At 36.5% G+C, this 72089-nt stretch overlaps 4 protein-coding genes and 2 long non-coding RNA genes across 10 annotated transcripts; 3 read left to right on the top strand and 3 right to left on the bottom strand.

The window, feature by feature from the left end:
• Positions 1-214: 214 nt before the first annotated feature.
• LOC136249187 (uncharacterized) lies at positions 215-1908 on the bottom strand. Its single transcript, XM_066041143.1, has 3 exons — positions 1524-1908; positions 1186-1461; positions 215-434 (listed from the first exon to the last, which is right to left on the bottom strand). Exons 1-3 carry the CDS (start codon positions 1716-1718, stop codon positions 219-221), a joined length of 687 nt encoding a protein of 228 aa, XP_065897215.1. The 5' UTR covers positions 1719-1908; the 3' UTR covers positions 215-218.
• A 7905-nt stretch (positions 1909-9813) lies between these two features.
• LOC136249181 (uncharacterized) lies at positions 9814-11200 on the top strand. Its single transcript, XR_010698104.1, has 2 exons — positions 9814-10054; positions 11029-11200. It is a non-coding gene; the product is annotated as an uncharacterized lncRNA (long non-coding RNA).
• A 662-nt stretch (positions 11201-11862) lies between these two features.
• LOC136260286 (uncharacterized) lies at positions 11863-16627 on the bottom strand. The gene is made up of 5 exons (XR_010703486.1): positions 16357-16627; positions 15924-16015; positions 14004-14064; positions 12290-12336; positions 11863-12235 (listed from the first exon to the last, which is right to left on the bottom strand). It is a non-coding gene; the product is annotated as an uncharacterized lncRNA (long non-coding RNA).
• Positions 16628-22572: 5945 nt separating this feature from the next.
• Positions 22573-58297, top strand: LOC136260250 (uncharacterized). 5 transcript variants are annotated; one of them, XM_066053950.1, is made up of 9 exons: positions 22573-22855; positions 33712-34092; positions 36405-36665; positions 44493-44611; positions 44822-44882; positions 55135-55287; positions 56536-56569; positions 56694-57039; positions 57923-58297. In XM_066053950.1, the coding sequence occupies exons 1-9, from the start codon at positions 22807-22809 to the stop codon at positions 58013-58015; spliced, it is 1497 nt and encodes a 498-aa protein (XP_065910022.1). In that variant the 5' UTR covers positions 22573-22806; the 3' UTR covers positions 58016-58297. The 5 variants fall into 5 exon arrangements, with proteins under 5 accessions (XP_065910022.1, XP_065910030.1, XP_065910015.1 ...); XM_066053958.1 differs by having other exon boundaries at positions 36405-36674; positions 44493-44604; positions 44836-44882; XM_066053943.1 differs by having other exon boundaries at positions 36405-36674.
• Positions 41104-44478, top strand: LOC136260282 (zinc finger MYM-type protein 4-like). The gene has a single exon (XM_066053966.1). The coding sequence runs from the start codon at positions 41442-41444 to the stop codon at positions 43050-43052; it is 1611 nt and encodes a 536-aa protein (XP_065910038.1). The 5' UTR covers positions 41104-41441; the 3' UTR covers positions 43053-44478.
• Positions 58298-68499: 10202 nt separating the features above from the next.
• On the bottom strand, positions 68500-70285 carry LOC136260241 (uncharacterized). Its single transcript, XM_066053916.1, has 3 exons — positions 69872-70285; positions 69528-69809; positions 68500-68766 (listed from the first exon to the last, which is right to left on the bottom strand). Exons 1-3 carry the CDS (start codon positions 70064-70066, stop codon positions 68551-68553), a joined length of 693 nt encoding a protein of 230 aa, XP_065909988.1. The 5' UTR covers positions 70067-70285; the 3' UTR covers positions 68500-68550.
• Positions 70286-72089: the final 1804 nt, after the last annotated feature.

The raw sequence follows: 72089 nt of genomic DNA, 5'->3' as shown, positions 1-72089 counted from the left end.
GCTACTTATTCCATCATGCAACCGATCCGATACCGATATACTAAAATACAGCTGATATATGGTTTTTCCGATAACCGATCCGATTATCAGTGCAACACTGTTGAATATATATACAAAATTAATTGTGGCATAGAATGCAATTTTAGTAGTTTATTTAGTTCCTTTGATAAAAATGCAGTTGGTATAACATGAAATAGAAAGTACAATTGTATGAGCAGTCATTTTGTGAAACAAGAACCACTACACATACAGTGCTGTGGTAATGGATCCTGCCATTCCTTGGGGTAACTCCGTACTCTAGTCCAGTGCACATGCTTCAAGGTCTCCAACACAGAAGTACCATTAGCACAATTATCCTCATCAAATAATTCACAATATGCTCTCCTGTACTCACTGGGACTAAACACTATGCAATGTTTAGCTGACAAAATTTCCTATAGTAAGAAAACAAAAATTATTACCTGTAATAATCATCAAAGTTAACTACAGTACTATGTAACTTGAGACACACATACACATTACAATATATCATCAGATATCTAGTAAAACTATGGATTCTCAAGTATGGTAATTATATTAGTGCTGGATAAATATTATTATAGATTTTTGACTACTCTCTAGCATTGACAATGGAGAACAGGTGAATACTAGCTATATACTTTTGTAGCCATGTTTATGTGACATGCTTTATACCAGACTACAATGTCGAGTTTACAACTTTTAAAGCATCAGTACACACATTGTAATAAAGTTCCCATGTAAATATTCCTGACACACAAATTAAAGTGCATTCTTTTAATTCCACAAATCAAAATTAAATTTCATGGCTCTCATAATTTCACTTGATTACAAATGTGTTATGTGAGGGGTAAATGTGGTATAAATAACTACTTGACCTATATAGCATCCAAGCATTTGCAGTATTAGTTTCAACCTTATATTTACATTAGCATGCACAGGTATGTATCCACAAGAAACACTGTACTTTGCATATACATTGTATGTAATACTAATACAAGAAGAGTATACAGTAGTACAGTATTTCTGTATTAGCAATATAAAGCTTGATCCATACGAAGAGGCCATGTAACCAATTGCAAGGACCTCAATGGCATGATACAATATGTGACAAAGCTATACGTAATTCCCTGGGTGCAGTATATATCTGCTACTTTATATGGTTACCTCAATGTCTTGAAGAATATCAGTCAGTGTTTGAAGATACTCAAGCACACTGTTTATTTTGCTGATATCTTCTATATTATTCACTCTTTTCAAACTGTCATTTTGCTCAACAAAATATTCTCCTCTGAATAAAGAATTCTGTAACTGATATTTTATAGCCATTGCAGTTGTGAATATACTACACGTGAAATCAAACTGCTGCAGTGATAGATTGACAATGTTGAGTTCAGAAGAATTGTCGGACTGTTCTGTTGGTAGTACAACTACCTTTCTATGCTACAGAGTAAATAATACAATGAAGAGTAAAATAGTACACTATTAGTTCACTGCATATATACCTTCACCATGTACTGTACTTGTAGTTTAATAAGTTCAGATGTACAATAGAACTGTTGTGTCTTGTAGCCAATATATACTCCACTGTCCCGCTTGTTCTTCATTGGAGCACTGTGTGCAACAATGATCATAGTTATCAGGAAAATTGTAGTAACTGAAAGCTTATATCCTAAAGCCTTCATGCTGAAATTAGCCATCTGTTGCTACTGAAGTATACTTTGCAGGGTTCTTGTGTAATGCCACAGTGCAAGCAGAGCTTCCTTTATACTCCAAGACCACATGATTTGTGATGTCACTTCATGAAATATACAATATTGGATGTACACAAAGTAATCACTTGGAATGTACACTAGCAACAAATTAAGGCATCTATGACCATAAATGAAACTTAAAATAACAGAAGTGCTGGAAACCATATAGAATAATCACTGCTATTTCATTATTGTAGGTGATGTAGCATTAGAAACAATAAAACTTGTACATGTTGATAATAAATAAATACAGTAAGGTCCTTCAATACCTACCAGAATATTATTTTACCATACTAATATAATTTCAGCTAAATGGTGTAGCAAATTCATTCCATAATGCTACTAATTGTTATGTTTGATGGACTTATAGTAGAAGATACTGAAACATTCTCTATAATACATACAGTACTTGTGTCATGTTCCAGCCAGTTTCCATCCAATAATTATGGCTACTGATACCATAACTACTATATAGGAGTTTTGTGTATGTAACTACAAGTGTGATAATTATCAGTTAAGTACAATATATACAGACATGAAATGGTATCAAAAGGACAGTACAATACACAAGCACAAATGCATCAGAATTACTGTGAATGATATTTAATATGTTTCTTGTATGCATGTGTTTTTGTACCTACGTATACATTATCCACAAAATTAAACAGTTCTGGAACCAGATGTCCATGTGTCTATAGTGATAGTGGAAACATGTTTACTGTATAACTGCTAAACATTGCAGTAATTAATTAGTAACAATATGTGAATATGTTTTAACCTTTTATACAATATAAAGGAAGATTGCAACAAAGTGTTCTCCATATAAGTGAAACCATTTCCTAAACAATTAACCTTACAGTCATGTGACTAATTACTGCATACTTATATAGTACAATGAGCATGAGCAATTGCACAATAATTTGTTGTGCTTTGTTGGTTGAAAAAAGTCAATGAATATACTAAATATGTGTGATACTGCTAACTATTTAGTCAACATACGTAAGCCTATTACATCACAATAACCATGTGTGTAGGTGTACTGTACATATAGGGGAAGAAAATGTCCAACTATTCTTGTCTCACATATATACAGGTGTAATCTAGTGGGATGTTTCGAGTACATTTCCTTGTAGACGGTACAGTTACTTGTAGGTTACTAGAGAGGAGTCTTCTGTTCTAATTAACTGCATAGCACAGATATCTGCTGAGTGGACCCTGTGTGATATTGTGTAGCATGATTGCCGTACCATCATTGATACATATAATCAGTGTGTAGCATGACTATACAAGGGAATTATCCAAGATCAGAGATTTTAAAAATATCAAGTTGTGGGTAACAAATAATGTATACTGGTAATGTATACTGAATGCAGAATGTCCTCAAAGTAATTTAACATTTCATACAATCTTGAATTCATTTGAATATGAAATCATCTAGTGCTGTGCATGGAATTAATTACAAGTGTTATATTAAGCAAAACAGCAGTGTAAGTTGCCATATGACTGTATGGGGTTTAAAAATATTTGCTGTGGGAACAATTTTACTAAATCTACAAAATTTCCGTGACAGTTCTAATCTAGGTCCCTGAATGTTTTCTTAAAAATTGTCACTTAAAGATTTTTCTAGTGCATAATATTATGCTATATGCAAATGTCAATCACACAAATAGTATGTTGTACTTGCTGTAGTATCCACACAGTTATCACACGTATATTTGTATGTGTGCTTTAAAAGGACATGTGTAATGAATACTTAATACCCACCATCAGTGTTGCCATGTGTGATGTGATGTCATATGATGTCAATGATGGCATGTGTCATTAGTTGATGTACTCATATGGCATCAGTACATCAATTACCGAAATAGGATGTTTACCTTTTAGATAAATATGAATTAACCATCTCTGCTCAGGTGTGTTACTAAACCAACTATATTTCCTATCACATGTTTTAAATTCCTCCATTCACATGCTACTGGTGATAATAATCTCAACAAATAAACACAAATTTTGGTAATCACGGATCATTCATGGAAGCAAGGAAATCCGTAAGTGACGAATTATATTTAGTGTGATATCACAGTTGTGTTTCTACATGCGTACATGGGGCCATCAGTGTAATAATTACTAAATATAAAATTGTATACCAAAGACATTATTTTCTTAATAAAAAAATATTACATGCTATATTACCAAACGGATGGCCTGATAAATGACACAGGTGTTATCAAATGTAGCCACCAAGCAAAAAAATGTCGGTTGTTGTATCAGTGTGTATATCCTACCTTACAAACTATATAGTGCATAAAAATAATGAGGTTTGATCATGAAATGGGTAGATCTAGTACTGTTACTACTATCAATGGGAAGTACAGTAGATCTGGACAATTAAGAATAACTTTTTCTAGGACTTCTTTCTTGAATGGATAGGACTCAATGATACACAAGATATTTTGTCGATGTGTACATTTTAGATTCTTTTTCTAGTTGGATATCTACTGAGAAAATGCCTGAGCCAGATTGGGGCATTTTTGATGTTTATTAGTGCAAGTACGTATGTACTGTACATTTTAACCTACATATGTAGGAGGTTAATTTTTCTGAGATAGATGCTACGTCAGATACATAGAGCATTACATGTGTTTCTAAGAAAACACACCAAACAGGAAATAGTACTGGTAGATATGATTACACATTTCCCTTTACAGATTTGAGCATGAAATATAATATTCAATGAGGCTGTGAATAAGCTATGCACATGTATTGAATACCACAGTGCCTATGAATAAACTATCCACATGTACATATTGGTTTTCAATATTGCTGACATACAAAACATGTACATACATGGACTATGTTAAATATCTAAAATAATAACTGTGTTTATACAGTGGTGGGTATTATGGAAACAGCATTAGGACTATTGGAATGATACCATAATTTGACACAGCATGTCAAATATAGGCATGGATGTGGCACTTAAGTCTGTTACTATTAAGCTTAATCAGTAAATGTTTCATGATTTGTTTTCTGAGGCTTGACAACCTGTTTTCTTATTCCCAGAATTTAAAATGCATGAGGAGGGTAGCACAGGTTGTATGATTGTGTCAGGCTTCATAAGTTTTCAGTATTATAGCCCAAGCCCTTTATTTGTTCTAACTCTGCTAGTAGCTACAAATACAATAATGATACAATAATAGCTATATGTGTATATAGTTATTCATGTTCTAGTGACCGGATTTGCAACAAGGTATCAAGACACACGATAGTGTGTCGTGCGGCCCAAGAAGCCGGCGCGCCACACCGTGAGTATATTAACAGGAAGAAAGAAAACGCAATTTTCACACCTATGTAGCTCTGTGATCCCTTATCCGATTTGAACCGAATTTGCTACAGACGTGCCGGCCAGTAATGGGAGTCTAGTAGTCTACATACCAAATTTGAAGAAAATCGGTCCAGCCATTTCCGAGATACGAGCGAACAAAATTTCGTTTTAATTTCTTCGTTTTTTTTCTTCTACATGCATCTTCTTCATTTCGCACACTTCGCAAAATCCGCCATAAAACACGAATGCGTACTCCAATCGGGCTGACATTTGACACACTTGAAGGGCTCATTAAGGCGGATCTCAGTACCACCTTTGGTAGGAATCCGATGAACATTCATGGAGTTATGACCGATTATGTGTGTAAAATAAGGTCGAAGGTCTGTCACGCCTACAGGGTAAACCCCTTGGAGGAATGAGTTGAAAATTGATATGTAGATGGAGTAACTATCGTAGGAGTGCCTTTTTGTGGTTTGAAAGGAATCGAGATAAAGACCATGGAGATATGACACAAAATCCAACCTGTGTCAAAATTACGCGATTGATTTTATGAATAAAAAAACTATTAGTTTTCACGTCTACCAGGCAAACCGCTTAGAGCAATGAGCTAAAAATCAGTACGTAGCTGGAATAATCATCATAGAAAGACCTTGCGGTAGTACAGATGAATCGGATTACAAACCACTGAGTTATGATTCGAAAGGTAACTACGTGTAGCAAATGCGAGATCGAGATACTCTAATAGAACAGTCACCCTAATAGAGCATTCAGCTACGTTCATTATAACTTACTCCATTATAGAATTATATTACATTGCAAGATATTCTGTACGGAATTCAGCTACAAACAGTTAATCTGATAGACAATTCAGCTACATGCAAATCACCCTGTAGAGAGTTCATCTAGAAACAAGTCACCCTGTAGAGAGATCAGCTAGAAGAAGTCACCTTGTAGAGAGTTCAGCTACAAAGAAACCACCATGTAGAGAGTTCAGCTGCAAACAAATCACCCTGTAGAGAGATCAGCTAGAAGAAATCACCTTGTACTACAAAGAAACCATCATGTAGAGAGTTCAACTGCAAAATAAAAATCAATCACTCTGTAGAGAGTTCAGCTAGAAGAAGTCACCTTGTAGAGAGTTCAGCTGCAAATAAATCACCCTGTAGAGAATTCAGCTACAAACAAATCACCCTGTAGAAAGATCAGCTAGAAGAAGTTACCTTGTAGAGAGTTCAGCTACAAAGAAACCACCATGTAGAGAGTTCAGCTGCAAACAAATCACCTGTAGAGAGTTCAGCTAGAAACAAGTCACCCTGGAGAGCGATCAGCTAGAAACAAGTCACCCTGTAGAGAGTTCAGCTAGAAGAAGTCACATTGTAGAGAGTTCAGCTACAAAGAAACTACCATGTAGAGAGTTCAGCTGCAAACAAATCACCCAGTAGAAAGTTCAGCTATGAACAGATCACCCTGTAGAGAGTTCAGTTAGAAACAAGTCATCCTGTAGAGAGATCAGCTAGAAGTATCACCTTGTAGAGAGTTCAGCTACAAACAAATCACCTGTAGAGAGTTCAGCTACAAACAAATCACCCTGTAGAAAGATCAGCTAGAAGAAGTTACCTTGTAGAGAGTTCAGCTAGAAACAAATCACCCTGTAGAGAGTTGCAAACAAGTTATCTGTAGGGAATAATTAACATGTAATAAATGTATTATTACATATATAATTTGTACATTTACTGATAAAATCAAAATTAGTTAAAGTATTTAAAAACTTCTTCATCTTTCTCTTCTTCCTGTGGTAAAGAAAAAAGATAGGTTAAAAAAGCCCCAAAGCCGGCCATAGGCCGGCTTTGGGGTATACAAATACAAAAAGAAGTGAAATCTAATCAAAAACAGCCAAGCTGTAAAAAAAGACTGCGGCCCTGAGAAAGGCTATGGTGAAAAAAGATGTGAAATCCAAGGTGGCGGCCAAGAAATGGCTGTGATGGTAGGTTAATGGTAAAAATTTTAATAACGACAATTCAGGTGAATTTTGTGCCAAGACCAAGCGGCACCAAATTCACCTGAATTGTTGTTATTAAAATTTTTACCATTAACCTACCATCACAGCCATTTCTTGGCCGCCACCTTGGATTTCACATCTTTTTTCACCATAGCCTTTTTGAGGGCCGCACTCTTTTTTTACAGCTTGGCTGTTTTGGATTAGATATACCTTTTCCACACATTTTACATGCCAGCATAACTGTACTAGGAAGTTGTAGGTACCTACTGTAGATATTAAAAATGCTCAAAACTATTATAGCTTTTACAAGACCTTAGCTAACCTTTTAAGTAACAGATAACTATAGACTAATATTGTGATTTGGAGCATTTTTAATATCATGCTTTTTTGAACAAGAAACAAGAGAGAGTTTCTGTACTGAATTAATTATGGTCAGTCTTCTCAGTGCCAGAATAGAGTAGCTATAGGAGCATAATAGGGAGGGGTTTTCCAGTGCATGGATTCAGGAAACCAGTTTGCATGAGGAACCTAACACACAAATTAGTTTGGCACAGGAAAGAAGTTAGTGACACAGCATGCACTACAGCACAACAGTTTATTAATGTAAATATTCATCTCTCAGGGAAGTGTCTACAAAGGGAACATGGGCCTTCTTGTAAGTCGTTTTTAAGAGATTGAATACTCTAATAGAGTGGTCAGGATATAATAGAGTGATCAAGTATGACCTAGTGGTCCAATCATTAAACATATCCATGTGGATTTCTTATTGTTGGGAAATAATATAGAGCATTCAATGGAGTTTTGGGAGATCTAGAGAACAATTGATATTGTGGAACCTGAGGTGCTAGCTTGTACTGCTAGTTTGCAGTTATTTACTCATGGGAATAGGTAGACTTTCTGGCCTGAATATCATGAAAAATAATGTGTAGCCCTACTAGCTAGCTGTCAGGGGATTTGCAAATATACTGTATAAAGGGAAACATTGGCGGGGATAAACTTTGGTAACTAACCAGATATTGCATTTCACAAAATAAATTTAAAACCTTTGGCAAATTCAAGCTCAATCTTTTAGCTATAAAAATGCTAATCTCAGGTGCTAAAAGTATACATACTTGGTGGATTAAACTGTGGTGAATTTGTAGCAAATTGCCAAAGTTCCCCTCTATACAGTAACTGATTTACTATTCCATAATCATATTCTACATGATGAAATAATTATGACAAACCGTTGAGTTATTATTATTAACACTTTACAGTGACCAGCACTGAAGGTCTACAGCAACAAGTTGTAAACCATTGAGCGGCCACATTGCAACTGTGTCCCCAGACGCTCACATCTAGTACATGTAACTGTGCTGGTAGCTATAGTGCTGCCATTGGAGATACCTTTTGTAAACTATTCCCCCAGCTACACATGAGACAAGTAGCAATGATAAAATTTGAGGCAGTAAGGTGAAAAGTATTGCAGGCAGGGATGAGAAACAAAATAGCTAATCAAGTTTGCTTGGGCTAAACACTGATCATGATCAGTAGTTGGATAGTCACCTACTAGTGCAGCCGAATGACCCAGGAAAGTAGTATTGGTTGTTTTGACCATAGATAATGTCAGGACATAATACTGTAGCTTTATTATGTACTCTTCATCAGATACCCGGTATACAGACTCCACATGTGCAGTGTATGTACGGCAGAATTAAGTTCAAGAATATAAATTCTTATCATTGTCTCTCCATTTCCTATGGTGACACACATACACAGGTATTCACCGTAGGTAAATCTACTCAAACTCACAAAACACAAGGCCAAATAAACTTCTTTTTTTTTTAAAGAAAGAACTGGCCCTAGTTGGCACTCCCATCCACCACACTCCACTCCACGCTAAGATGTTCTATAAAATAGGTTTAAATAAACACTAATTATGGGAAATGCAGTTCTACTATTGTGGAACTACCTTGTGGAATGCTCTGCCAACAGCCTTATATGACCTAACAACATTTACTCAATTTCGAAATAGTTAGCTACTTAAGACCATGCACTTTACTGATGTTAGTTTGTCTCGTAGTTTGTACATAAGGAATTACTGTATATGTGTGTGCTTATGATGTACGTTTTTCAGTGTGCAGGGCATATCTGCCTCCTTGTTGAATAACAATTGAAAAACAAGGCCACTACAAAATTTATGCCACGTCAACAATCAAGGATGCTGTGTACAAGGTCGCACTCCCTAACTTTAAAAGTGTTTTCTTCTACTATCAATGCTTTCCGTTATTGTTTTTTTTGTATCCGTGGCATTCTTGTGGAACACTATTCCTGAGGACATTTTGGCACGAAGCCAGGTTAAACATTTCAGATCTAGATTGAAACAGTTTTTAATGTGATTGTTTAATTCTGTACTTGTATTGTGTATGTTGTTCTGTTTTTGTAATTGTATTTTTGTAACTGTAAAGATTGTATGTAGCTAAGGGTATCACCTTGTACAGGCACATGCCTTTTGTGTATCCCTTTAAACAATTTGATAATAATAATAATAATAAAGGACAAAAATTTCCAACCCACAGTCGAAAAGTACAAAATATTCCTTGCCACCTCGCTCTTCACTAAGTCGCGTCAGAGGCGTAGCTAAGGGGGGGCATTTACCCCCCATCACTAAATGATTTTTTTTAAAACCTTCGTTACAAGTTTACCAGTATTAAACTGACACGAAAATGACTGTAAATTATGTACACTACTACGCGGTATCACCAGGGGTTGCTAGTGAATGCGCACACACAACATTCAACTCGCTCGTGAATCCATCGAACGAAAATATTAGACACATACTTCTATATTTAGCCTAGATTACTCGCGTGATAGAACATTTTTGAATCTAAAAAGAGTGACCCGCTTCTCCACGGCAGGAGTCACAACTCACAAGCGACAAAGGAGACCAGATGATGCTACGAACCTACTGTCTACGAGGTGATAAAGTGTTAGCTAAATAAATGTACCAAGTTTATTTATCGAGTCGATCACACTGGACCTTTGTACGTACGGCAGTGCAGTCTGTTTTTACTTTGTCAGTCAGCCGGTCAGGTGGATCAGTCAAGCTTAAAAGTTCTAGGTGGGATTTCGTGCAATACATGGCATTTGAATTTCGCTGAGTGAAGTGAGTGAATACGTCATCCTGTCAGCAGCGTGCTAGGACTGCAGCACAGGCTGTGGCTAACGTAAAGTAACCTGTATTTGCACTAAAGTATTAGCTCTACCTGACTGTGGATGAATTTGTTGGAGTACAGTTGTGGCACGTGCGATGATGCTCGACGAATATAGCTACCTCGATTGGAAGCAGTCAGTACTGAAATGGTTACGTAGCTAGTTATTTAAGCTGTAATAATACAACACCGTATGTTGGCTAGCCCACCATTGGGTCATTAGTCTTTTTTGCAATTATGAATGATTTTGAGTGTTTCGTGGGGGCATGCCTGCCCCTCCATCACCTTCTGGCTAGCTGCGTCCTTGGCTAGGGCACATCATTCACCCACTCGGGCTCCGTTTCCATTCCTATTCCGGATACCTTCCCGTACAAAATCCGGATCTTGCGAATTTTTTTTGACCAGTTCTATGTACGCAGGTGGCACTAATAACCACCGAATGACTACTGCCACCGGTAAGATATGGTAGCCAGGCTGCCACCTATGTATCCATCCGGTGGTGGTTTGCAGCCATGCAAGCGCTGTTTGCAGCAATTAAAGCCTGCAAACACTGGCGCATTGTGCAAAATCGCGACGCTTGCATAGTAACCGGTTTTGGTTCGTTTCTCACCTTTTATAGTGGTAGGTATTAACTTCGATTGTGCGATTGAAATAGGTACGTTTTGGTGACGATCTGCATGTATGTATAGCCAGGCAAGTACTGAAAATTCAAACCCACAATACAATTTTTGTGCTTTCCAGGAATGACGTCTCGTCTGTTTTGGAGCCTGAGCTGATGTATACTGTAATGTTCTTTGTGAGCTGTTCCTTTTCACCACCCAGAAGTCTGGTCACTGATGTGTGAGATTCACTGTCAGTAGTGTACATAATGCATATTTTTTTTCCATTTTAATAATGAACAGTGTTAAATATATTTCAGTGTTCTGCTATATGTAATCAATTGGCTGCCATGCCAGCATAATGTGTTATGTAATCAACTACGTAGCTAACTATATTCACAGGGAGACCATATAGCATACCTTGGCATTGCTGTGAATATTGTATGAGATTCCTATATATAATATATAGTTTCACTAAAACACCTGTAGCCTGACAATTGTGGTGTCGGATGTTGTTTACCAGTAAAACACTGGAGGGAATACACTTGAGGTAGAGCCAGTAAGGGTGTTTTAATTAACTCCCAGCCTAGGAGTCCAAGTGAAACTCTTTGAACCAAGTACTGGGCAAACACCTTGAAGCCACCTGGATTTTTGGCCAACTTGTGATCACAGTGCCAACTGCCAACCAAGGAGGCCACCTAGCTACCTTAAGGTAACTAAATTTAGCAAATTTATATATCAGCAAAATTAGTGCATACAAAATTTAGCAATTTTATGAATTGATGTAATTAATTAACCATACATTTTGTAGGTTTAGCGTGTACAAACTTTAGCGGAAAAACCAAAATCGCTAAATTTAGTCACCTTAAGGTAAATAAGAAAAGATCAGAGATCTAAATAGCTATCATCATACACATATGGCTACGCATGTTGTGTGCCACTTTGAGGCCCAATGTATATATGTACTCGTGCTCTGGCAGTTATCCGTACAGGTTATAAATACAGCAATAAAATATCCCAAAATTACATCAAGGTTACTGTACTTGTATGTTTCTGCTCAAAACATTGTCCCAATGGGAACATTGTCGTGTTTACCAACAAGTCTTGAAATGACTACCGTTGTAGGATGTCTGCACCCTTTGTACTATCATAAATCCACTACAAAATTCTTCGATTGTTTCTGCATATACAACCCAGTGATAATCCATAATTTAGATTTACACAGTTAGCAAAAGTATAAATACAAAACATTGTTTGACTGTAAACTATGCATTATCCAAGCTGTTTTCTTCTCCCACTTTACACTTTGCTAGGTGTCACTGTCGCCTGCACCTTCTTTGTGCTTACTCCTGCAGAAAAATGATTAAATACCTAATTACACATAATGCAGCACATGTACTTACTTTGCTTCCCAATGAAGTTTTGCAACAATCGGTAGAATTTAGCCAGCCTAACAAATCAAATAGCATATATAATCACTCCTTTTCTTCTTGCATTCTTTATGGTACCCCTGTAACTTCTATCATTGAGGCCCTAGGTAAAAGTAGGGACCCCCTCAAATGCTGTATGACGCTAGTGAATAGAATACTTATATGAGGCTAAAAGCAACTACAGTGGAACCTCTCTGAATGGACCATCCATGAAAATCACACTTACTGTATAGTGCCAAAATAGCACGAGGGAGACTAATACAGCATGAGGTAAAGCCGAGTGCTGTACTAGGCTTGGACTTTTTTTTTTCTGATTGCATGAGCGTGGCAGTAGTTTAAAGTGCTTTCTGTTCGGAGCATTCATTTTGTAAACTCTAACCCCTTCAGTTTTCAGCCATCAGACAATTGGTAATAAATAAAGAGTGTTCATTTTCAAAGTTTAGCGGTAGCACTTGATCCTGGAATCATGCCTACTTTTGTGAGCCATGCCTACTTTTTGGGATCATGTGTTTCTGTCTCTAAACATAATATGTGACCAGCTGAGCAAAACCCAGCCGTTTTCACAAAATAATATTTTGCCATAAAACTGCACTGAAATACACTGGGTAAAAATACACGTACTACGTGAAAATTTTACGCACACTTTGTGTTGTACGCACTGATCAAATTAATAAAACTCACACACCACTGGATTTGCCTGTTTGTGGAGAGTAAGAAAATCTTAGTTTTGTGTTTGCACAGCAAAGGATACATGAGGTATGGGAATTTATTTACGATACGGTAAAAACAATGTTCACCATTGTCATTTCTTAGTTGGAATGGCCTTCTTTGTCAACACGGAGGAGCACAGGGAAAGCACTATACCCTGATTGATGTGCTAGTTCATGGTGCACAGATTGAGCTAAGTCCCATCTTTGTAACTTGTTTCAATCGTGAGTTATGATTGATTATCTAAGCACCAGTAATTTATTTCCCGTATTGTTGTATAAATCGAGTTTATCACTGTTCAACTGTCAAGCGCTATAACTCCAAGACCATTCATCATAAAAGGCTGAAACTTTGGCTGTCCACTCTTTTGTTACTATAGATTACAGAGATGCTGGAATGTGCAAAAAATCAGCCGGTTTTTGCTCAGTGGGTCACATGTACAAAATCAATGTGTACCTGTTTGTTGTTGTCTACAATGGAGCCACACCCACTAATCAAGTATGAGTCTAGCTAGTCCTGCACCTGTTGTGAGCCACACCCACTTGAACCACACTAACTTATCAGTAAGATGTGTTTACACTCGGCTTGTCAAGACCAACTTGGACACAAGGTAATGAAGGTATGAAAATAATTTTGGAAAACTTTAAATATGGCGGTTTGCTGACAATTCACAGAATTTAGTTCATTGCCAAAATTTGTTGTTATGTGGTATCTTGGGAGCATAAAAACCATACACTTGATTGTGTAATAAAATTACCAATTAGCTCATGTCTGGTTGTCACCTAGAGCTGCTTTAAGAACTAGACATTTGGTTTAGTATCAGAAATTTGTGATATACAAGTGGCTGCATCAGCTACGTTAGTAACTCGCTAACAGTGGAGCAAGGATTCTGTTGTATTACCCATGTGTGATAAGCTTTTAGTACTATTGACTGTACATATATTAGGCATAATAAGCATGAAGTTAATACAATAAATACCTTTTCCATGCTCCAGGTAAGACTTCATGACGTGTTATGTGATTGCAGCACTATGTCAAACCTACATACATATAAGTAATTTATTATGCAAAAATTTGATTACAGTGGAACCTGTCTAAAGCGGTCACCTTTGGGCCAGAAATATTAGAGAGGTGGCTGCCTAACTCAATATCCTCTATAAAGCAGCCATAAGCCACAAACCAAGGTTTGGTCTTTATACAAAGTTTCCTGGGATTATAGCTATCCTCAGATGCCTACACTTCAATCATTACTTAAATAACAGGTATAAACAAATTAGCAGAAAGGATGACCAACAAGAGCCAGAACCCACTGCATGGAGACATGATCACTAGACTGCATTGTGTAACACTGATATAGTACACATAGACTCATGCATGCACCACACATGATCTCTTGTAATTGACACCTTTAGGTGATGATTGTTGTTGTAAGGTTACATGTACTTAGTGAGATATACGTAACATGAGTGGCAGCGTTTTGTGGAGTAGCCGTCGTTACACTTGCCAGTGAAGGAAAGGTTGTGGTTTTAGACTGGAAAGACAGTTACATACCTGGTAACTACACAATTGTAAATTCCAAGGTAAATTCAGGAAATAACATATCACGAGGTGGGCTTTAATTAGAATCATGTGAAGAGAATGTCATGGAGTGGCTATAAGCTTATCTTATAATTAGTTTACTCACTGTTATGGCTATTGCTGGCCGCTTTGTGAGAGGCTTTTAGTATAACAAAGTGCTGTTTGGGGTTACACGTTATAGAGGTGACTGCTTAATGCAAACTATTTTTGTACAAACTGATTGCGGGACCATAGTCACATAGTGGTTTTGCTGAGGTGACCGCCCAACTCAGGTGACCTTTAAGAGGTTCCACTGTATTATTATAGCTACATATGTAAGATCTGCATGACAGTACTGACCCCATAAATGTAGACACATATATGCACTTAAAACATACATGTAGGTTGTAAGTAGTAACTCTTTCAAAATTCTGTTATGAGACATTCAAGGGCGTAGCCAGGAGGGGTTCTGATGAACTCCCCTTTCAGAGACAGAAATTAAAATCACACCCACCTTACAGCCCTGGAGCTCTCCAGTAGTTACTTGCACACTGGCACAGCTCTATACTACTCTTGAAGGTCACATTGCATTAATACTGTATTTGCATCAGATGATTAATTGTGCATGTGGTGAATGGTGGAAATGGTGAAGGACTGTTTGTTACAAGGCAGCAGCTGTGATGCGTACACAAAATGAGTGGTTGTGTTATACATGTGTCAGGTTAGCATGACTAGTTGATGTATATTTACATGATGATTGATGGCATGTGATGTCTTGAATATATTGGAGTACAAGCCAAGTCTGAAGTTACTGACCTTCACAGGACCAAGAATAATGTTTATACTCGGAAGGAAGTTTTGCCAACTAAGAAACCCAAGTGTGGAGGGCTCCCATATGTTAGGAAGCCATCAGTATGTTGTCTGGAAGCACAGTGGGGTGTAAAGAATCTATGCCGAAAGTAAAGTGTAGCTAGTTAGATGCACAAACAGCACCTTTTATTGTTACTGCCCAAGAGCACATTTTGTGTACACATCATTTTCGTTCAAACGTGGTCCAGGGGAAGCACCCAGGCCTTCTCCACAAGGACATTCCACTTCAAATCTGAACCCCTTTCCTGGCTATTCCCGACATTGCTATTTTTCTACACATGTGCAAGCTCAATATTAGATACCCCTGCAGATCCAGGCCTGTGCTTGTCACAACTATTGCTAACTGGGCAATATTGCTCTCATGAAGGTGCAACATTATGTTCTTGTGTTGTGACATACTGTGCCATTCCCATATGTGTTCCTTTACCCTTGCTTTATTTCATGTGACACACTTGCTGGATCAATTCCTTACCATTTAGGTGTAATCTATTTCTGTCTTGTTCCTCATCTTTTTCTTCTATTCATCAGGTAACAAGCAAAGATCATCACACGATTATACAAAACCTACAGAAAAGTATTATTTAGTAAGAGGCCAGGTTACATGAGAATATGATTTAAGCATGTAGTGTACAGTAGGTACATCCTCAAGTCTGGAAAAATTCTAGCTGTGACTTCATGACAAACATCCGTTTTTATTGATTATGGGTTTCAATTTTACATTGTTTGGACTCGTGTTTGGGACTATTGGCCATTTAAGTCTGACAGATTAACCTACAATTCCCTTGCTAAGTGCCTGTGTAGCACTATTTCCTGTCATAAAAAATGCATGTGACCTAGCATCTTTCCCACGTTGCCTGGTGTATCGAAAGTGCATGAATCCTTGCACACATCTGACGCTATAATACCTGCACTAGATCCTTTATCTTCTCGACATCCGCTAAATCATTGAGAACTTCGACCAACTTTCATCACCGACAAAAATCGCACATTGTAACATCACGTGACCATAAAGCAGACGCACGCCCAGTAGCCTATGAGGTATGAGGCACCGGTGGTAATAGAACTTTGTTGACTCTCAGAACACAACCGGTATACCGGTGGACATAGGCACCCCGATTTTTTTTAGGGCACACTTTGGACTTAGAAAATTTTCACGAAATATTTTTTCCGGATAATGTTGTGTACATATCCCGGATACTGACATGTTGAAGACTAGTTAGCAGGGCCAACAACGTCGTGTTCTCCGCCAGGCTGGCAGCCGCTAGAAAAGAAGGGCGAAAAAATTGAGCCAGTTTAGAAGAACTCTTTTCTCCTGCCGTTTTTTCAGAAGGACTGTTCTTACCTTGTCAGTTTCTCTCACTGGCTGCCTCATCATTATGAACTGAATTGTCAGTGGCGTCTCGCATTACCTGGCAAATTCACAGGTATTGGTGAAACTGATTATGTGGGTGTGAAGCAGCTTGTGTTTTATTCTTGTGACACTGTGTGTCATGTGTGTCGTGTTTGTGCTATATAACTGTTTGTACCTCCTGCAAGGAAGAACAGCTTAAGCCGATTGCATTGAGTTTAAACAATAAATCAAATCTGTACGTGCATGTGTGTGTGTGTGTCACTATAGGTGTTATGAATTCTCTCATGGAAGAATGGCTCTGTCGAATGTGTTGAGTTTAAATTTTAAATAATTCTGACATTAGATAACTTATTTGTTTTTATCTGCTTTACCAGTTATAACTGAACAAGGGATGGTCACTACCTATGTATGGTCCTGTAAAACCATCTGTGACTGTGATCAAGATATTTGATCAACCTTGATTTCATCTCAGGAAAAGGGGACAAAGCTTAATTTACTGCTTTGCTAATACAAGCCACTTGATTGCCTCTTTTAAGTCAGTAGAAACTAACATCACAGTGTTTATCTCTTGATTGATCGCTGTTGTGGATAGCTTTACAGGAGTATTATATATGTGTGAACAAGCAGTTGTGCTTTTGATGGGTTTAATAAAGAGATGTTTTAGTCCTTAGATGCTATGATATTTGTTGTATTGGAGATAACTTTGATTCAACCAGTTCTACGACTATGCTGCTGTAATCTATGGGCCTCGTTATTAGGGTGATATTAACAGAGTTGAATCACTTAAACACAGAGCTTCAAAACTAGTTAGTGACTTTCATCGTTATGAAAGACTCCATCGTTTACAACCACCCACCTTAGTATACAGAAAATTTAGAGAAGACATGATCACCACATAGCAGATGTTTCATGGTAACATGCACCAATCCTTGCAGCTTACCAGATCCACCATTTCCCATTGACATTCAATTGTACAAGCATGCAGTGCATGAAAATTTGTGAAGAAATATTTTCTAAAGAATAATAATTGAACATTGGAATACACTACTGAAACATGCTGTAATGGTTGACAATTTTAAGCGAGATTACTATAAAAATAAAATGTGATTTGAATTAATCAGCCATCTGTCTCAACCTTAAAGGAAGACATGCAAAAGCATGATAATTATGTGTTTGTTATTTTATTGTTGTAATATCAAGTGACTACAAGTTTAAAGACTGAATTACATCACAATTCACAATATAAAGTAATATTTTTCCCTAATTTGCCACTCAGATGTTCCTTGTATTACAGAAATGTTGCTGTTTTTATGTACATTATAGGTATATTATATTAGGTAATGATTCACTACTTTATTATGTGGTGATGATTTTGTGTGATGATCTATGATTGAGTATGATGTTCTTAATTTGTAGGTGGATTCACATTGTTATTGTGAATGATTTTAACCAAGCTACTTCTCGTCTAAATGAGGTGTGGAACAATGAATCCGTATTATGGTGATCTTGTGAGATGACTGATCTATGTTTAATGATGAACAATTTGACTGTGAGCATTCAAGGGTAACGGCAACAACAAAAGACATGATTGAAGTTTTGCATTTAGGTGTATATTACAATAGCACCAGTGTGTGTATTGTAAAGCACCTTTACACAACTAATTTTTGTTGATGGCTACATGTTATTGATATCACCCTCTTTAAGAAAATGGTATATTCTTTTTGCTGGAGTGTAGCCAATCGTATTTTGCTGTACATAGAGTGTATGCTCACCTCAATATGCTAGCTGTATCCTCACACCTGAAGGCTGTATTAGTGTTAGTGTAGTAGATTTAGTGAAAGTTATTTGCTATTTTATCCAATGGTAAATTTGCAGAAGTACTTTTATTACTCCATGATTTATAAGGTAGTTGTACTTGAAAACTTATTGTCCTTTACTGTCTAAATAATGCCTGCGTGGCTGACGGCTGTAAAGAAATTACTCGTACAGTGCTTCCTAACCCCTAGGTACCAAGACATGTTCAAATAATCAAAACCCATTTTATATACAGAGTTACTCTAATGGAATGCACGCCTTAGACGAAACACTCTAATAGAACAGACACATCTACTGTAAGTAAGTGTGTTGATAGTCAAAGGTCAGATAATCAAGTATTCACTTCTATTAGGTGTGATATATTTAATCCATTGTTGTGACAGCTATAGTGGATGCTTTATGTGTGTACTGATTGTGTCACCATTTCATCTCTTGTACAACTAATGATAGCCTAAAGAATTAAGGGGATAAAAACGAAGTTGTGAAGTTTACTCTCCCATAGCCATGTGCTACTGGTATCAGTTCTCAGGTACTATAATATAAGAGCACATGTCATTCAAAATTTCCGCAATAAAAATCAATGCATCCTCGTCAATTTTATAGAGTACATCTACTGTACTTCTTTATGCATGTTTGAACTTAAAGTGCTATTGTTATTAACACTTTACAGTGACCAGCATTGAAGGTCTATTGGTCTATTAGTGCATTAGTGTCAGGTCATTTGGGTTGCATTTCAAGGGACTTAATGTGGAGCCGTACTCATGCACCATTTGAGAATGTTTTTGGTGTCTTAAGTGATATATGGAGCCACACCCACATCCTCTATGGTATTATGCCCACTTATTGGGTTTGTGTTGTTGTAGGCAACAAGTCTGCATGGCATCAAGAAAAGTGCTATGCCTGCTTAAGGGAGCCTGTAGACTATCATGGAGCCACACCCACTTATCGATCATTGAATATGTGTGTTTTGATACCTGTAGCCACTTGTTCATTTCCTTTTGCATACAATTCTTCCTGTTGGTCGACAACCTTGACTTGCACCATGTAACTCTTACTCCTGAATTTAAAAAGCATTGATGGACTATCTAACTGTAGAACCTCTCTTAAAGTACCTCCACTATAAAGAAACATTTCTGTGGTTCCTATAGAATACAATTTAAAGGACAACCCCTCAGTAAGATTTCATCAGTTGGTCTCAAACTGTTTGTTACATACGTACGTAGTGTTTCGTTACATAGTGGTTCCAATAGATAAGTTTATATGTACGTACATAATTATACCATACATGCACTAGGTCATTCAACAGTTCAAGTATGCTTGACTCATACTGTACAGGAGCAGTTCTAATTACCATTAATATTAGAAATGTTCCTGTACAAGAACCTGTATAAGAGATAACACTGAGAATTTACAAATTTGTCTATAATGAAACCTCTTAAAGATTGGTAATTTTTGTCCTTTATAAAAAGATGTACCTTAACTGTATGGTTGAGTCATATACGTAGAACTATGTACTACATTAGCCAGCAAGTAGACTGTCAGTCACTCAATTAAATGGTTAACAGTAATCACATCTGTGGATCACAATTCTTGCACAGTATGTAACATAGTTATTAGAAACTACAGTGAGTTTCTTCTCTGTTTTCATCAGCTCCCACATATTTACACATTATTGCAGATTTAACAATTATTTTGTCTGAATAACAAAAACTTGAATATGCAGCCATTTTTTAAAAAAATGCAACATTTGTATATAGGTACCTAACTAGTCTCACGTGCCAGACAGTTTGTACAGTCTGGTTACTGTTGTACACTTTCCATGAATAAACTGACATGCAATTAGATTACATCATGCTATTGTTTTGTGGCAAGGATGAATCGTGCCAGTCACATCTGAGCAAGCTGAGGCGCAAATTGTACTGGTAATGTCATGATGTATTTGAAACATTGCTGAAGGTCTTCCTTGACAATTCCACTACTTCACAAATCCATAGCAAACCAATGATTATAAGAGCTCTGTACAAGGGGAACAAATATCCTAAGCCTATGGCATTGTTAAACTTCAGTCCTTTATTACAGTAAGAATTTGAATAATTGGTGTTTGTTTTATCATAGAGCCCGCAAGGCAATCTGATTGGCTCTGCCAACATTCCACAGTGGTTACAGAATGCATGCAATAGTAACTAGGCTTATTTGCCACCCCCACACAAACGGTCTGGCATGGAGACTAGTTGGAACAATGAGTCCTTATTCTCACAGTGATTGCATAAAGATGAGATGACTTCGATCCAATAAGCATTTCTTGGCATTCTGTTTTGCGTTAGGTTACCTCATTAGACGTTAAATTCCCTAGCCAGTTGCTTGCAATATCTGAGTTTCCACCTACAAATAAGAACATCATTACATACCCAATACACATAACATCACACAAAATCATGACCATGTTACCACATAATACAGTGGTGATGAAAATTATAATATCTATAATGCACCTATCAATGTATTTACAGGGAGAATTGACACAAAACTGTTGCCACACTATATGGCATTAATTTTGATAATCATTCATTAAGCACACAAGTACTTTTTCTTGTCATATCCCTGTGTGCATGGATAAGTGAGGATTTGACACAATAGGTTTGCCCTTCTATGGGTCATTTGACATTCAGCTGTTTGAAATCCCCATATATGCCCAAGGGCGGGATAGTGGAGTAATACATTGATAGGTGAATTAACGTATATAAAAACAGTAGCATCTCTATAGAGCAAGGAACATCTCTAAGTAGTGAAATGTTATTTTCTATTGGGACTTAATGTAGCTAATATCAGTCACTTAATTGTTACTACAATAGAATAGCAAATAATTTTTCATATTTCTTTCTGAGAAAGTAGAATTTGGTAAGATGACAAAAACCACAACTGATGTTCAGCAACATAAGTGACCTCAGGCTAATTTTGGAAAACCATCGATATAGCTACGCACAACATGCAGTACTTTTGTATTTAAAAACTATGGGTAAAAAACGCAAGCTCCAAAAAAAATTTACGCAAGTTTTTGTCGCCTCACTGGTGGGCGAATTAAGCCTCCAATGGATACATCCTGGGCATCATCGTGTTCGCCTGTGCATAGGGAGTACAAAAATCTTTGTTTCATCTCTATACACGAAAGGATATGGGATTTCAAAGTTACAAATGTTTGTTTACGTTGCGGTGACGAAAGAATTTACCGACAATCATTTTTCAGTGAATTTGCCTTCCTTCTCGAACATAGAAGCATGCCTGGGGAAAAACCTATATCTTGGTGGATGCACAAATTCATGGCGAACAGAATGAGCCAAGACTCAATTCTGTACGCCATTGTATCAGTAAGTTATGATGGTTTATGTAAACGCTTGTAGATTCTTTTCTCAATAGCTTCTGTACATATCAATTTATTTGTTCGTCTGGCCATAGATAATGTATTTCCAACGCTGCTTTGCTTATGAAGCTGAACAATCACCACATTCACTACAATCACCGCAATCACCATGATCACTACATTCACCGCATTCACTACAATCGTTAACATCATTGAAACGTCTGATCCAGATTCGTTCACATCACTTTTACAATCATATTACCACACTAGTACTAGCTTGTAATTAGTTGAACAATTGGTTTACTGTATGTTAACTTAGAACTGTTTTTTGTTTTTGTTTTTTCCTGAGCATACCAGCAGGGCTGACTGCTCAGTATAAATAAATAAATAAATAAATCGCCGCATTCACTAGCTACAATCGCCGCATTCAGTAGCTACAATCACTGCATTCACAGAATTCACTGCAATCACCACAATCACTGCATTCACCACAATCACACTATTCACCACAATCAATGCAATCACCACAATCATTACATTCACTGCAATCACTGTGTAGTGGTTTCACATGCATCTCCGTATACTATTGTACACTAATTCCGTGTTACGGAATCGTTCCTGTCTTTAGCAAGTACTAGTAGTCTAACTAGACTTCAACATGTCATCCGGGATACGTACACAACATCATCCGGAAAAAAATATTTCGTGAAAATTTTCTAAGTCCAAAGTGTGCCCCAAAAAAAAATTCGCCCGGACCTTAGCTACTAGCCGAGTTCAAGTTGAAGTCTGTGGATACATCGACTAGCAGGATTGAAGAAAGCGCCATTCATCATGATGTTTGTGCTCTTTGTCGTCGTTCTACTTTACTCTACCTCAGCAGGTATGGAGTCATTGCTACGTATGTTGCTGTCAGACCTTCAGTGCTGGTCACTGTAAACTATAGATAATATACTGATACTTTATCTATGCTGTAAAGTGCTAGCGTAAGTCGCCACTGAATTATCGGCAGGTGCCAATTATCGGCTAAGTGGGGTGATGAATACTCTGTAGTCCTGGGTTGGCTTCGGTGTTGTCTTGGTTTTTCTCTGCTCCGCTCGGCTATTCAGTGCATTCGAGGTGCGCGTTCATCCATTGGTGCTTACACTAGGGCTCCACCACCAATGGATTTAGTGCAAGTGGAGTCCCGCTTGTCAGAGTAACATGCTGGCTGCGTTACTCTGTTTTTCTTTTGTCTTTTACAGTTGTCCAGCACGTGCCTTTCATTGTGCTGGGGGTGGTAGGCAAGGGCAGTCCATCAAGCCGGGTTAAAAAAAAAAATTATCGGTAGGTACCAATTATCGGGACTTGTAAACTATAGAGGCTACAGGGTATATGGAGGCTACCAAGTTCCACAATGGGCTGTTATATCCTCTAAAACATTTCTTAGAATCGTTTTCATTCGGTGATTATACAATTTAGATATGGAAGATCTTGACAATATAGACTTACTTACTTTCAAGAACCGTTTGCAAAATGCATAGACACTAAAATTTTGTTTTTGTTTTTGTACATTAGCGATTTACCCAATGGGTTTTGCTAATCAATAATAATAATAATAATAATATTGTTGCTAAAGCGGCGCTATACAAACCATTCTGGTTAAGCATGAAATTGCGTAAAGATAATTTTGTGTTGGAAACCAGGATGCTTTTACGTCTAACCTGAATATGTCTTGAACGGCTGACTTTAAACTTCTGTGAAATGGAGTTATCCAAGGACTGCACCTCCTACAAAAATTTCACAAAGAACCAACCAGCCATCATGGAGTTACACACAAAATCTCACATTGTGCCGATAATTGATCAATCAGGGAAGTACAGTTGCCGATAATAGGTACCCCATGCCGATAATTGGCACACGATAGGCATTGCTATTTTCCTCATAACAAGACGTTTGTTCAAGTGAGATAATTAAAAGTTGGTGCGCTAAGAGATGAAGGACTGCTCTGTTAAATGGTTCAAACCGGAAGTTCGTATGCCATTGAATCAAGGAATTACAATTGCGTGATGAAATGGTGCCGATAATTGGCGACTTACGCTAATAATAAAATAAAAATAATATATAGTTAGCTACGAGGTGATGTGCACTCTGGTAACGGGTCTTGCTCCAGCACTTAGCTAATGTTCGCTTTATGTCATTTTACACTGTACTTTAGTATAAAATTATGATGTGTGTTAAAGTTAGTTACTCTAATTTTTACAAACTCTCAGCAGAGTGCTGAGCTGTTGCATGTGATTAAGTCTGGCATTCAGCCTGGCTGCGTACACTTAGCTAGCTACTATAGCTAAGCATGTCGGTGGTCTAATTAGCTATCTAGTCACAGTCAAGTTTACACCAGACTGAAGTCTTGATGTATATATACAGGTTGAATGAAGACTGTGTGGCTGCTCAGGCACTTTCCTAGACTGCAAGCTGTCTGTGGATCAAATCACCACCTGCTCTGTTGTTTTTTTTTTCTTCATTCAATAGCTGTTATATACCGGCGTTTACACTTAGCCTGGTTCAGCCTGGTTCTAATGTGATTAAAAGTAAACCATGCCCAAAACCAAGCTGGCCCTTGTTTACACTATGAAGCGCAAACAGTGCTGACCACAGAAACCCTTCACATGTTATATCCGTTTTTAGTAATTTACTGGTTGTTAAATGGCTGACCAAACGCAACTGTTATCACTACTACTCTTTAGCGACTTGGATTCACACAATTTTACACCAATTCAAACTGTGGCCAACTTTAAAACCCAAAGGGAGACAAGACTAAGAAGAAATAGATTGAAAGGCTTGAAATCTAGACGGAAAGCAGTTATATTAATAAGTTGTAGCATCTTTCTTTAATTAAGAGTATTTACACTGCGTACACCAAGGCAACTGTGGACTCTGCCGAGGTACAGTATGTATAATAGTTACCTTTGTATGTTGAATCCTTGCAAAGCTATTAAATTACAAGCTGCCACACAAATTCATGTTTTTAGGTCTTCTCACTGGTGGGAACATGTTGTGTTAAGGGCTTTTACTGCTACTGATTGGCTGGAGAATTTTCGCATGAGTAGAGAAACATTTACTTATATATGTCAGAAGCTTAAGCCTCTCATTCAAAGGCAAGATACTAAACTGCGTAAGGCTATCAGTGTAGAACACAGAGTAGCCATAACATTGTGGTGTTTAGCCACATGTGGTGAATATCGCACTATTGGTCATTTGTTTGGTATTGCAAGATGCACTGTATGCGTAATTGTCCATGACACTTGTACAGCAATAGGAAAGTATGATGTCTCATTATATAGTGTTCCCACATGGTGATGAGCTCAAGGAAGTAATTGATGGCTTTGTTCGTAAATGGGGATTTTTACAATGTGCTGGAGCACTTGATGGTACTCATATTCCTGTAAGAGCACCAGCAATGAATCATACTGATTACTACAATAGGAAGGGGTGGTACTCCATCATTGCTCAAGGGGTTGTTGATCATAACTATTTGTTTCGCAATGTGTATTGTGGATGGCCTGGGAGTGTGCATGATGCCCGTGTGCTAGCTAAACTGAGAAAGCAAATTTGAGCAAGATTGAAAATTTGCTAGCTAGCATTAAAATGTACTCACTGCTAGCTGTTTTTAGTACACTTCACATTTAATTCACTACAATCTACACATATGTGAATGGATCTGCAAAAACCGGTCTTATCGCCCAAGACAGGAAGTTTGACTTTTTCGCACAAACACAAAGCTTAATGAATGCACCATCAAATTTCACTTTCACAGTTGACCAGAGTAAAGTGGTCTGCTTTTTTCAAGCACAGTGGCAAGCCATACAAGTGGTCTGGGGTCTTGATGGAGCCCTGGCGAACCAGGAGATGGCCGTGTGTGGCTGTACAGCTCCGTGGTATTGGACAATGATCTGTGCTGTAAATTTCCTTTCAGTTTAGCCATTTCTGAGCCCTGAATGGCCCTTAACTTGGCCTAATTCATCCCAACATGTTCCTTTTCAATTTTTGAACACCATCTTGGTCACCTTCCAGCTCCCACTCTTTTTGGAGCTCGCCTGATACAGTCAACCTCAGTTTAAAAATGGCGGGAAACTTAGTTGTTGACTACTTCTTCAATGGATGATCTGGAAGATAAGAAATTGTTGTAAAACGTGTGAAAATTTGGTATGCGTAGCTACCACCATTGGGCAGCTACAACACTCTGAATGTTTAAAACCAGCGTTTCTTGGTACTTTTAAATGGGCGATAAGGCCGGTTTTTCCAGAGACATATGATTTCTTTTGAAACCATCAATATTGATGGAGTTATAAAACAAAACAATTACAACACTTCGCCCACATGCGACTGCATAAGCTGCATAAGGCCTGTAGTAAGCTAAAGCGGCATGGCAAGGGAAATACTAAAAGGAACAGAATAAAATAATTAATGCATGAAATTCAATGCCACTTGGTTGATTAAAACAGAAATTCTGCAGCATTGGTGCTACTGGTGCCATGATCTATATGCATGAATTGGTGTTGATCGTCTAATCTTATCTCTCTGTCTTCTGCAGTTTCATTGGCCAACTGCATGCTGCTCTCTTCTGCAAGTGTACATAGCATCTACGAAGTGTCTACTTGCTTCTGCTTCATCTGGAATTTCTGCTGCCATCCTTGCCCTGTCTCGTTCTCTCCTGGCCTTCTTCTAAGATGATCTTTTTTGTCCATGTCTATGTAGATAAGAAGTTGTAACCCACGTGACAAATTCTAAGCCATGTGGTACAAATACGGCCTTTTTCGTACAGGAAATTTTCATGAACATGACGCATGTACCATTCACCAACCAGTGTTCCCTCCTCGCCCTGTCTCGTTCTCTCCTGGCATTCTTCCAAGACGGTCTTCTTTGTCCATGTCAATGTAGATAAGAAGTTGAGAGCCAAATGACAAATTCTAAGCCATGAGGCACTTTTTTCCATGTTTGTTACGTAAAATCTCAGGAACGGTTGTACATGTGTGAGCAATTACAACCAGTGTGGGGCTTTTGTGTTTGTTGCGTAAACTCTCGGGAATGGTCAAACATACGAGTCAGATGTACGAAGTGACTACTGCCATTTGTGGGGCTTGCTCAGGCTCACCCAATATATTTTTTTTAAATTTCGTAACAATTTATTGGAAGCCTTTAAGATTGTACTAAAGGCACTTTTGGGCTTGGTTATACCTAACCAATACTGCCACGGTGCCAGGATGGAGTTGTGAAGCTGGTTTTGGGGGAATTTTTTGGCTAGGAAAATCCAAATCTCCATGATCCCTAATACACAATACTACCATACTGTATGGTGTTGTATAAATGGATTTATACAAAGTAAACAAACTAGTGTAAAAAAAATGCAATTTGGGAATAGAGATCGCTGAAAAGTAAAGAAACAAGAGTCAAACAAGCCAGCATGTTAAACATAGAGATATCTCCATTTGGACTCAAATAAACATTTATAACGAAGCATTCTCAGTACTTATCTGCCCCTGATTTATGGAGAAACTACTGTATTTCCCTTAGTTTCTACCATATCCATTACTTTTATTTTCTGTGATCCCTAATCAAACTTTAAATTCCTAATTTTCCTTATACTTGTCCATTATTAAACATTTATTCCATGCACTGGCAGTTCAAACATTTTAAGGTAGAAATATGTAGAGCATTATCTAGTATTATAGTTTGCTGATCTGAAAGTGAGCACCACACAAAATCAACTAGGCAGTATACTCCTAACTATAACAGTTCAGTATAAAATAAGTTGTGGTTGCCAAGGGTTGCTTTAAACTCATTTCACTGCTTTTTGTGTTTTATGTGGCCCCAAAAACCAGCCATTAACTGGCTTTGGAGTTTTTACTCACATTTCTAAAAATATAACGATGGTTATTACTAAAAACAGAATTTATTACTACATTGTACTGCATGCTTTTTATAAACTATTGTTAATATTATTGTAATGTTCAAATAGAGTGTACATTTTTAGGACTTTTAATACAATGCACCTAGAATTTTTTCTAAAACACTCTAGAATCACCACTGATGATTTATTAAAATTTTAACTTTAATAAGGTAGAAATTGATAGCACTCTACACCATGGTGACTGTTCTATTAGACAATCTCAACCTTGAAAATTCGTGCTTGCTTGGCTTTTGCTTTGTAACTCTGTATAGCTGTAAGTTACTGCAATTTCTCAAAAGGTACTGCTACGATGGTTAATTTATTATTATGTACACACCAATTTTCAAGTTTTTCCATGCAAAGAAATGTTCATAACACTGTGAATGTTTATCAGGTTCATAGCAAAATTTATTCACTCTACTTATATCAGTACGAAATTTCAAGACAATCAAGTTGCTTATTTGCTTTTTATATTGCAAAGTGTGTGAAAGGAAGTAGGAGACTATTGGTCCCTGTAAATCCTAGTGGGATAGCATTTAATAAAACCCCCTTGCTGGCGAGAAGTCAATGATTAAGTACAGGCTGAATGCAGAGAAGATCCCAGATCCCAGCTGTTGTTATTCCTCTGGCGCATGCCTAGACTGCATGTTGTGGGGGATCAAGTCACCACTGGGTCTGGGACTTTTTTTTTGCATTCTTCAATGTTTCAATTACATGTTTCTGACTCCCTGTATTTACAGGCTTTAGCCTTCTCACAGGTCCCTAGTGGGATAGCATTTTAATACAACCCCTAACATTGAAATATTGGCCACCCATATCTCTGGAATGACTGGAGTGAATTTGATCAAATTTGGTGCATTGTCTGCACTACCTGGCAGGAAGTTCCATTTAAAGCAAAAAATGTTGTGTTTTGAAGAAGGAACTGTGGAGCTACTGTAACACATGTAGTCAAAGTTCTTTCTTTTGATCGATATTCACATGGTGTGGTGGTGTGCCAGCTTTCTTGGCTGTACATACCATGTGTAAAGAGCAACTATGGTGTTGTTTGCTGAAAATGTAATATTTAAGCCATGTCAAATAATACTACTATACCTACATATACATATAGAATTTTTAAGCCAAAATAAAATTGTATGTAAAGCCGAAAGTATTTTAAATTCCTTTTTAATTCTTTTTTTTTTACAATTAACTGCTCATTTTTTGGTAATTTTTCAAAATCTTGAGGCTACTTGTCATATAAAATAAAAATTCATAGAGAAAATTTCAACTTCAAATAACATTCATCTAATAAACCTTCAATGCAACAAATTTTCATCACTTTCAAAATTAATGGAAATATTTTACGGCAGTAGTACTCCAGACTGCAAGGAGTCTAACAGCAATGCTAATGTACACTGTGTACAAGTGTAATTTCAAGTGTTTTTCCCAAACCAAGTGACCAAAGGGTGGTGATTTCTACTAGGTAGCTAGCTAGCTATTACTATAGTATACGGTCACTGCCGGACTGCAGTGCCAATTTTAGCCCTGAATGTGGTAAGCCGTTCATGGCATGACCATACCCCATGAAGATGAGTCTTTCACATAATTTATCTGTAGCCATAGACAGCATATCCTCCTTGTTGATGGCTCTTCTAAATGGTATAACTAGCTAGCTAGCAATACTGTAGCAACAAAATCATCTGTTGAGTCAGACAATCATAGCTTTGACATAATTATACACTGTGCAAGAATCAAGATTATTTTTATGCTATCAAACAGTATAGTACAGTAGTACTGCTTAAGTAGTTGAAAAAGATGCTATATTTAAGAAGACCTGTGAAGAAGAAACAAAGACTGAACACAGCCCTAATGTTAACACAGAAGTTTGCCTGTTAAGCATAATGATGTCTTTAACTGCATGTATGTATGAAGGTAAGTTTTTGCATAGATTATATCTATGGTTATTGGTAAGCTACTGGCTTCACTGAGATGGTCGCCTTGTTCGAACTCACCAAAAAACCCTACCTTCATACACCAATGTGTTTGATGCTTGAGTTGCTTGGTCACTGTCAATAGCTTTTGGTGGTGTTTATTGACACTGATGATCAGTGTTAATTGCCTCTGCATTTATTTAAATGGTTATGTATACTGTTTAATGCCTAATACCATACCTGTTTCACTGCCATACAAAAGTCCCAATAACAGCAGTGAAATTTATCCCAAATTTCGCTGGTAGCAGTGAAAAGTTGTAATTGCAATTTCATTGGCTAGAGTGTGTAGTACGGTTGCTTAGCAATGGTTGCTATGGTATGGTTTGCTATTGCCCAAAATGTTTATTACCTTAGAAATGGTCTTCATGGCAATGGTTGCTAAGGTCACCACATTGGTGGTTGTCTAGCAATGGTTGCTATGAACTATTTTGATTTGATTCTCCATTTGAGCCATAGCAACCAGACCATAACAACTGTTGCTTGGCAACCAAAATACGAGTATGGTATTAACTCAGAATAGCATGGGTAGCAGTGGAATTTGGGATAAATACCACTCTTGTTGTATTGAAAATGGAAATTTCACTCGGCTTTACCTCATGAAATTTTACCCATTTTCAATGCAAGTATGCAACACTCGTGGTATTTATCCCAAATTTCACTGCTACCCATGCTATTACTAGTATTAACAGATATCATCATTACTGAGAGAATATTATACGATAGAGTAAAACAAGAAAAAAACTCAAGACAAACATTCTGTGTACCAGCTTTTGAGATTCTGCTGTTCTGATAATCAGCCTAGTCCCGAGATTCTTCATCTTCAGCGAGTTCCTCATTGTTAGCAAGTTCTTCATCATTGCTAGGTTCTTCATTCTCTGAGGGTAAACTCATCCATACTGGGGTATGATCACTGTCCATACGAGGTATGATGTATGATCATTGTTCATTTCACTCTGGTTGTCCATTTTGTTCATTATTGTCCATTTCGATCTGATTGGTACTATGGCATGTCCCCTTACACAATAGCAATCTGAGTCATATAAATTCTGGTTCATGCCAAAGTCAGCTATTTTTACCTAGTTCCATTCACCAACAAGGATGTTCCTTGTAGCTAGGTTGCGATTGAAATTTAAGCTCCATATCAGATGCTATCTGTGTACACTGACTGAGCAGCCCTGAAGTAGTCACTTGTTCTGTAGATGGTACCAGTTACCAGTTTCAGTGATTTGAGGTATTGGCTGAGGTCATCATTTGGCATTGCCTCATATGGACATTTGGACAATGAGACATTTCCTCGTCCATGTCATATAATATAATAAGTCATCAAGTTCATTATCAGATGTGTGCCCATCAAGCACTTACTGTGCCATTCTCTCAAGTTCATTAGTAGAATACAGGGGTGGATCTAGGATTTCAGAAGGAGAGGTGCTAACAATGGTTGGTTGGCTAAGAAAAGTGACAACTGGTTAATACAACTACTATACATAGCAGCATGCAGAGCATGCTCTATCTAGGGGGGTCTGGGAGCATGCCCCCACAGAAAAGTTTTGCAAGTTTAACCTATTAGGTATTAAAATTTGGCAATATGTTTGACTGAAAAATGATGCCACTTTGTTTAAATGATTCACAATGCTTGTAAAGCATTGTGAGTCGCCTAAGTGTAATAATGATGAAATGACGCTATTATTCCAGAACAGTTGTAATACTAGTTGTTGTCATATAAGGGCACAGCCAGTAACTAATAATATATTCTTTACATAAAGAACAGGAAGGAGAAGGATGGAGCTGTACATGATCAATACTTGCCATTAATTTTGTGTTTGAAATACCTTAACTTAGCGGTACACTGAATTTAGCAATTTAGAGTTTGGTAATTGATTACATCAATTCACAAATTAATAAAATTTATATGGTAAATTCATAAATATTCAAGATCGCTAAATTTAGCGTATTGCTTGGCTTAAGGTATAGCTAGTGTGTTTTACAGTCTCATGGCTCAAACTATAACATCCAAAGAGTAACAATGAAGAGAGGGCAAGTATACACTCACCATGCGGTGTGTAGAGTACACATACATAGAATTTTCCAGCTAGGGGGGTCTGGGGTGATGCTTCCTCTGGAAATTTTTAGAATATAGCTATCACAAGGTTGAATCTGGAAGCTATTTTTAACCAAATACTGTACTGTACTGAAAGATTGTGGGGGTACAAGATGGAAGAGTTCAGTTGTAAGCAATTTTAGAAAAACAGAACTACACCTTTAAATGCCATTGGATTATAAGGCAATACATAATAGTGGATTGTCAAAGACATACACAGGATTGGATCTTAAGGTCACTGTAGAGATTTAAAATGCACACAAAAATAACTTCAACTTAGTAGTATATACACAGACTGTTCTGTTACTATTTCAATTCGACTTTTTCAACTACAGGTGTATATGGCCCCATCACCATATTAATTTTTTACAACCAGAGTCGAAAGTCACTTATATATGCAACTAGTTTTTGGCTCCAACTCTCCCCTTATAACATGACAGTGTAAATGCTGTGGTATTGTTTGAGCTTATAAAGTTCAGCTTCAAGGGGTTTGGGAGTGCAAACCCTGTATGAAATTAAATTTTATTAGCTTCAATTGATGCTAGATTCAGCATGGAACTTTGGTACTGACAAAGCAAAAACAAGCAGTTCTCAAATACTACAGCCTTGTTAACTGTATACATGCTAAGAAATTAACTGTTTTACTTAAGTATGTTAACCCAAGCATCAATATAGCAAGAACTGAATAACATTAAACTATTTGACAAAAGTTGTTCTCAGAAAGTGATTAGCATATGGCAGGATGTTTGGAACAATGGTAAGATAGCAGTGCACAGGTCAAGAAAACACACTGGCAACTTCTTGAAAAAAACATTATGATGGATGTTCTATTGCAGTAGTTGACTGTTCTATTAGAGCATTTCGATTTTTAGCAGTGTTTAGGTTAAGTATCACACCAAAAGTATAATTTTAACCCCTCTTAGTAATTCTAAGTAAAGATTAGCCATTCTCCCTTCTCTTTCCATCTTTTCATTGCCCATGCATACGTATAAGATGCAATTGCTAAAACTTCTAGAAGCTTCCTAGCTTGCACATGGTAAAATTTTGGAGGGGGTGCTTCAGCACCCCAAGCACACACACCCCCCCCAAATCCGCCCTTGAAATTGAATATTTAAGTTTACAGGTTCCAAGACAACATTCTCCATGGACATACCATTTTGCACTTCTAGCTACTACTTGAATTGATCTGAATACCACAGAGTAAACTGGTTTTTCAAGAACTTTTTAGCTGGCTTGTTTACTGAAAAGTGCAGGACTATATAGTAAATATCAGCACCTCGTGGTGCTGTGTAGCTGGGTTCTGCCATACATGTATTGTCATATATATATGATATAATTAACATGCAGTAGTTACTTGTAACAGCTACATACTCACTTGGCATACAGATTATGCTGTTTTGGCCTTCTTCAATTCTTCCTCGACCCCTCTGTTAGCTAGAGATATCACCTGCAGTGAGGGAATCATTGCAGATAGTGGGCCATTTGGGTCAAGAAAATTTCATTGGAAGTAATTAAACAAAGTTATCTGCGACAACATTGGCTAACCGTTTGCTTGTTCATAATTAAAAATTATTCATCATTTTAATTTTGTCGATTCAGCCAGTGACAAAAAAAATTGACTGAATTATCCTGATTTAGCTGTAACAGTGCAATGCAGTGTATATTAAATTAACAGTAGTCATAAATACATAGCAAGTAATTATTATGTAGTGTACCTGTGACTTACTTCCTTAACTTTACAGGTTTAATGATCAATAAAGGTCCTAATAATGTTACAAAATGTCTTAATGGGGAAAAACAAATCTTAGCCATAGAAATACCTTGTGGTTTTACTGGAGCTCCTACTAACACTACAGTACCAAACTGGAGGATTATTAGAAGAGCTGAGAATGGTTCTGTTATCAGTGATGTAACTAGAAATACAACTGATATCAATAATAATTCTGGTGATAAATTAGAATGGGTACCTGATTTGACCAATCAAGATGTTAACAGTAGTATCAATAGTACACTGTTAATTAGTTCAGTGGATGAAACTTACAACCAGTCATCATATCAGTGTAGTTTTCAATTAGATGATCATACCATCATTAAGAGCAAAGTGGGAACTATTACACTAGTTGGTGAGTGTATATAATGTACATAACTTCTTAAATTGTGAATAATGGCAGCAGTTGTACTGATGTGCTATGCTCTAGCATGTTCAGTGAAGATTGCAGTCATTATATGGGATCTACTGCACTCAGTTCACTGCAGGCAGCAGACTAAAAGTAGGTTTTCAACTTTTTCCCCTTTACTACAGAAATTGTTGAAGGGACTGTGTAGCTATAATATATGTATAGCTTATGAAGAATCAAAATAAGATGACTGAACTTTAATTTGAAGGTGTGTATATCCCAATAATAGCTGGGCAGATTTGACTCAAATTAGGAATGGGAAATGCCCTACCCTGAGGAAATTTTCATGGTCAATTACTGTTCAAGCACTATTAAGCTACAGATACATGAAAATGGCATTTTCTTGGTTCCTTAAAACGAGTATGCACCGGCTGTACTTGGCCGCATGACACACTTGATATAGGCTATTTTCATAATTTTTGTAGTGATTGTCATACTTTGTTGCGCACGTTTTTTTTCTGAGCACTTCAGTGGAATGCATTTAGAATAGTTCATTCTAGGGTACTAAACCAGAAATTTTATTAAATTAAGTGAGGTGAGCAACTGACAGCAGTGGAAGAGTGGCTTAGGTATATAGGTGCGGAGGTCCCTGGTTCAAAACTTGGATACTCTCAGTACTTTCAAACCACAAAAGGTTTTTTTACTACAATGGTAACTTCATCTGCAAACCAATTTTCAAATTATTCTGTCAAGTGGATTACCCTTGTAGGAATGACCAACAATTTGCTTTAACAATTTTCAAAATCACATATACTTCTGTTGGTCTTAGTTCAATAAATACAAAGAAAATCAGACAAATTTTGAAGGAACATATCTCAGTAATGGCTGTCCGGATTCAACTCAAATTTAAAATAGGAGGTGCCCTACCCCAAGGGAGTTTCTGTAGCAAAAACTGGTTAAATTCTGTTCAGACACTATTGAGCTATGAATGTGTGAAACAGCATTTTGTTGGTTCCTGTAAAAACAACACATGTCTGTCACACATCCACACTCGCTGTACTTGGCTGCACGACACTCTATCATGTGTCCTGATCTAAGTTTAATGCTAGATTTGACATTAGATACATTAATACTTTTCCATAAAGGTATATATGTTTTGTCACATGGAAAATCCACACCAAGCTGTGAAAAATAGTGTGACCTAAAAAGCTGGAATAATGAAGTTGTGAAATCAAAGGTGGTGGCCAATAAATGGCTGCATTGATGTTAATGCTAATAAATTTTAATAATGGCTGCATGCATTGTTAGTATTAACAGCATTGCAATTATTATATTACATATTATATTATAAATTTTGTCCCAGGCTTGCTACCTATAACTTTAAGTACTGTATATGTCCATGATATTATTACTTACTATATAATACCGTAGAGTCTGGTTGTTAAGCACACATATCTATTAAGCGCATGTTTCCTGTTAAGCGCATACCCGTTTCTCATACTTAATCATGGCTCATAAGTACATGTGGATGAACACAAAGCTTCAACATGAGATGAAGCTATACAAAAGAAGAAGCGCTAGAGGTTTGCTAGTAGTGTACAGCGCAAAGTTTCACAAAGTACAAAGCCAAAATATACGTGCTTACCAAACGATGTGGTCTTCTGTAGTATGCTCCACATGAAGGATTCAGTACACAAAAACTTGATTCAAAATATTGTACATGTAATAACTGCAGTTCACACCACCCCAAGAGAGTGAATCCATAATAATCAAAAACAAGGTTTATTTTAGGCGCATGCACTTAATAACTATTATAATCACATTAATTTTCTTGTGAACTTTTAGTAGGCATATGCGCTTAACAACCAGACTGCATCCTCATCTGGGTGAGTGTATCTTTTGTGCATTCTTGTCAGGACGGAACCTCCAATATTGCAGTTTTGCACCATACATGTAAACATTGTGTTACAGGTTCCCACTAAGAGGATTGGCTTGGGGGAAAGATTCACTAATCATGCACTCACCTTTCTATGGTGCTAGTAAATATGAATAGGTCATCCCCTAGCCATTAGGTTGGTTGGTAAATGACACCATGCAGTGTGGTACTTAGGTTTACAGTTTTATACCAGTAGAAAGGAAGAAAGCATTAGATCTACTACCAACATTAACAAGTTGTAAAGGACATGATTAGTGCTAACACTATAGCAGCCGTTATTTTTGTGATATCATTTTTGCAATTTGGCTATCCAAATAGAATAATTAATATACATTGTCTATATGTTTTTATTTTACTATAATATGTATGTACTCTTTTACAGATGCATTTGATCCACCCACAATATTAATGATTGATACTAATACTAGCACCATTACAGTTTCTCTGTCATCACTTCCTCCATCATGTGGTTCATCAAGATACAATGCTACAATATCACCATCTCATGGTACAATAAGGATGATCAACAATACATTTATAACATTCACTGAATTGACCAGTAACACCTCATATAATATCACTGTACGTGTTGTAAGCCTAGTTAGTAATGGCAGACCTACTAGTGTGACTGTGATGACTAAAGATATGAAAGGTACACTTATATACACATAATATATTCATGAAAAAAAAACAGCTGTGAAAATACAGCACGACCTTCAAAATACATTTTAAAGACCCACACCATGTCCAGTTTTTCATGGATTTCATTTCTTTTCAATTTTCTTACCTCATAGCTGGTTGTAAGCTGGCTTTGACCTACGTTTCTATCTAATCTACAGGCACAATAATGATTATGGAAGACTTGCATTTCTTTAATTGTTACTCTAAATCACAAAAAGTACTGTCACAGTGGTTAGACTATGTACACAGCATTTTTCAAGTATTCCCATAAGCAGTTTACCCTGTAGAAGATAGTGTGTTATGTGGGGCCAAGAAAGCTGGTGCGCAACACCAATCATATAAGAAAATGCAATTTTCACACATGCTTAGCTCCATACATGGTCCATTCTAAGGTTGTGAAGTCAAAAGTGGATGCCAAGAAATGACTGCAATGGTGTTAATGCTAATAAATGTTAAAATGGCTGTGTGCATTATTAGCATTTATAGTGTAATTAACATCATTGCAGCCATTTCTTGGCTGCCACCTTTGATTTCACAACTTTTTAAACCCAGGCTTTTAAGGCCGCACCTTTTTTCACAGCTTGGCTGTTTTGATTGGATTACACTTCATTTTGTACTGTGTAAGGCCCTGGGGTTTGTTTTTTCCCACATTTCTTCTTATCTAGACACAATGATGATTATTGAAGGGAAAAAGTTATAGTTGTTTTGTAATTGCATGTTTTATTTGACTATTAATTTTTCCTTATACTTGTTTGTTTACCTTTTTATAACATTATTATGGCTGGCGAACCTATGTACGTATACTGCATTACAATGGAAACAGGCTTATTGTTTTAATCTGAATGCCTGCCCCAACTATCAATTACTGAGTTAGTGAAGTTCAGTAGCCATTATATTCATTTTGGCTATGTTACAGTTACACAGCATTACAAATGAGGAACACTAGGAGAAGGACCTCTGCAATCAATCCAGTCACAACAGAATACTTGGATAAATGTAGAGAAACCATCGCACAGTGCTACCATGAATCAACACCTTGCATTTTCAGAAAAAAATAAGTGGGACACAAAATAGGGCACAGTTAAGTCCATGAAGCATGCATTGGGCTAAAGTGGTCTTGAACAGTGCAAAAATCAAGTCCATATCCTTAGCTATGCTTGCCTCGAGGAATTAGTCAGTCAGTCAGTCAGTCAGTCAGTCAGTCAATCAGTCAGGCAATGGAAAATTCCACTAAGTATTTTGTTTTAAATTTCATAGCAACTTTTTGGAAGTATTTCACACTTTTGGGCTTGGTTATACCTAACAAATACTGCCAAGATGCCATTAAGGTATTGTGGGGCTGGTTTTAGATTGATTTTTTTGGCCAGAAAAACCCAAACCTTCATGATCCCTAATATACAGTACTACCATACTGTGTGATACTCTAATATATGCAAAAAAAATCAATATCCTTGAATCAACTACATATCTATTGTCATGTGTTAGGCTAAGTGTAACTTGAATAGCACTAGAGTGATAGCCAAGTTTGCCACTTTCTTCTGGTAGAAAATGATAAAAATGTCTGAAAATCATATGATTTTCGCTGCAGTGATTTGTAGGGCTCTTTGTGTGCCACAACATTGTTCATGTAGTCTATCATCAACTCAAAGTATCGGTGGTTTGATTTTATTGGTTAATTTCTGGTAGCAGCTCAATCTGTGTGGCTTTTGATGACAAACAAAATGTTTCTTCCTTTGGAGCACAGGACAAACAGAGCAGCAACTGCACTGTGGGTCAGCAATGGCCAGTGTTAGGTAAAGTACCTGCACGTGGAGTATGGTTAAAAGTGAAGCTTACTAGCTATCTGGCTGAGCTATCTACATGTATATACTGAAATTCAGCCAGAATGACATAAATTTTGTAAACAATTACACTCTACCAGAATGGTTGATGAATTTTCCAACAGCAAAGATACAAAGCCAATAAACATCTAACAATGCGGCTATCTCTCCCAGTAAATACATAGAGCAATTCAATGCATGAAATTAACACTCACATGATCGAACTTCAAATCATGGAAAATACAGCCATACTCTATTCCAATGACCTTAAAAATCACTCAAAATAAAATGGCAATAAATTTGTATACATTGGGTTTCACATCTCAATTAGCCCAGCAGTCTAAGGCTCTCTTTATAATGCATCACAATGTATGACTCACCTGCACAGGCCCAGACCATGAACAATTAGCACACAAATATTTACAAAAGAAGTGTACTGCAAGGGTATTTGTTCCAAATTGAATTTCAATCATGTGAGTGCCTATTTCATGCATTAGGTTGCTCTATGCGTTTACTGACAAGATAGCCATATTGTTAGGCTTTGTATAATTGCTGTTGGAGACTGTTTCACTGATTCATCAACCATTCTGGTATTTGTTTACAAAAACCATGTCATTTTAGCCAAATTTCAGCATATAGATAGCTCAGCCAGATGGTTAGTTTCAATTTTAACCACGCTCCACATGCAGGTACTTTACCTAGTACTAATCATTGCTGACCCATGTCACAGTTGCTGCTCTGCTTTTCGTGTGTTCCAGAAGAAGTAACGTTTTGTTCGTCATCAAAAGCTGAACAGTTTGTGCTGCTACCAGAAACTGACAAATAAAACCAAACCACCGATACTTTGAGTTGATGATAGACTACTTGAACAATGTTGAGTGAATATCATGGTATATGAAGAAACCTACAAACTGGTTCAGCAAAAAAAAATCACGTATTAATTTTAAGACTTTTGCATCATTTTCTACCAGACAAAAGTGACAAACTTGGCTGCCACTTTGGTGTTATTCAAGTTACACTTTGCCTAAATGCCTAACACATGACAATAGTTATGTAGCTGATTGGAGGATATCAATTTTTGTGTTGCGGACCTTATCTAACTAGTATATTAAAAATTATGAATTTAAAAATGAAGTAGGGATCCAAGCAATAAAAAGTAGTGAAACAAGAGATGAACAATGGTAGTTATTACAGCATAGCTCAGTGGGAAATCCCTACTTTGGCATTGAACACAAAATAATTGTTATACCATGCCAAAGTAGGGATTTCCCACTGAGCTATGCTGTAATAACTACCATTGTTCATCTCTTGTTTCGCTACTTTTTATCGCTTGGATCCCTACTTCATTTTTAAATTCATAATTTTTAATATACTAGTTTGTTTAGTTTTTTGTTAAAGCATACAGCTAGCTATAAACGTGTGACTATTCTATTAGGGTAACTGCTGTATTAGAGTATCTCGAGTCAGCCTGCAAAAGATATGTGCTTGCCCAAAAAGGGTGTATTCATCATGGTTTCAATCAATTATTAGACTACCGTAGGCGGGGAAAGTTACGCATGGGAAAAGTTTCATGAATTTCGCGATTGCAATAACCAACGCAAAACTTTTATGCCGGTTAGCTTGCTAGACTGTCTACATGCTTGTATTTGTACAGTAAGAAATTAGTATACACAATCAGCATCGCGAAACTTTTCCGCCGATATACAGAGGAAAGTGCTATTCGCGAAACTTATCCCACGTGTAACTTTCCCCACCTACGGTAGAGTATCTCGAATCAGCTTACCAACTTGAAGGTGTGTGGTCACAAATACAGCTAGCGTAAAAGGGGTGTGGTGTTGGTCGATAGATTGATATACGTAGAATAAAGAATGGGCATGATCTTGTGACCTATTGTGGAGTACCAGTACCTCTGTACAGTAGCGTACTCTAAGCATCTTAAATAATTTTGTGGCATCTATTATGCTGCTTAAAGAAAGTGTTGATATGGAAAATTAATGCCTCGATATGGTTTCATTGGATGAAGAAGAAGACAAGCAGCCTGATTGAAGATAAAAGAAAAGACAAGGCACACAGGGCGTACACTCATCAGAACCCCAAAAGGCACATCCCACTGGTGAGTTTGTTGTTGTAGCGTACAATGGTCACCGTGCACTGCTTTGTTTGGGCTCTAGGCTTGCATCTGTGGTCAGTGAGTGAGGCAGTGAGGCAGTGATACTATAATTGGAGTTTTCGGCGATTTTTAAAAAATTTATATCTGGCCACCTGTAAGTGTTTTGTTGTATTTAATGCTGTTTTATGCATTATATGGACTAGTACTATTCCATAAAGGTTGGTTTTCGCCGCATACAATGTCTGTAGGATGATTTTTAAAGGCGGAATTTTGGGCGGCACACGAAACATTCACCACGATCCCTACTTAAACGGTACGACTGTACCATTTGATACAGTGCACATTTTTTTCAAAGAATGTTCTACGTATATATAATTTTCTTTGTATAGGTTAGGAACCTAGACTGAGGCTCTTCGTGGCTTTAGAAACCGAGCGAAGCGTCTCGCTCGGTTTCTAAAACACGAAGAGCCGAGGGCGTGGTTCCTAACCGACTTAGAACATGGCTCGGTTTATTAACATTGCAAAATGTATTTAAAACCTTGTGACGGTGATCTGCTTATGATTGTGGGTGTGATAAACGTTTTGAAATCGTAGTTATTTTCAAAATGGCGGGACAGTTGAAGTTCAAGCCGTTTCAACCTATGAAGCCTCCTCCAGGTTGGAAATGCCCTAAACGATTTAAACTCGGGTTGGGAGAACCTTGGGAAAGTGAATCTGAATCTAGCAGCGATGGTGAAACTGATGTTGAGGTGCGAACCAAGGTGCGAACTTTTGTGAGCCAGCAGAATACAAGTAAGCATTCTGTTGCATGGTTATTAACTGTGAAAAGTTTAACTGCACAGGTGTTGAAGTCAAGAAGACGTCGATAATTCACTCACAAGTGGCTAAGGAACTGTTTTCTGGCCGCGTAGCCGACGACCTCCTTCTACTTGCATCACAGCAGTTTGAGCGAGAGTTGAACAACTGTTCGTCCGTAGAATTTACTAAGGAAGAATTTCCCGATCAAGTTACTGATGACATTCTTCTTCTTGCATCACAGCATTTCGAAGGTAAACAATCTCCGCTGCGTCACCTGACTGATGGTGGACCTCAACCAACATTGTTTGAGGAAGGTAGTAAAAATGAAACTGTTAGTGAGACTAGCGGAGTGGTTAATAGAGGTTGTGTACGATATGGGTCACCAAAAACATCCAAGGAAGTTGAGGAAGCAAGGAAACGTGGAATACCAGTCAAAACACAAGACCAGAACAAATGGGTGGGGAATATATGGCGTGAGTGGGTTCAATATCGTTTGCAGTGTTCATGTGTTGAGCCTGAGGAAAAGGAGCACAAGCTACTTGAGGATTTCTGTAAAATGTCGAAACAAGCTATGAATTTTTGGTTAGGGAAGTTCGTACTTGAAGTGAGGCGAAAAGATGGTAGGCCATACTCACCTGATACTCTTTATCAGATATGCTGTGCACTATTACGTTTGTTAAGAGAAGTAGACAGAGCTGATGTAAATATACTAGCCGATCCTATGTTTTGTCAGTTTCGTGCTACTTTAGATGCACGCATGAAAGAACTGAAATCTACTGGCAATTATCAAGTGAAAAAAGCTGAAATACTTACTGAGGAGCATGAAGATACTTTGTGGAAACAGGGGTTACTTGGAGATAAACATCCACAACAGCTACTAAACACATTGATATATTATATAGGTTTTTACTTTGCATTACGAAGTGGTGTGGAGCATAGAAGATTGAGGTATTATCCCTCACAGATCCAGCTGTTTGAACCTACTAATGGACGGGCTTATGTAATGTACACAGAAGACGTGTCTAAAGCAAATCAAGGAGGTCTTGTACACCGCAGGCGGGAGCAAAAGCAAGTGGTTCAGTATGCTAATGATGATAATCCAGAACGTTGTTTAGTCAGGCTCTACAAGTTATACATGTCAAAGTGTCCAGAGGATCGTCCAGATGGAGCACTTTATCTAAAGCCACTTGCTAAACCAACTGAACAATGTTGGTATCACAAAATACCTATTGGGCATAATTCATTACAGCAAACTGTTCGCAGATTGTGTGTAGCAGCAGGAATTGAGGGAATGTTTACCAACCACTCACTTCGCGCCACAAATGCAACCAGATTGTTTGAAGCCAAAGTAGATGAGCAACTTATTATGCAAAGGACGGGACACTCATCTAATGCTGTGAGGGCTTATAAGCGGGTTGGTGAGAAATTGCGGACTGTAACATCAGATGTGCTAAATGGTACTGTTACTACCACTAAGGATCAAGATTTGAAAGTATCACCAGATGAGAAGGTTAAGCAGCATGACAAGCCAGAAAAGAGTGAAAATCAAGAGAACATGGCTTCAGGGATTAACCTTGTTGGTGCAACTAATTGTACCATTAACATTAACTATCATCACTGATGTGTCATGTATGAATGGGCACGTTTGTCTACAGTGATTCTCGTACCTTTTTTAGCATTTTCATTAGAACCCACAATCACATCTAACACACCATGACCTAGGTTTTAAATACAAATTGAATACCCTTGCATAGTGAGCTTTATCAATTGTCTGCAGGTTTCTAATAAACTTAGTTAGAAACCTCCTACCAGGTTTCTTAGTGATATTAGAAACCTCATTAAATATCAAAGATCAAAGCATACTATGCATGCCATGTTCTAAGTTAAATTATAAACTTTATTATTTAAACTAGAATATCTATTTATAAGGTAGAAATTATAAGTGAGGTGAACAGTTGTGATACTGTAGCAGTAGCTCAGTGCATGGTTAAGGATTTGCGTGTGTCCCTGGTTCAAATTCTAACAACTTTTATCAAAATATTTTGTGCCCTTTTTTATCTCGGTACAAGTGTGTATGTATCAAGCAAAAGCACAGGTACCCATAGTATAATTGGCATGTGCCACACTGGAAGAAGAATCCATGTATTTCATGTTTGGTACTAGTACCCAGCACCACTTAGTAGTGAATAATTTTCTGTGTAAGTTCTTTAACATTCAATCTCAAGAATGTAAATTTAGTGTTTGTATTTCTAAGTACTATCCCACTAAGCACCTGTGAGAAGCTAAAGTAGCATATGTTAATTCAGAGAGTCAAAGTATTACAGGTTTTGGCAATTGATATCATCGCTTTTGCAATTGAATTCGTCCTGTTGGCAAAAAAATTCATCGCTTTGGCTATTGAATTCGTCGCTTTGGCTATTGAATTCATTGCTTTGGCACGAAAATTCATCCGTAACAAGATTGGCAGCTGGAAAAAACACAAAAACATGATGTAGCAGCTGCTACAAGATCTTGTTCAGGTACAACTGTCATAAACAACTCTTTATAAAGTGATAATTCTTCCACTACAACTTCTTCAGCAACATTCGCAGCTGTACTACGCCATTAGTGATGGGCGTGGTTACTCGTGAACAAACTAATTAACTTGCCAGACAGCTATCAGCTAGGTGTACAACCAGCTCCAATTACCTTCTAGTGTCTCAAACGTAACTCTCCATGGCGAAAATGATTCACTTTGTGATGAGTGATTGCTTTCTTGAAGACAATTTAATTATGACGAATTCTTGTGCCAACGTGACGAATTCAATTGCCAAAGTGACGAATTCAATTGCCAAAGCAATGAATTCAATTGCCAAAACCTGTGACATAAAACTTCATTGGATACAGAGAACAATCCCAGACAACAGTGGTTTGATTCTCAGGAAATACCTGTATGCAATCTAGTGCCAAAGAAGCCACAATATCTGGGATTGGGAATTTCTCTGGAAAATTTCATGCAGTGTACAAAACTCAATCATCAAATTCATGTATCCTGTTGTTATTTTTACATTCCTATATGTAGCTTCAGAATCTGCACCAGTGATGTCTACTAGTGCAATCATGACATCTAGCAGTACAATGGTGATGTCTACTAGAGCAATAGTGATGCCTAGCAGTACAACAGGGATGTCTAGCAGTACAGCAGGGATGTCTAGCAGTACAGCAGGGATGTCTAGCAGTACAGCAGGGATGTCTAGCAGTACAGCAGGGATGTCTAGCAGTACAGCAGGGATGTCTAGCAGTACAGCAGGGATGTCTAGCAGTACAGCAGGGATGTCTAGCAGTACAGCAGGAATGTCTATCAGTACAACAGGGATGTCTAGCAGTATAACAGGGATGTCTAGCAGTACAACAGGGATATCTAGGAGCACAATAAGGATGTCCACTAGTTCAATGGTTACACAGACAATTGGTAAGATTACATAGGAATTGTATATAGGTCTCTGGCTAGAATACTGCTAAGTTGTTTTGACATTTTTCATGCACTTTTTAACCCCGCAGTGATGACTGTTCTATTAGAGTATTTAGACCCCATGATTTACAGTTGTTTGGTTTTTGCCTTGTAACACTATAGCCATCAATGCGATTTTTAAACCACAAAAGGTTTGGTTAGCCTATGTGCATACCGATTTTAAAGTTAATCCCATAAGTGGTTTACCCTGTTGGCGTGCCAATAAGTCCAACCTTTTTAAATGCAAATAATTATCCATAGCTCTATGACTATTTGCACCAAACTTGGCATGTGATTGTGCTGCAATATGCTCTTAAAGTGTGCCAACGCTCAAGAAAATTGAGCTACACATTTGTATTTTATAATGGTTTTTGTAAAGTGTGTGAAAAAAATAAACTAAGCCCCTGAACCCCCTAAGTGAAGCAAAAAAATGAAGAAATTAAGCCAAATTTTGAAGGTTCATATTTCACAGTTGCGTTAGACAATCTTGCATACATTTGGTATATGGAGTACTGAAGGTGGTGAGCATTTGCAGTATAAAAATGATTCCAATTCGAGAAGGGAGCATGGAGCTACATATGCATGAAAATCACATTTTGTTTCTTCCTGTAAATATACGCACAGTGTGGTGTGCCGACTTTCTTGGCCACACAACACACTACCATGTGTCTTGATTATGATTGCTGCTCAATATCCATGATATACATATGTAACTAGTATCAATTTATTTGATATCATACAACTTATCATGGCTTAAAAATTATACCGCAGCAGGTTATAAATCTGCATGAAATGGGTTAGGGAGTTCATTACCGGTTTATAAGTATACAACATTTGAGAATTAGCAGTACAACAGTTGGAATGGGTGCAGACTCATTTCTCAAGCAAGTTTAATATATTTTGTAATACAGCAAAGTGCAGATCAAGCGACCCCTATAATGATGCCACCTCATAAAATGCTTGGTCATTTGTGGGATTCTGCACTTACTGATAAGTGAATGACTCAGTATGATTGCTACTACAACAAAAACACACCTACAGGGAATTTACCATGAAGTTTGAACTTCACCAGTGCAAGGTACTACAGTATCTTAGCATCTAGCTACCTATAAGCAAAACAATTAATTTACTGACATTTGAAGGACTTAGTTGTTGTTGGAGTATAAACCTTGACATTACCATACAACCGTGCTGCAGAGTTTCATGTTCAAGTTGCACTCTGTGGAGTGCCATTCAATTTCTGTGCATAGATACAATAATGTGACTTCGGGTTCTTAGTTATGCATCATTTTGCAATGTGTGCAGTCAAAAATTAAAAGCAAGCCATAAGATGCATGTAATTCAAGTTTTCTATCAGTGGATTTTAGATGCTAAATTGAATGCATTGATGTTATGCTACTTCTAAAAACCAGGCGGCGATGCAGTTAATACTTTCCCATTCTAACTAAATAGGCAATTAATCAACCATGTATATTTATTCATGCTATTGCTATTATTAATTCAGCTAGATAATTAGATTTGTAATTTAGCATATTTCATAATTCATGAATTATTTTATAATTCTGTAATTGCGTTGCTATGTGCTGCTAATGAAGCATAACTATAACAAGCCACTTTAAACAGCAAATTACACACAAAAGTATCTTCTCACACAGCATAATTCATACACAAATACTGACTGTATTTATTCCATCTATGTTTAGGTGTTGGAACTAATAATTCAAAAATATATCCTGGCTCAAACAAAAACAGACCACAGCCCCCAATAGTGAATAACATTAGAGCCATTTTTTTAGATTTGAGGTTCGTTTTGTTTCGTTATTGGGAGTTTTTAAAAATAGTTGTTCCAATACTGAATAAAGACAGGGTTAGAATAGGTAGTATTGGAACACTATTTTTGTTGTGTCATTTGTTTTATAGTGTGTCTATATATCGTATTTTCTCATGCAGATTGTTTAGAGATAGCCTTAAGGCTGCCCTTCATTTTTGTTTGCATAAGTACTGGTAATGTAATTTCCCCCTTTCAACTTGAAGGATGCGCTATCTCTGGTAGCCTAAGAGGCCTTCAACGTTGTTTTGAAGTTGTTAAATGTCTATAAAACCAAAAAGGAAGACTTCAAGAAGAGTCGCCATACCTGTATTTCAGACCACCGAGAAGAAACCACCACAGAGCAAAGTTTATGTGTGTGGAAGTTTAATATAAACTTAATTTAGCTTTCAATTCTTACATCCTGGCTGCTTTTTACCATTTAACAATTTTGCTCACGTGGGTGCATACAGACAAATATAGGTAGATAGGTAGGTACACACACACACACGCACGCACGCGCGCGCACACACACACACACACACACACACACACACTTTTACAAAAACAATTTCAGTAAACCAGGCGCATGCCCACAGCCAGCCTTTGGCCAGCTGTGGACACGTTCCTGGTTTAAAAATCATTAATCAAGCATGGTCACTATATATACTTCATTGTACATTCAATGAAATGGTTATGGTTATGGTGGCATAATTTACAATTTATTATACATAAGCTAATGCATTGCTGCAATTGCTAATGTACCTTGCGAAAACAAAAAAAAAAGGGTGCAGCCCTCCAAAAAAGCCAGGATGAAAAATGTGAAATCAAAGGTGATACCAAATGATGGATGGGCAGATTCGACTCAAATTTGGAATGGGAGGTGAAGAAGTTTCCACAGCAAAAATGGTTAATTACTGTTCAGGCACTGTCAAGCTATGGATACACGAAAATGGCATTTTCTTTGTTCCGTAAAATAAGCTGTAAAATACAGACTTGTCTTTTTTTTATGCACCCACACCAGCTGTACTTGGCTGCATGACACACTACTGCATGTGTGTGTGTGTGTGTGTGTGTGTGTGTGTGTGTGTGTGTGTGTGTGTGTGTTGTTTCAATATTTTAGTACTCCAATAGAGCGTAATTTTTTCTGAGCACTTTTAATACAATACAAATATGTAACCGAATTTTGGAAAATCACCCATGTGGGTGCATTTGACACCTACAATATTTAATGATCAAATCACAAACTTTATAGTGCAAATCTACATATTGATGGTTTTAGCCGTTCTCAATACCTTACAATACAAGAAAATTCTTGAAATATTTTCAAAACTGTGCTCATCTCTTATTAGCAACCCACTAAACACGAAAATTCTAATTATTTCATGCACACCCATATGGGTGATTTTCCAAATTCCCTAGTCACATATAATTTCCACTGATACCTTGAGAATATAAAACTTTGTCATTCTAGTGTACTTTCATTTATAAGGTAGAAATCAAGTGACATGAGCAACTGACAGCAGTGGTAGAGTGGTAAAGAGTTTGGAAGTATAGGTATTGAGGTCAAACCCTGGAGAAATTTTCCTGCTAATTTGTGCACATTTTTACTTCTCAGTGACTGCTCTATTAGAGTATCTCAATCTCACTTGTTGGTTTTTGCTTTATATCTCCTTAGCTATGCTTTCATTATTTTTAAACCATATACTGTAAGGGGTGGTCCACAATTTTCTGCTTTTTCGCAAGCGTACAAACCGTACACTAGGGGGGAGGGGGTAAAATTGCATGTACACTTTTAAAAAATGTCGATCACGTGAGTTGGCGAGAAATCCGAATGTAGTGATAAGACTCTAGCAGTAAACCTCTACTGCTACTTATTCAGTGTCCAATTATAAATGGTGGACTAAAGCGAGCTGATGTTGTTAATGCATGGGCCCAAGCCAAGTGTAGCTAGGGTTAGCTACCAATGAAAAGAAGCTTTATGTAAGTTAAAGGAAAGATAAAGCTCATTGAATCTACAAGTAAGACAGTTATCAGCGTGATAACACATACTACAGGCTTTATATACTTTTATAACGGCACTTACTTTTCTTTCTCTTTAGTCTTAGCCTATAGCAATTAACACAGATAAACGGTTACAACTGAATAGCTTGTAGCTACACTGCTTGTTGCTTTTGTTTTCTACCTGCAGAAGGTGTTATTGTGGGTTTAGGAATACTGTTGGGTATGGGAGGCTGGATTATGTGGGTACTAATTTGTTTACATACATAGTTGTGGTAGTTGTGGGTTGTCTATAGAGAAAACCTGTCTCTGCAGAGTGTACCCACATCTCCTGACTCCAGACCACCTCAGACTATGGTGAATACCCAACAAACTAGTACCACTGTTACTACTGCCAGTGTTGAAATGGTTTTGTATGAACACGTTGAAGATAGTCAAGAACTGTTTCTATGATGTGTATGTACACATTTGCAAACGTGCATCAGGTACTAATGCCCGCTGTGTGTAGGAATGTTTCTTTCAGGGATCAGCTTCAAAAGCATCAAAATGATAAGATGCCTAAAAGACAAAACAAATACCATACATGAATTTTGCAATATTAAAAAGTATCCATGTGTTTGTTCTGCTATGCAATGCATTCATGTGTCAACATTTATACAGTGCGCTTTGGGCTGGGGGGGAGGGGGTTAGAAAAAAGAGTACTCTTTGTACGCTTGCAAAAAAGCAGAAAATTGTGGACCACCCCTAAGGTTTGCACTACAACAGTTATTTCATGTACAGACTGATTTTCAAGTATGTGGATTACCTTGTAGGCGTGACAACAAATTGCATAGAGCTCCCTTTTTCCTGTACAAAATTTGTGCTATGAATACGCAGACATTATAGCCCTTCAAATTTGAAGCAAATCAACTATAGCATGTGCAAGTAATGTGTTTTTTTTCTAAACAGGCTGTAGGACCAGATGTTCTACAGACCTTCAGCACTTGTGCTGTAAACCTTAATAAAATTATTATGTCCATTTGGTTCCACCAAGGGGTACTTTGAGATAATAAGTCACCCTCTAGAGTTCATATGGATACATATCCACTCAAAAACAGCCAAGCTGTAAAAAAAGAGTGCGATCCTCAAAAGCCTGGGTGAAAAAAGTTGTGAAATCAAAGGTGGTGGCCAAGAAATGGCTGCAATAATGTTAATGCTAATAAGTTTTAACAATGCATCTCACCCAGGCTTTTGAGCATTGTTAAAACTTATTAGCATTAACATTATTGCAGCCATTTCTTGACCGCCACCTTTGATTTCACAACTTTTTTCACCCAGGCTTTTGAGGATCGCACTCTTTTTTTACAGCTTGGCTGTTTTTGAGTGGATTTCACTTCTTTTTGTATTTTCAAAACTAAGGTTTTGACACTACATCAAGGCCATAGCATTGACTAGAGCAAGTGGATTTCTACCTGGCTCACCTCCAGAACACAAAGAGTCTTAGTTGAAGGTTGCACATCTAGCATAAAGAAAGTATTGTTTGGTGTCCCCCAGGACACTGTCCTTGGACCCCTAATGTTCTTACTATACATTAATGACATAGACCTTAGAGTCCAACCGAGATTGGAACAAATTACCCCACTGAATTATTGATTCTGATTCACTCAATGAATTTTCTGATTATTTTCACTGACAACCAAGGCTGGACCTAGCTACTTATTATTTTATGTATATTAATTATAATTATGTCTTATTTGTGTAGCTACCTATTTAGTTATTGTACATTGTTGTACTGGAGCTGCAATGTTTCAGCTCCATGGGATACTATCAGCAACAAGCTGCCTATCCCAGTCACAAATTAATCAATCAATCAATCAGAGCATTCAATCATAGTTTTGCAGTGACTTTTCTATTAGAGTATCTCGATTTTTGATGCAAAAATGAAAAGATGCAGTTGCTCAACTTTAAACAAAGCAAATCCTGCACCTTTTTACTGGGATATGATTTCCAGACTGTTGTACCCCAAGTTTTGCTAGCATAGCAGTTATTATGATGATTATGATGATGATGATTGGAGCGAGTTGGTCATACTAGTCTGCTCGCAGAACGCCTGGGGTGAAACTAAGTTAATACTACAAATATACCACTGATTGATACGAAAATGGCTCCAATTTGATGAAATAGCTACTAGACTGAGCCTCAAAATGTTGCAACAATAGTATGGTGCTAATGCTCTAATAGAGCGTATTTTTTGCTTTTGCTGAAATCATCTAATAGAACACACATAGAATGTTCTAAAACAATCTAGATTTTCTATTGGTAGATCAGTTTTACTTATTAAGCTAGAATTTTCATTTATAAGGTAGAACTTAAGTGAAGTGATTAGCTAAGATAGCAGTAGTTCAGTGGTTAAGGATACAGGCGTTAGGTATGGAGATCGTTGGTTCGAACTCTGGTCATGATCAGTTCATTTTTTTGAAATTTTTTTGACATTTTTTGCCCCCAGTGACTGCTTTATTAGAGTATCTCAATCCCGCGATTTTACACTTGCTCGGTTTTTGCTTTATAACTTTGTAGCTGTAAGTCTGTTGCTGTTCTAACCACCAAAAGACACTCCTACGATGATCAGCCTATGTACACACAAATTTTCAAGTTATGCCTTTACTCGGTTTACCCTGTAGCCGTGACAAAAGTTTCATCTTTTTTTACGTGAATGAACGCTCATAACTGCTTGGATATTTATCAGATTCATAGCAAACTTGGTACGCGAATGTACCTTTATAGCGATTTCCAACCAACCAATTTTTCACACATATTTTTGCTACTTAAATTACACACCTTCAATAAATGTTTCACAAGCTGCCGTTCCAGTTAAAGGTAGTCAGTGTTTCGTACTTCGTAATACACTTTACTGGGTTAAAATCTATGTAGTATTTATTGAAATATGTCAAATCAAAGTTTGAGAAATAAAAATACCCATAGGAATCCCATACAAATAATTGCGTACGTAATTCTAATTGGAAGAATACAGCACCGGTGATAGCCAAAGTTTCTGAGTGTTTCCGCGTGAATCTGTGGCAGATGAGGACGAAGAAAGTGTTCCTTGGCAAATCGTATATGCTGATTTCGATTTTTCCATGTGTTTTTTGATTGGACGATTGACGTTGGATTATGATGATAATATGGCCCTTTTAAAGGTAAATTGCCATCTAACACTGTTCAGAATTCAGCGTTACAATCACCCTGGGCTTCAAGGCATCGCTCTGCATCAATGCAAGTAGAGTTTGAAGGTGAGCAGTTTGTTGTCTTGCGCGGAATTGCAATATAAGGTTCAAGGTTGAGCATAATCTTTTCAAAAGTGGAGACTGGCATGTGATACCAACCTTACATGGCTTCACACTTACCTGATGTTATATTCTGGTGTATTTACTGTGTTTTGATCCATTTTATAGCAGCTTCAGTGATTGTAATTTTTGTCAGAAACTATTTATAATTTCTCTTTGTAGTATAGTGATGTCATTGTGTTATATAATAATTATTATCCTTAGTGTTTACAATGTGACAAATAAAGCTGAACAGTGTCCAAACAAATCTATTTTAATAAAATATTGGTCTTACATTTTGTTATCTGATTGTCATGTTTCTGAAGTATTTGTTCATTGTGACTTGTGATGCCATGTTATATAATATTACTATTTTTTCTAGTTAGTTATCCTTGAAAATGCATTAGGTATCTGTGTATACTTAGTATTACACAATACACACAGTTTTATTTGTGAATCACTTGCTTTATTCATGTAATATTCTGAGTGGTCAGTCTAGAAAGAAGTGGTCACTCTTGAGAGGTTTTACCTAGCTCATATGCTGTTTTCCATAAAATAGTTATGTGGTGAAAATTTCATGTCATTATTAGTTTCCTATCTAGATTTATGACAATTTGAATATTATGTTTGGTACCATGCAATATATGTAAAAAGCATTGAAAATACTGTACACAAAAATCATCACACTGTCAACTTCTTTTACTTATATCTTTTGATAGGAACCACCAATTGGGGTGGGGTTTGCACTAAAATGACCCTCACAAGTAGCACAATATTTGTCATACCAACGAATGCATGGAATGTTAATTATTTAGTTGGAAATCTCTACTTTATACGCTCTTTACTTGTGCCAAATATCAGAGTTACAAGTTTGTGTTTTATAGCAGTTTTTGCAAAGTGTGTGAAAAGAAATCAAAGCCCCTGTAGCCCCCCTACAGCTTAAGAAAAAGAAAAAAATGAAGAAATTAAAACAAAACTTTGGCCACTCATATCTCAGAAACGGCTTGGGTAATTTCCTTCAAATTTGGTATGTGGTGTGGCCTACCTGGCGGGCACCTCTGTAGTGAAACTGGATCCAATCGGATAAGGGATCACAGAGCTACATAGGTGTGAAAATTGCGTTTTCTTTCTTCCTGTAAATATACTCACGGTGTGGTGTGCCAGCTTCTTGGGCAGCACGACACACTACTGTGTGTCTTGATACTTGAAAGTGACAAGGAGAAAACATCCTGACCACCTGGCAGGCAGACTCCTGTAAGCGTTCAAGCGGTAATCAAATGGCTGCAGGTTCAAGGCTGTCCAGGTCCAGTCATGGATGTTTTTTCTCCTTTCTCACCTTTTCAAACACATTTTATGCAATAACTTTAAACAGGCTGTAGGACCAGGTGTCCTACAGACTTTCGGCACTTGTGCTGTAAAGCCTTAAAAAAATAAAGTGTGCATGCAAAAAGAAAGAATTAGGAATACTGTATGTTCGTAAGAAGATTAAGATGACAAATACGAAGAAAATAAGATGACTTTTGAAGGTGCATATCTCGGTGATGTCCTCGCAGATTCAACTAAAATTTTAAATAGGAAGTGCCTTACCCCAAGGGAGTTTCCACAGCAAATGTAGTTAATGTCATTGAACTCTTGCTGCTACTATTGTCAAATATGTTGGTGATGGCCAAATATCTGGGGGTTGTGACAACAAACTGTTAATTCCTTACATTTAAAATACTGTCATAACTAGGCTTGCGCCAATTATGCCGGCATAATTTTGAGCATAATAGGCTAGCAAAAGCATCAAGCATTATGTCAGCATAATAGAACAATTTTCAAGAATTTTAATTAAAACGTGCAATGAGCGTGCCAAAAATACTGCACAACATGAACACACTGCACATTATTACCACATTAAAAACCTTGCAGTGTTATTGTAGTTATTTTTACTTTTTCTTGACTGATTAGTCAGGCTTTATGGAATTAAGATCGAGATACTCTAATACAGCAGTCAGGAAATGCAGATATACTCTAATTAAACAGTCAGCTCTGGAGCATAATCTTGATTTTGAGAGCATAATATTGAGCATAATAGGCTGGATTACTGAGCACCGCTCAAAAGCATAATAGGCAATTTTTAAAGTGTAAATGGCTCAAGCCTAGTCATAACTGTACTTTATTAAGCTTTGAAATTTCATCAAGTACATTTGGGCATCATGATCTATACATTACAGATCACACCTCAACTGTACTTAATGGAAATACTGTAATTTGCTCTTTTCCTTACAAAACGTTCTTCAATATATGTGACCCAGTCTGACAAAACCGGGCTTATCGTCTATTTAAAAGTATCGAGAAATGCCGGTTTTAAGTGTTTAGTGTGTTGTAGCTCGCCAATGGTTGAAGCTATGTGTACCAAATTTTCACACGTTTTACACCAATTCCTTACCTTCCAGAGCATCCACTGTGCAAGTAGCCAACAACTAAGTTTCCCACCATTTTAGATAGTTTTTAAACCAGGGTTGACTGTATCAGGCGAGCTGCAAATTGGGTGGGAGTGGGGGCCCTGGAAGGCGGGCAAGATGGTGTTCAAAAATTGAAAAGGAAGGCCAAGGGATGAATTAGGCCAAGTTTTGAGCCATTGAGGTCTCAAAACTGGCTAAAATGGAAAGAAATTCACAGCAGAGGCAGTTATTCAATGCCACAGAGCTGTACAGCCACATACAGTCATTCCCAGGCTGACCAGAGCTCCATTAAGGCCCCACACCACACGTATGGATCACCACTGGGCTCGGGAAAAGCAGCCAGCAAAACCAGACCACTCAAGTCTAGCTGATTTTAAATGTGGAATTAGATAGTTTTTTCATGTGGCTGTGTGTCCTGGGTGAAAAATCGAATCTGCTGACATGGGCGATAAGACCGGTTTTCTCAGACTGGGTCACATATATTTTGTTCAACAAATTAAAACTAATAATGGAATTGGATAAACTGGTCTACCAAAATGCAGCTAGTGCATTATACAATGATGGTCTACTAACTCCTTTTTGTCAAAACTGTATGTAATAGCTACATATTATAACATCGTGTTACTGATTTTATTGCATTGTACATTCATGTATAGGTAGTGGTGGTAACAATGACAATGACAGTAGCAGCAGTGATGGTGGCAATGGAGGAATAATTGGAGCTGTTATTGGAATATTAATGGCTCTAGTTGTTACAGGAGTTGTCATCATCATCATCGTGTATTGGTTTTGTTATCATAAGAAAAAAGGTAATTGTGATTGTCAGTGTATTCTGTTGATATTGACCCCATGATGAAATGATAAATAATAGTAGGACACTAAGACCAAGTGAACTAAGTGATTTAGTAACCCTGAAGGACCGAGGCTGTAAAATTCTGAGGGTACTCTACTATGAAATTGCTTAATTTCCATTAGTCACAGTGTCTAACTTACTTACTGCAATGGTTTACATGTACCTTTATAGTCACAGCATGAGTGTGGTGAAAGAGCAGTGAAGAACAGCTGAATAAAGCAGAATATTATTTTTGTAGCTTCTCATCTTGAAGTTCCTACGGCACCCACAAAATAATTATTGCTACACAATCTTATAAGGTTGTGCTAGCCAAATTCTATCAGACCAAACACACACATACATACGTAATTAAAATAAAGTCAAACAAGATACCTGCCATAAGAACACATTTTTTGTACTACACACATCTTAAGAGGTCTTCACAAAGAATAACAAGTACAAATGCTTGTAAACTTGTTTGATGTGATATGCATGATATCCTTAAGTCCATGCTAATAAAGTGTCATATAGTAATAAAACCTCTAACATCCTACGTCAGGTGGCTACTGCTTTATGGCATGCATTAGAGCTATGCATACTTTGGGGATAAATGGGGCAGCCCAGGACATTGCTAGGTGCTAAATGCACTTGCATTTGGCCTAGTGAGGAATTTATCTGCTGTTTTTCTATTGTTATATAGCCAGTACTTAGTCATATAAAGCAGCCTGATTGTGCCTCCTGGGTGCCCAAAATGTGAAATAATGTATTTATACAAATCTGCCACAAGTAGAGATCGTGTGATCGTCATTTGCACGTGCAATGGTGTTGAGTATTAACAATTGTAGTTCCAGTTCTATTAACCGGGATTCAATACTGACTATACCTGAGGCTTCCTTGTCTGTTAACCTTTTTTACAGTGGTAAATTGTGTTTAATCAGGATTCTTGAAAATGAGGACACCTGGACACTTGGTAATGGTCCCAAGATATTCCTTAAAATTGACCTGGAAAACCAGGACACTGATAATCAGGACACTACTGTTTAGCATCACAGTGTTTGCATACATAAAGTTTAGTTTTCAACTAGTTAGTTAGGTGTACACTGCGTGTACTGAGTGCATGTATATATCTGATAGTCAGAATTTTTAATTACTTCCCCTATTAACAAGAAGCTATGCATTCATTGTAATTTATGTTACAGTATAACGTAAATGTGTTCCTCTGTAGATACAGTTGATTATAAGAAGACAACTTTTCAGAGGTAATAGTATAGTAAATACACTGCACACTATACCATACTTGTGTACAGACTGTGTATGTATGTTGATCATTGTGCCTTTTAGACAATACTGTATAAACAAACTATTTTTTTCTGTATACTACAGTATTTCTGAAGGAAATACAGCAGAAGGCACTACTACAGCAACAAAAAATTATGATCTTCAGTCTGAGTCACTTGTTAATGAACAATATACTGATATCCAGAAATTACATAACAAGACTGCTACTATTCCCCATCAAATTGCACCTAATGGAGACGAATATGCTTTACCTACTAAAACAACAAATGATGATTCTGTTAAACAGCCCAAGCCAACACCACTACCAATGGAATGTGCTATCGTTGATCTACAAAAGAAAACCACTGAGAGTCCTCCACAGCAACTGGTCACTGGATATGATGTAATTAAAGATGATGATGTTGATGATAAAAAACCTGCTAATCAAGGAGTAAGTATGATGGTGCATTGTTGAGCAATAGATGTTTACTCAATATACTTCCTATGTAAGAATCGATGGCTTAGACATAAAAAGTGAAATACTGTCAGTATGCATATGTGTAGTTCAGATTTGGATTCTCTATGAAGCATGTGCCTTTTCTCTTGCCTTTATGTTTCATGATAATGAAATATTCTGCATGGAGGTATCAAAGTACCATATTTCCCTAAAGAAGAAACACACAGTATCGAAATTAAATTAATCACAGCAGATGCTGAACACATTTGCAGTACATTAAATCATCACAAACAACTTGTTTACATGCTTTTTGCTTTGTGACTACGTTAGTGTGTATAAACTGTGCAAGTTTTAGTGTTTATTTGGTGGGTGTTATAAACTGTCTGGTAGGCAAATATCAATTAGCTAAGTCAAGAGCATAAGAAGCTATTTTGTATCTGGTCCAGCTGTGATTGCGCAGGAGAACTAGCACCACTGTTATAGCTACTACTGACAGACTTTCTTGTGAGGCTTGTGCTCAATATTTATGGACTGTCTAAACTACACAATCAATGGTGCATGATGCAGGATGGTGTATTTGGGGCAAATGTCTCTTTCCCACCCACCTCCACTTTCCAGGTATCCAAGTGCATGCACATTGGCACTGATGATATAATGCAATAATAACATACAAGTAGCTATCTCACTCAATAAGTGTAAAACTGAACTAGAGATTTCCTCCCGACTGCCTACTTGGGTGTGCCCCTCCCTTTGATAACTCCTTTATCCTCCCCTGACAATATAAATATATCATAACAGTTTTAATAAGTGTATTTTGTCTTGTATTTGTGTATTTCCTAGTACCACAAGTAATATGTGAATGTGTGTACCACTTTAGCTCAACTATGCTGTTCTAGAGGATATACCTACTACTGAAAATACCTTTCATCTGGAGAAAGATCTTTCTTCAACTTATGCTCAAATTGCATAACTACATTGCATTGCCAGACTTGTTATTTTAACCTTGAGATACACACCCCATAGCCATTGAAATTTTTGTAATTACCCCTTTAATAGTCTTCTTTTATTGTAGTCTCATTTTACTGTAATGTGTGCAGATCTGAACTGATGCCTTACTAGTTTATGTTTGCAATACATGGCAACCACAACTCTGATTGCTCACATCATATGATAATTAGCAATTACCAGAAATATGATTAACACCAACTATTTTTTATACAGTCCAGTACACCAATTTGATTGTATTAGTTGACTCTCATAAAATCACCTAAGTATAATATGTACTTCTACCAATTTCTGCACTCACAGTAAATAGCATGACAATAATTTTATACAGTACATTGATGGTTCTATAGTAGTTGTACCATATATAGCTCATAAAGCTCAAATTGATTTATTGCATATACACTGGTTGCTATATAGGTCTGCCAGAGCCTTTGATCAACATATACCTGTTTAAATAACCTTGTTTTATTCATACTTTATTTTCATGCAAAAAAAATTTCATGGTAACTTATTGATGTAAAATAAATTACAGCGAATGAAACTTATTTTATGCAAGTAATTTAATGTGACTACTCTGTTGGAGTATCTTAATCTTTTCTAGCACTGGTAGCTAAAAATTTTGCCATGTTTAATGTCTTAGTTGAAAGCCAATGGTTACAGTATGAAAAGCAGCAGCAAGCCACACAGTTAATTTTGGCTAGTCTCTTGCATGTATCCTTATGATGGACAGGTTTGTTGCGTCTTTAAAACACCACTATTTCATAGCTTCACTGTGGCTAAGCTCCTATTGAGATAACCAATTGCAAGGCAGCTGCAAAATAAATTTTTGCTTTAATTATTGGTATTGCAAGATAGTCTAATAGAGCAGTCATGGTTACAAAATTTTATACTTTATAGCTACATATTTGTGTGTGCTGGCCACATCTTACATGGTCACATTGCCGAAGTTTAATGTCAAAATAGGCCAAAGCCTATAAGAACTGTGCTTGCATAGACACATCATGTAAACCAAAATTAATAGATTAACAATTTCGTGATGCAAGACACAGTAATTTTACTTTGAATTCCACAATTCCCCTTAAATCCTTCTTTTAAGATGTTTTTGCAATACAACAAAGTAGCTATATACATATAATTATGATGGTTACATACAAATGTTGTACTGTATGTGCATTTTCAAAGTAACATGTAACTGCATGTGTGTAAGCAACAGTATAAAATGGCAGAGGTAGAGGGTCAAACTGCACTATATGGTGGGATAATATAGCCTGTAAAGTCCTATGGCATCATACAGATAACTCAGTGCATCATACAGTGATTTGTGTTGATTGGTGACTAATTATAAGTGTAGTGGGAGCACTTTGTGAGTGTATGCGTACACAACTACATGTGAGGAGACTGAGGCTACTGAGTGAAAGAACAGTGTACTCAAGAAAACTATGGCATATTGCAAATAAGAACTTGGTACAAAGAGAAAGACACAGGCAGCTAACTTAGAAAGCCACGAACATCAACTTCTCACATGACGTCCTTAATTCGAGATTTCATTATACTGCCTTGACAGTTCTAGTGAAAGTGATGCACGACACATGTCTAGATGGAGTTTCAATCTTTGGGATTCCATGTAGACCACCAGCCAAAACTATATAGATATATATATATATATACATATAATAACGTGTTAATTTACAAGAGGAAATGAAGGTATGCAGGTTACTCTATGGGTTCAATTTTCACAGCCTTTCTATCAGCTAGTTATTATGTGTATACCTCAATATCTTGAAGAATATCAGTCAGTGTTTGAAGATACTCAAGCACACTGTTTAAATTGCTGATATCTTCAGTATTATTCACTCTCTTCAAGCTGTAACTTTGCTCAACAAAATATTCTCTGAATAAAGAATTTGTAACTGATATTTTATAGCCATTGCAGTTGTGAAAACACTACTTGTGAAATCAAACTGCTGTAATGATAGATTGACAATGGTGAGTTCAGAAGAATTGTTGGAATGCTCTGTTGGTAGTACAACTGCCTTTCTATGCTATATGGAGTTTAAAGAATTTAAACGAGGTTAATGATGGAAGCGAACTGTGTGGGCACCCTCCATTCAATTATCAATCTAATAGTCACGAGTGCGCATTAGTCAGAATCTAAATGTATGCGTATTTTCATAATTTATTCTTTTAAACTGTGCATATATACAGACTTGAAATGGTATCAAGGATTGCATGGGAATCAATTATTGTTGGATCTGATTCACTTAATGAATTTTCTGATTATTTTCACTGACAACCAAGGCTGGACCTACTTATTATTTTATGCATATTAATTATAATTATGTTGTATTTGTGTACCTATTTAGTAATTGTACATTGTTGTACTGGAGCTGCGACGTTTCAGCTCCATGGGATACTATCAGCAACAAGCTGCCTATCCCAGTCACAAATCAATCAATCAATGTGAATGCTATTTATTATTTTTAATAATTATGTTTCTTGTATGCACGTGTTTTTATACCTATACATTATCTGCACATTAAGTAGTTCTGGAACCAGATGTCCATGTGTCTATAGTGACAGTGGAAACATGTTTACTGTATACCTGCTAAACATTGCAATAATTAATTAGTAACAATATGTGAATATGTTTTAACCTTTTATACAATAAAAAGGAAGATTTCAACATCCTTAATTATAAATAAACAGTGTATGTAGGTTGCTATGGTAGTTATAATAAAGCAGTTAAAGGGGCAATGTGCTGTTTACAACAATTGATTATTTTGGGGTCCAATAAAATCATGTGATGCATGTACTTTACCACCTGTAACACGAACTTGACAAGATACACAATGCAACCAGCTAGTCTTGGACAAGCGTTGAGTGGCTTCCATATATCAAAACATAATACAGCATGTAAACAGCACATTGTCCCTTTAAAGTATATTTTTTGGATGCATAAACAAGACTGTTAATTTTTCACATGAAAAGTATGCTCCATATAAGTGAAACCATTTCCTAAACAATTAACCTTACAGTCATGTGACTAATTATCGCATACTATATAGTACAATGAGCATGAACAATTGCACAACAACTTGTTGTGCTTTGTTGGTTGACAAAATTCAATGAATATTAGTTTATACCAAATATGTGTGATACTGCTAACCATAACTATGTAAACACATACGTAAGCCTTTTACATCACAATAACCGTGTGTGTAGGTGTACTCTACATATGGGGGAAGAAAATGTAGGGCTGTACTGATACCAATATTATATCAATATCGGTACCAATATTACGAGTATTGGTATCAGTTAATTGCAAGCCTATAGATACATCACTTGTGTACTGTATATGTACTAGTAAAAGTACATTAAGTACTATTAAAAGCACTTTACTTTCACAAGTTCTTTGTGAACGAGTGGGAAGGTTCTTGAGTACTATGAACTGGCCTGGGTTCAATTCTCCAGGTGATAATCCTTTTTTTTTTCATTTTATTATTTTTTTGAGGGTTTTTTGTACCGCTTTTTTAGTTCAGTCTAAAAAGAAGTGAAATCTAATCCAAAACAACCAAGCTGTAAAAAAAGAGTGCAGCCCTCAGGAAGGCTATGGTGAAAAAAGATGTGAAATCCAAGGTGGCAGCCAAGAAATGGCTGTGATGATAGGTTAATGGTAAAAATTTTAATAATGACAATTAGGGTGAATTTTGTGCCGCTAGATATTATTATCACAATAATGCATATCGGTTACACTTTTCAAGTATCTGCTGAATATTTAGTATCATATATAGAAAACCTGTATCGGAAATAGACAAAAAATATTGGATATCAGTATCGGCTGTAAAATGTGGCATCGGTACAGCTCTAAGAAAATGTCCAACTACTCTTGTCTCACATATATACAAGTCAGTGTAGTCTAGTTGGATGTTTCAAGTACATTTCCTTGTAGACGGTACAGTTACTTGTAGGTTACTAGAGAGGAGTCTTCTGTACTAATTAACTACATAGCACAGATATCCGCCAAGTGGACCCTGTGTGATATTGTATAGCGTGATTGCTGTACCATCATTGATACCTATAATCAGTGTGTAGCATGACCATACAAGGGAATCTGTACATTTGATGTATATAAGAAAACATTAATAATTTTCATGATCTAGCTGTGAATATAATTTTCCAGTATAGGTAGTTTCCAGTGCCTCTTAAAAATTTCTAACATAAAAACTATTGAATTTTGTGTATATGCACAGCTGTATATACAGTACATGTATCATACAGTCCGTCAAACTGCTTCGATGCTGACTTGAATCCATAAAAGTTCATTTGTGCTGTACCTTACATGGGTGCAGTTGACAGATGAAAAGGTAATATATCTTTTAACTGGCCTCACAAATGCAAGAGGTAATTTTGAGGAATTCATTTTAAGCATTCAATGAAGACCATTTGATTCTTTAATGTAAAATGTGTATATTATTTAAGCCATAGATTTTTCTTTGTCTCACAAGAAATCCTTTCTATTGGATGGCTTTATTTGTGTGTGCATCCAATATGTATAATGTTAACCATGTATAGTAGATTTGCATTGTGTTATGTACAGTGTGTCAAAACTATTAACCTTGATATTCAAATTGTTTGAGGTTCAATTCTTTGCTGTGCTAACTTCCCCGGAAAAATGATCCTGCATGAATACTATAAGCAAGATCTTGCAAGAAAATTTGTTCAGCTCCAGGATCTTACAAGACTCTTGAAGGGTCATTTTTTGCTGGGTTACAATGGAAGAATCATTATTAAAATGTCCTGAACAAAAACGTTCCGGTATAGGGCAGAGTTTCCTATAGCTTTCTTGAAAAACTCTTGAAAATTTTCAGGAACTGTTATGGAAAGTCTGTAGGAAATTCTGCCCTGTATACTGCAACTTTCTTGTCCAGGAAATTTCAATATTCTTGGCCAGTGTTATTGTTGATCTAGTTGCTCTTTCAGCAATAAACTTTATACTTGTACATTTTCATGTTACCACAGACTAAGTATCCACCTCTTTGTTGGTCACACAGACAAACATGTGACCAGTCACAATGGAACTGGGGTCATCAACTGCATACAATATACTATCAAATGTATACTCTGTGTCTTGGCTAGAAATGAGTAGCACTATTGTGCTACACTATATCCCACACTAATTACAGAATAGGTCAATCATTTCAATTTTGTATACACAGCATTCTAAAATAGCTCAGCTTAGATTATGTATACACAACCAGTAGCTATACACTATTTCATTTTGGGTAGAAAGGAATTTTCAAATAAAGATGGTATGTGATGATGAAGTTAAACAGATTGCATCTAAATGACAAACTCCTCCTCCATGCAGACAGAGCACTTGTACACCCACCTACTCCAGTTGAGCAATCAGTATAGTGTTAAAGAAAGAAGACCCTTAGGCATGTGTGTTGATGATAGGCAGAAGTAAAAAGATATAATATTTCTTCAAAATGTACTGTATGTATATACAAAATTAATTGTGGCATAGAATGCAATTTTAGTAGTTTATTTAGTTCCTTTGATAAAAATGCAGTTGGTATAATGGGCATACCATCTAATAGAAAGTACAATTGTATGAGCAATCATTTTGTGAAACAAGAACCACTGCACATACAGTGCTGTGGTATTGGATCCTGCCATTCCTTGGGGTAACTCCATACTCTAGTCCAGTGCACATGCTTCAGGTCTCCAACACAGAAGTACCATTAGCACAATTATCTTCATTAAAGAATTCACAATATGCTCTCCTGTACTCACTGGGACTAAACACTATGCAATGTTTAGTTGATAAATTTTTCTATTGTAAGAAAATAGAAAATTATTCCCTGTAATAATCATCAAAGTTAACTACAGTACCGAGACACACATACGTACACATTACAGTATATCATCAGATATCTAGTAAAACTATGGATTCTCAAGTATGGTAATTACATTAGTGCTGGATAAATATTATTATAGATTTTTGACTACTCTCTACAATTACATGATCGAGATTTGCTAATAAAAGATTACTTGCCATGCCTACTAGACAAACTGTTAAGGAAAATGAGTTTAAAATCAGTGTATAGATGGATTATGCCGTCATTATTTTATTCCTTGCTTCCCGTCACTACCCACATAAATTTTTAGGTATAGTAGGCACACCAAAGTTTAATTATTTGATTACAGATTACTAGCCTTTTCAGCCTAAATCCTGAATCTCAATGACAATCATACACTCAAATATCACTCAAGTGTAGAATTACCTGCCCATATCAGTTTTACAATGTCAGGTTTATAACTTTTAAAGTATCAGTACACACATTGTATTAAAGTTCTCATGTAAATATTCCTGACACACAAATTAAAGTGCATTCATTTAATTCCATAAATCAAAATTAAATTTCATGGCTCTCATAATGTCACTTGTTACAAATGCATCATGTGAGTGGTAAATGTGGTATAAATAACTACTTGACCTATATAGTATCCAAGCATTTGCAGTATTAGTTTCAACCTTATATTTACATTAGCATGCACAGCTATGTATCCACAAGAAGTACTGTACTTTGCATATACATTGTACGTAATACTAATATAAGAAGAGTATACAGTAGTATAGTATTTCTGTATTAGCAATATAAAACTTGATCTATACAAAGAGGCCATGTAACCAATTGCAAGGACCTCAATGGCATGATCCAATATGTGACAAAGCTATAGGTAATTCCCTGGGTGCAGTATAATTATATCTGCTACCTTATATGGTTACCTCAATGTCTTGAAGAATATCAGTCAGTGTTTGAAGATACTCAAGCACACTGTTTATTTTGCTGATATCTTCTGTATTATTCACTCTTTTCATTACAAACTGTTATTTTGCTCAACAAAATATTCTCCTCTGAATAAAGAATTCTGTAACTGATATTTTATAGCCATTGCAGTTGTGAATATACTACACGTGAAATCAAACTGCTGCAGTGATAAATTGACAATGTCAAGTTCATGATCAGAAGAATTGTTGGACTGTTCTGTTAGTAGTACAACTGCTTTTCTATGCTATAGAGTAAATAATACAATGAAGAGTATAGTACACAATTAGTTCACTGCATATATACCTTCACCATGTACTGGACTTGTAGTTTAATAAGATCAGATGTACAATAGAACTGTTGTGTCTTGTAGCCAATAGATATTCCACTGTCCCGCTTGTTCTTCATTGGAGCACTGAGTGTAACAATGATCATAGTTATTAGGAAAATTGTAGTAATTGAAAGCTCATATCCTAAAGCCTTCATGCTGAAACTAGCCATCTGTTGCTACTGAAGTATACTTTACAGGGTTCTTGTGTAATGCCACAGTGCAAGCAGAGCTTCCTTTATACTCCAAGACCACATGATTTGTGATGTCACTTTATGAAATATACAATATTGGATGTACACAAAGTAATCACTTGGAATGTACACTAGCAACAAATTAAGGCATCTATGACCATAAATGAAATTTAAAATAACAGAAGTGCTGGAAACCATATAGAATCACTGCTATTTCATTATTGTAGGTGATGTAGCACTAGAAACAATAAAACTTGTACATGTTGATAATAAATAAATACAGTAAGGTCCTTCAATACCTACCAGAATATTATTTTACCATACTAATATAATTTCAGCTAAATGGTGTAGCAAATTCATTCCATAATGCTGCTAATTGTTATGTTTGATGGACTTATAGTAGAAGATACTGAAACATTCTCTATAATACATACAGTACTTGTGTCATGTTCCAGCCAGTTTCCATCCAATAATTATGGCTACTGATACCATGGCTACTATATAGGAGTTTTGTGTATGTAACTACAAGTGTGATAATTATCAGTCAAGTACAATGTTGCTCATATATAGACTTGAAATGGTATCAAAAGGACAGTACAATACACAAGCACAAATGCATCAGAATTACTGTGAATGATATTTAATATGTTTCTTGTATGCATGTGTTTTTGTACCTATACATTATCTGCAAATTAAGTAGTTCTGGAACCAGATGTCCATGTGTCTATAGTGACAGTGAAAACATGTTTACTGTATAACTGCTAAATATTGCAGTAATTAATTAGTAACAATATGTGAATATGTTTTAACCTTTTATACAATATAAAGGAAGATTGCAACAAAGTGTTCTCCATATAAGCGAAACCATTTCCTAAACAATTAACCTTACAGTCATGTGACTAATAACCACATACTATATAGTACAATGAGCATGAGCAATTGCACAATAATTTGTTGTGCTTTGTTGGTTGAAAAATTCAATGAATATACTAAATATGTGTGATACTGTAACTATGTAGTCAACATACGTAAGCCTTTTACATCACAATAACCGTGTGTGTAGGTGTACTGTACATATGGGGGAAGAAAATGTCCAACTACTCTTGTCTCACATATATACAGGTGTAGTCTAGTGGGATGTTTCAAGTACATTTCCTTGTAGACGATACAGTTACTTGTAGGTTACTAGAGAGGAGTCTTCTGTACTAATTAACTACATAGCACAGATATCCGCCAAGTGGACCCTGTGTGATATTGTATAGCACCATCACTGATACCTATAATTAGTGTAGCATGACCATACAAGGGAATCTGTACATTTGATGTATATAAGAAAACATCAATAATTTTCATGATCTAGTTATGAATATAATTTTCCAGTATAGGTAGTTGCCAGTGCCTGTTAAAAATTTCTAACATAAAAACTATTGAATTCTGTGTATATGCACAGCTGTATGTACAGTACATGTATCTTACAGTCCATCAAAGTGCTTCAATGCTGACTTGAATCCATACAAGTTTCATTTGTGCTGTGCTTTACATGGATGCTCTTGGCAGATGAAAAGGTAATATATCTTTTAACTGACCTCACAAATGCAAGAGGTAATTTAAGACCATTTGATTCTTCAATGTAAAGTGCATATTATATTTAAGCCATAGTTTTTTCTGTCTCACATGAAATCCTTTCTATTGGATGGCTTTATTTGTGTGTGCATCCAATATGTATAATGTTAACCTTCTATAGTAAATGTGCATTGCGATGTGTACAGTGTGTCAAAACTATGACTTTGATATTCAAATTGTTTGAGGTTCAATGCTTTGCTGTGCTAACTTCCCAGGCAAAATGATCCTGCAAGAATACTATGCAAGATCTTGCAACAAAATCTATCAGGGAGGATCTCGTAAGACTCTAGCAGGAACTGTAGTATTTCCTACAGACTTTCCATAACAGCTTCTGCAATTTACAGAAAATTTTCAAGAGTTTTCAAGAAAGTCTATAGGAAACTCTGCCCTATACTGGAGCTTTCTTGTTCAGGAAATTTTAATATTGATTCTTTCCTGTATACTGACTGCAACTTTCTTGTCCAGGAAATTTCAATATTCTTGGCCAGTGTTATTGTTGATCTAGTTGCTCTTTCAGCAAGAAACTTTATACTTGTACATTTTCATGTTACCACAGACTAAGTATCCACCTCTTTGTTGGTCACACAGACAAACATGTGACCGGTCAAAATGGAACTGGGGTCATCAACTGCATATCAAATGTATACACTGTGTCTCGGCTAGAAATGAGTATAACACCTGCTCACACTATTGCGTTACACTATGTCCCACACTAATTACAGAATAGGTCAATCATTTGTATACACAGTATTCTAAAATAGCTCAGCTTAGATTATGTACACACAACCAGTATACACTATTTGATTTTCAAATAAAGATGGTATGTGATGATGAAGTTAAACAGATTGCATCTACTGTAAATAACAAGCACCTCCGGTCCTCCATGCAGACAGAGCACTTGTACACACAACTACTTCAGTTGAGCAATCAGTATAGTGTTAAACAAAGAATACCCTTAGGCATGTGTGTTGATAATAAGCATAAGTATAAGACTTCAAAATGTACTGAATATTAGCGTTGCGCCAATATGAGATTTGGCCGATATTCTGATAACCGATATTCAATAATGTTTTCAAGCCGATAAACATAGCCGATCTGATATGGTATTGCAAGGCTATCTTCCGCCAAATGTTACTTATTTAAAAGACCAATTTAGTTCATTTATAGTGGCAGTAGTGCTGCAACAATAGCTGACATTATATTTAAGCAGTAATAACAACATTGCAATGCAACTCAAGGTGTTTATTAATATCGTTTGAAGCACACAAGCTTGCATTTCTCTATGAAAACATATATCTGTATTTGCTACTTATTCCATCATGCAACCGATCCGATACCGATATACTAAAATACAGCTGATATATGGTTTTTCCGATAACCGATCCGATTATCAGTGCAACACTGTTGAATATATATACAAAATTAATTGTGGCATAGAATGCAATTTTAGTAGTTTATTTAGTTCCTTTGATAAAAATGCAGTTGGTATAACATGAAATAGAAAGTACAATTGTATGAGCAGTCATTTTGTGAAACAAGAACCACTGCACATACAGTGCTGTGGTAATGGATCCTGCCATTCCTTGGGGTAACTCCGTACTCTAGTCCAGTGCACATGCTTCAAGGTCTCCAACACAGAAGTACCATTAGCACAATTATCCTCATCAAATAATTCACAATATGCTCTCCTGTACTCACTGGGACTAAACACTATGCAATGTTTAGCTGACAAAATTTCCTATAGTAAGAAAACAAAAATTATTACCTGTAATAATCATCAAAGTTAACTACAGTACTATGTAACTTGAGACACACATACACATTACAATATATCATCAGATATCTAGTAAAACTATGGATTCTCAAGTATGGTAATTATATTAGTGCTGGATAAATATTATTATAGATTTTTGACTACTCTCTAGCATTGACAATGGAGAATAGGTGAATACTAGCTATAGCTATACTTTTGTAGCCATGCTTAATATGTGACATGCTTTATAATACCAGACTACAATGTCGAGTTTACAACTTTTAAAGCATCAGTACACACATTGTAATAAAGTTCCCATGTAAATATTTCTGACACACAAATTAAAGTGCATTCTTTTAATTCCACAATTCAAAATTAAATTTCATGGCTCTCATAATTTCACTTGATTACAAATGTGTAATGTGAGGGGTAAATGTGGTATAAATAACTACTTGACCTATATAGCATCCAAGCATTTGCAGTATTAGTTTCAACCTTATATTTACATTAGCATGCACAGCTATGTATCCACAAGAAATACTGTACTTTGCATATACATTGTACGTAATACTAATACAAGAAGAGTATACAGTAGTACAGTATTTCTGTATTAGCAATATAAAGCTTGATCCATACGAAGAGGCCATGTAACCAATTGCAAGGACCTCAATGGCATGATACAATATGTGACAAAGCTATACGTAATTCCCTGGGTGCAGTATATATCTGCTACTTTATATGGTTACCTCAATGTCTTGAAGAATATCAGTCAGTGTTTGAAGATACTCAAGCACACTGTTTATTTTGCTGATATCTTCTATATTATTCACTCTTTTCAAACTGTCATTTTGCTCAACAAAATATTCTCCTCTGAATAAAGAATTCTGTAACTGATATTTTATAGCCATTGCAGTTGTGAATATACTACACGTGAAATCAAACTGCTGCAGTGATAGATTGACAATGTTGAGTTCATGATCAGAAGAATTGTTGGACTGTTCCGTTGGTAGTACAACTGCTTTTCTATGCTATAGAGTAAATAATACAATGAAGAGTAAAATAGTACACTATTAGTTCACTGCATATATACCTTCATCATGTACTGGACTCGTAGTTTAATAAGTTCAGATGTACAATAGAACTGTTGTGTCTTGTAGCCAATAGATACTCCACTGTCCCGCTTGTTCTTCATTGGAGCACTGTGTGTAACAATGATCAAAGTTATCAGGAAAATTGTAGTAACTGAAAGCTTATATCCTAAAGCCTTCATGCTGAAACTAGCCATCTGTTGCTACTGAAGTATACTTTACAGGGTTCTTGTGTAATGCCACAGTGCAAGCAGAGCTTCCTTTATACTCCAAGGCCACATGATTTGTGATGTCACTTCATGAAATATACAATATTGGATGTACACAAAGTAATCACTTGGAATGTACACTAGCAACAAATTAAGGCATCTATGACCATAAATGAAATTTAAAATAACAGAAGTGCTGGAAACCATATAGAATCACTGCTATTTCATTATTGTAGGTGATGTAGCACTAGAAACAATAAAACTTGTACATGTTGATAATAAATAAATACAGTAAGGTCCTTCAATACCTACCAGAATATTATTTTACCATGCTAATATAATTTCAGCTAAATGGTGTAGCAAATTCATTCCATAATGCTGCTAATTGTTATGTTTGATGGACTTATAGTAGAAGATACTGAAACATTCTCTATAATACATACAGTACTTGTGTCATGTTCCAGCCAGTTTCCATCCAATAATTATGGCTACTGATACCATGGCTACTATATAGGAGTTTTGGGTATGTAACTACAAGTGTGATAATTATCAGTCAAGTACAATGTTGCTCATATATAGACTTGAAATGGTATCAAAAGGACAGTACAATACACAAGCACAAATGCATCAGAATTACTGTGAATGATATTTAATATGTTTCTTGTATGCATGTGTTTTTGTACCTATACATTATCTGCAAATTAAGTAGTTCTGGAACCAGATGTCCATGTGTCTATAGTGATAGTGGAAACATGTTTACTGTATAACTGCTAAACATTGCAGTAATTAATTAGTAACAATATGTGAATATGTTTTAACCTTTTATACAATATAAAGGAAGATTGCAACAAAGTGTTCTCCATATAAGCGAAACCATTTCCTAAACAATTAACCTTACAGTCATGTGACTAATTACCACATACTATATAGTACAATGAGCATGAGCAATTGCACAATAATTTGTTAAATGTGCTTTGTTGGTTGAAAAAATTCAATGAATATACTAAATATGTGTGATACTGCTAACTATGTAGTCAACATATGTAAGTCTTTTACATCACAATAACCGTGTGTGTAGGTGTACTGTACATATGGGGGAAGAAAATGTCCAACTATTCTTGTCTCACATATATACAGGGTAGTCTAGTGGGATGTTTCGAGTACATTTTCTTATAGATGGTACAGTTACTTGTAGATTACTAGAGAGGAGTCTTCTGTTCTAATTAACTGCATAGCACAGATATCTGCCGAGTGCACCCTGTGTGATATTGTGTAGCATGATTGCTGTACCATCATTGATACGTGTAATCAGTGTGTAGCATGACTATACAAGGGAATTATCCAAGATCAGAGATTTTAAAAATATCAAGTTGTGGGTAACAAATAATGTATACTGGTAATGTATACTGAATGCAGAATGTCCTCAAAGCAATTTAGCATTCCATACAATCTTGAATTCATTTGAAAATGAAATCATCTAGTGCTGTGCATGGAATTAATTACAAGTGTTTTTTAAGCAAAACAGCAGTGTTTGCCATATGACTGTATGGGGTTTAAAAATATTTGCTGTGGGAACAATTTTACTAAATCTACAAAATTTCTGTGACAGTTCCAATCTAGGTCCCTGAATGTTTTCTTAAAAATTGTAACTTAAAGATTTTTCTAGTGTATAATATTATGCTATATGCAAATGTCAATCACACAAATAGTATGTTTTACTTGCTGTAGTATATATCGACACAGGTATCACACGTACATTTGTATGTGTGCTTTAAAAGGACATGTGTAATGAATACTTAATACCCACCATCAGTGTTGCCATGTGTCAATGATGGCATGTGTCATTAGTTGATGTACTCATATGGCATCAGTACATCAATTACCGAAATAGGATATTTACCTTTTAGATAAACTATCTCTGCTCAGGTGTGTTACTAAACCAACTATATTTCCTATCACATGTTTTAAATTCCTCTATTCACATGCTACTGGTGATAATAATCTTAACAAA

This window comes from Dysidea avara, chromosome 1, assembly GCF_963678975.1.
Source record: "Dysidea avara chromosome 1, odDysAvar1.4, whole genome shotgun sequence".
In the NCBI taxonomy this organism is placed as follows: Eukaryota; Metazoa; Porifera; class Demospongiae; order Dictyoceratida; family Dysideidae; genus Dysidea; species Dysidea avara.
This window is presented reverse-complemented; position numbering and strand designations above follow the sequence as displayed.

Excerpts from the sequence above, each read along its gene's own strand:
- LOC136249187 (XM_066041143.1), bottom strand. The coding sequence starts at position 1,718 with ATGGCTAATTTCAGCATGAAGGCTTTAGGATATAAGCTTTCAGTTACT. Across the intron at positions 1,462-1,523 it reads AAGTACAGTACATGGTGAAG|CATAGAAAGGTAGTTGTACT; the intron begins GTATATATGCAG and ends TTTACTCTGTAG. Across the intron at positions 435-1,185 it reads ATATTCTTCAAGACATTGAG|GAAATTTTGTCAGCTAAACA; the intron begins GTAACCATATAA and ends TTCTTACTATAG.
- LOC136260250 (XM_066053929.1), top strand. The coding sequence starts at position 22,807 with ATGATGTTTGTGCTCTTTGTCGTCGTTCTACTTTACTCTACCTCAGCA. Across the intron at positions 22,856-33,711 it reads ACTTTACTCTACCTCAGCAG|GTTTAATGATCAATAAAGGT; the intron begins GTATGGAGTCAT and ends TTAACTTTACAG. Across the intron at positions 44,883-55,134 it reads AATGGTTACACAGACAATTG|GTAGTGGTGGTAACAATGAC; the intron begins GTAAGATTACAT and ends ATTCATGTATAG.
- LOC136260282 (XM_066053966.1), top strand. The coding sequence starts at position 41,442 with ATGGTTATTAACTGTGAAAAGTTTAACTGCACAGGTGTTGAAGTCAAG.
- LOC136260241 (XM_066053916.1), bottom strand. The coding sequence starts at position 70,066 with ATGGCTAGTTTCAGCATGAAGGCTTTAGGATATAAGCTTTCAGTTACT. Across the intron at positions 69,810-69,871 it reads GAGTCCAGTACATGATGAAG|CATAGAAAAGCAGTTGTACT; the intron begins GTATATATGCAG and ends TTTACTCTATAG. Across the intron at positions 68,767-69,527 it reads ATATTCTTCAAGACATTGAG|GAAATTTTGTCAGCTAAACA; the intron begins GTAACCATATAA and ends TTCTTACTATAG.